The following is a 62,363-nucleotide window of genomic DNA, read 5'->3' on the forward strand; positions in this document are numbered from 1 at the left end:
TTTAGTGAATGTATTAGAGATTTATTTCATAGCAATATGTTATGGAACCACCATGGAGAAAGCTAAACGTCAATTGTATAATGAGGTAAGATTAATTAATGATTCCAAAGCAAAGGATCCTTTTCAGAAAAGTGATCACAGCATGCTAGAATTTCAGATTCAGTGAAGGTGAGAATCTGGAGCCCAAACACTAATATTCTGGAGTTAAACAAATGTGGGCATGAGGACAGATCTGGCCCAGTGGACTGGGCAGAAAAACTAAAATGTAGGACAGTTGATGAGTAGTGACCAGCATTTAAGGAGATACTCAATTGTTCTCATACGCTTTATCGGTCAGAGTATTGAGTACAGGGGTTGGGAGGTCATGTTGCGACTCCACTGGACATTGGTTAGAGCACTTTTGGAATATTGCGTGCAATTCTGGTCTCCATCCAATCGGAAGGATGGTGTGAAACTTGAAAGGGTTCAGAAAAGATTTACAAGGATGTTGCCAGGGTTGGAGGATTTGAGCTATAGGGAGAGGTTGAATAGGCTGGGGCTGTTTTCCCTGGAGCGTCGGAGGTTGAGGGGTGACCTTACAGAAGTTTATAAAATCATGAGGGACATGAATAGGATAAATAGACAAAGTCTCTTCCTTGGGGTGGGGGAGTCCAGAACTATAGGGCATAGGTTTAGGGTGAGAGGGGAAAGATATAAAAGAGATCTAAGTGGCAACTTTTTCATGCATAGGGTGGTACGTGTATAGAATGGGCTGCCAGAGGAAGTGGTGGAGGCTGGTACAATTGCAACATTTAAAAGGGATTTGGATGGGTATATGAATAGGAAGGATATGGGCCAAGTGCTGGCTGGTGGAACTAGATTGGTTTGGGACATCTGGTCGGCATAGATGAGTTGGACCAAAGGGTCTGTTTCCGTGCTGTATTTCTCTATGACTCTAAAATACATTCCAGAAAGGAAGAAGTATTATAAGAGGGAGGAAAAACATGAATGGCTAAGCAAGGGAGTTAAAAACTGAAGCGTATCATTGATTGGCAGGCTGGAAGATCAAGGTCATAAAAAGAGAAATGTAAATATGAAAAACTAGCACAAATATAAATGGATAGCAAAAGCTTCTAAATGGATACAAAAGGGAAGTGAATGTTTTCTTTTGGAGGATGGGATCAGGGAGTTAATAATGAGGAATATAAATACCAGAGTCACTAAATCAATTTTTCACTTCAGCTTTCAAAGTGAGGATACTAGCATTATCCCGATAGTAATAGTTAATGCGAAAGTTCGAGAAAGGGAAGAACTTGTATCAATCGCTAAGGAAAAGGTACTGAGTAAATTATTGAGATTGAAGGCAGACAAGTCCTCAGGTCTGATGGCCTACATCCTAGGATTTTAAAGGAAGTAACAGCAAATAATGGATCCATGAGTTATACCAAATTTCTCAGAATGGAGGAAGGGTTCCAGTAGGTTGGAACAATGCTCATAACACCCTTATTCAAAAAAAGGAGGGAAGCACAAAGTAGGAAACTACAGACCAGATAGTTTGGGAAATTATTGGAATTCATTACTAATGAAGTAACAACAGGATATTTGGAAAGTCAAAATATAATTCATCAGATTCTGGATCAGTGGTGCTAGAAGAGCACAGCAGTTCAGGCAGCACCGAAATCAGAGTCAACATAACTTTATTAAGGGTAAATCATGTTTACCTACTTTGCTAAAGTTCATCGAAGGCATAAAAAGCAATATGGATAAAGCAATATGGACTTCCAGAAGGTATTTGATAAGAGGAGAAAGTGAGGACTGCAGATGCTGGAGATCAGAGTCCAGAGTGTGGTGCTGGAAAAGCACAGCAGGTCAGGTAGCAGTTAAAGAGCAGGAGAAGCAACGTTTTGGGCATAAGCCCTTCATCAGGAATGAGGCTTGTGGGCCGCAAGGGCTGAGAGATAAATGGGAGGGTTGTGGGACTAGGGGAAGGGAGCTATGAATGTGATAGGTAGATAAAGGTGGGGGAGAAAGTAATAGGTCAGAGAGGAGGTGGAGTGGATAGGTGGGAAGACCGAAAGTCAAGAGGGCAGGACCGAGTTGGAGGTTTGGGACTGGAATAAGGTGAGGGGAAAGTAAATGAGGAAACTGGTGAAATCCACATTGATCCTGTGTGATTACAGGGTCCCAAGGTGGAAGATGAGGCATTCTTTCTCCAAGCATTGGGTGGTTAGGGCTGGGTGGTCAATGCATTGAGTATACAAGTTGGGAGGTCATGTTCCAGCTACACAGGACACTGTGGTTAGGTCACTTTTGGAATACCACATTCAATTCTGGTCTCCCTACTATAGGAAAGGTGTTGTGAAACTTGAAAGAGTTCAGAAAAGATTTACAAGGCTGTTCTCAGGGTGGGAGGGTTTCAGCTTGAGCGAGAGGCTGAATGGACTGGGACTATTTTCTCTGGCACGTTGGAGGCCGAGGTGTGACCTTATAGAAGTTTATAAAATCAGGAGGAGCACAAAAAGGGTGAACAGGCAAGACCTTTCCCACAGGATGAGGGAGTCCAAAACTAGAGGGCATAGGCTTAAGGTAAGATGGGAAAGATTTAAAAGGAACTTGAGGGGCAACCTTTTCACCGAAAGGGTGGTGTACATATGGAACAAACTGTCAGAAGGAGTAGGAGAGGTTGATACAATTACAAATATTTAAAAGGCATCTGGATGGGCATTTGAATAGGAAAGGTTTAGAGAGATGTGCATGGACGAATTAGACCAAAGGGTCTGTTTCTATGCTGTACATCTCTATGATTGTAAATGTATAGATGGTACTAAAGTTAAAGAAAAATAGATGCATAAACCCCTGTACAACATGTCTATCCAATCATTCAAATACAATCTGTACACATGTTGCAAAGCCTGCAAGTCACCCTCTGGATTTTAGATTAGATTAGATTACTTACAGTGTGGAAACAGGCCCTTCGGCCCAACAAGTCCACACCGACCTGCCGAAGCGCAACCCACCCATACCCCTACATTTACCCCTTACCTAACACTACAGGCAATTTAGCATGGCCAATTCACCTGACCCGCACATCTTTGGACTGTGGGAGGAAACCGGAGCACCCGGAGGAAACCCACGCAGACACGGGGAGAATGTGTAAACTCCACAGTCAGTCGCCCGAGTTGGGAATTGAACCCGGGTCTCAGGCGCTGTGAGGCAGCAGTGCTAACCACTGTGTCACTGTGCCACCCACAAAGTTTCAGAACCAATCAAATTAGAATGGAAGCAAGCATATGACTCTAAATCAAAGGTAACTAAGAATCAACAAAACCATGGACAAAAAGAGTCAAATGATGCAACCGTTCTTCAGAAAATATGAAGTTAGATCATTTGGGATACAGGGAATTGCATACGAAATTGGCTTGATGGCAAGAGACAAAGGTGGAAGCAGGGTTTAATTTTGGAATGGAGGCCTGTGAGCAGCAGTTTTCTGTGGGGACCAGTGCAGAGTCCACTGTGGCTTGTCATTTATGTAGACGATTTGGATGAGAATACAGAAAGCATGGTTAGCAAATTTGCAGATAACATCAAAATTACTGGTATAGTGGACAATGAGGAAAGTGGAGTACACAACAGGATGTTGATCAACTGGGCTGAGGAGTGGCAATTGGAGCCTAATTTAGATAAAAGCAATGTGTTACATTTTGGCAAGACAAACAAGTGCAGGACTAACATAGTTAATGGCAGGGCTTTGGGGAGTGTTATCAAATAGATTGGATTTATTATTGTCATGTCTCAAGATACTTTTCACTACATTATTGTGCACTATCTAGGCAAATCATACCCAACAAGTACATCTGGGTAACAGAACAGAATATAAATTTTACAGCAACAGAGGTGTTGAAAAAGACTAACTCTAATTTGAGGTCTGTTCATAGGTTTGATAACAGAAAGCAGTGCTTGAACGTATTGGTGTTATCAAACTTTTTCATTGGGCAGGAGATGCAATAGAGGACAACTGGGGAGGGAGGGATCTTTGATTGTACTGGCTGGTTTCTTGAAACAACAGAAAAAAAAAAGCAGCAGATAGAGTCAGTGGAAGGAAGGCTGGTTTTCACAATGGACTGCATCTAGAGGTTCAAGTATATAGTTTTTTGAAAGTGGTGTCACACATAGGGTGGTAAAGGCATTTGGCACTCTTTCCTTCATTGCTCAGACCAGGGAGTATAGGAGTTGGGATGTTGTGTTGCAGCCATACAGGATGTTGATTAGGCTACCTTTGGAGTAATATGTGCAGTTCTGATCACTCTGCTCTCAGAAGGATATTATTAAACTGAAGGTGATGCAAAGGATTTACAATGGATATAACTGCACTGGAGGGTTTGAGTTATAAAGGAGAAGGCTTTGGTTGCTTGCCCCCTGTAGAGGTTCATAAAAGCATAGATAAAGGAGAATAGCAAGATCTTTTCCCTCGGGTAAAGGAGTTCAAAACTAGAGGGCATAATTTTAAAGGTGAGAGGAAGATTTAAAAGGGATGACGGGGAAATTTTTCATAGAGGGTGGCTTGCACGTGGAATGAACTGCCAATGGACATGACAAATGCAGGTATAGTTACAACATTTAAAAGACATTTGGACAGCTATTTGAATCAGAAAGGTTGACACTGATATGGGCCAAACACAGGCAAATTCGACTGGTTTAGTTTAGGAAATCTGGTCAGCATGCACAAATTGAACGAAATGGTCTATTTCCATGCTGTCTGACACTTACTCTAATATACTGATAGCATAACAGCTCCTTGATAAATTTTATTTATTTTGAACATTTATAAAAATACATTGTATACACATACATTTAAAAAGATCAAGCAGGTTAGAGGGAGACCACAGATTAAATATTGAAGCAGCATGATGATTTTCACAGGTATTAGTCATGATTCAGAATATGCAATCCTTGGGGCTAAAATTCAACATGGTTACAAAAATTCTCTTGAGAATTAGCTGACAAACTAGCATTTTGCCCAGTTATACATTTGACCAGAGACACATAATTAAAGATTGAAAAGGTTATTACACATCCTTTGAATGGTTTGCAAGATCCTAACATATTTGAAAATGTGAGGTAATTGGACAATGGGCACTAGACAATGGATCCTTCTTCCAGGACGAGAGCAAGATTCTCTTTTCCCTGCTGAAGGGCAGCATTTTGTCGTTCCAACATTGCAATTTTATCCTCCAATTCTTTGTTTTTTTTCTGAAGCTTGGCTGAAACAAAAAAAAGGCTCAAGTTATCACAAAGAAAGTCAGTGCTTTCCAGGCTTGAGAAATCCAATGAAATATTAATCTTTATTATCTTCCCAGAGTGGCCATGAGTTGAATGCCTCAAATGAATCATTAGTATTTAAAATTATTGCTAGAAAGGTCCTTTATTACAGTGCTGGTTTGTCAGATTTTAAATAAATGCAGAACATGTATTTATCAGGGCAGGTCAAGATGTCTCACTTTTCATCTCCAAGAGATAGATGAATAGCAACATTAATGTAACAATGTTTCTTGCCAACAGGACAGTGCAAGCCAAAACAATATTCAACAGGGAACTGCGAGTGGATTAAATGAACTCCAAAGTTTCCAAAGGTTTGAGTTTGTGGGCAATGCCACCACTAAGTGGAGTACAGTATATGCAAAGCCTTGGAGTGTTGCTTTCATTTAACAAAGCATCACTGATTATAAAATTAAATATAAATAAAAAAAAAGTGACTCGAGCTAAGGGCTACAAGACTATTTAGAAGGATCCTCTGGAAGTGGCCTTCAAAAGTGCAGTTTGAACAGACTAAGCCCTTTACTCTCATTTGCCCTGCTTATATCTAAATTCAGAACCTTCCTCTGGCTGTTTCTACTTTGATTTCTGACAGGAGGCTATTTAGAATGATGCGGAAATCAATTACTATTTTCAGTAAGTCATAATTCCCTGTAAGAGTGCCTAATGAGTGAGTGTTTACCTTCTAATACAGAGATGTAATGCCACAGCTGCAACTGGCCATGTAGACATCATGGCAGACATTTCAAATGTTGACAAAGTACACTGATACCAATAACAGCTCAATAGGCCAAACATTAACAAGTTGAGATGGCTAAAATTGGCTCTTGTCAATCTCAACCAGAAGAGAAGGTCTTTCCAATATGCAAGGTGATTATATGCCCTTCCATAGCCACATGTGCATTTTTCTTATGTAGTTTGTGGCATTTCACACATGAACTGAACTGTCCAGTTTATGTTGCAAATAATAAAAAGGTGAAACATCCTTCTTGAGCAAGACTATTCACTGAATTCAAATACCACTTTTTATGCCTGATCTGAAACCAGACAGGTTATTCAACCAACTCAAAGAACATGACAATAATCATTACATTTCAACACTCCCAACCCAAAATGTTGAATTCTACATTTTGCCAAAGCACAGACAGAATCACCCTCTAAACTATAGCAACTGATGCTCACTTGACTCGGTGGACAAACTGTGGCTTCATTATTTTAAAATTTACTTTTGAACTGTGCATATCATTGGCTGGACCAGTTTTTCTCTAGATGCCCTCAAGAAGTTGGTGGTGTGTACCTTCCTGAAACAGTGTTAATGTAGGCAGGCTCACAATGTTGTTAGGGAAGATTGTAGGATTTTGACCAAGCAATAGTGTAGGAACTGCAACATATTTCAAAGTCAGGATGCTGAGAGGCTTGGAGGGGATCTTGCAGGGAGAGGTGTTCCTATGAACCTGCAGTCCTTATCCTCATGTGGAACTGGCATGGATTTGGAAGGTGCTGTCCAAGGAAATTAAAAATAAAAACTTAAAACCACTGCAGATGCTGGAAATCTGAAACAACACAAATTGCTGCAAAATCTCAGCACATCTGTGGAGAGAAATCAGAGTTAATATTTTGGGTCCACTGACCCATCTTCATAACTGGAGCTGTTAAAGGAACTTTGGTGAATTTCTGCAGTGTAACTTGTAGGTAAAGCTTTGGATTGTTGGAGTTGCACTCATTCGGACGTGGGCCTCATTGATGGATAAGCTTTGGGGAGTAAGAGGCAAGTTACTTGCTGCAGTATTTCTAGCCTGTGGCCTACTCTTATAGCCACTACTTGGCTGGCCTAGTTTAGTTTCTGGTCAATAGTAACCACAGGATATTGATATTGTGGGATTCAGTGAAAATAGTGGCATTCAATGTCAAGGGAAAATGGCTGGACTGCCTGGCATTTGTGGCACAGATATTACTCTTAAGATCCCCAAGCCTGACCACTCTGGTCCACCTATCATCTTGGCCTGCTCCTGTCCCATTGAACTCATCTCCACATATCTCAACACTGTCCTCTTCACCCCCCAGGCCAGGAACTCCCCACATATGTTCAGGGCACCACCCATGCCCTCCACCTCCTCTAAAGCTTTGTTTCCCCATCCCCAACATCTCATCCTCACCACAGACATCCAGTCCCCATACACCTCCACTCGCCATGACCAGGGCCTCTTGTCCTGATGTCCCCAACAGTACCCTTCCACTGACAAATTCATTTGGCTGAACTGGTCCTCACCCTCAATTTCTCCTTTGAATACTCCCACTTCCTCCAGATGAAAGGGGTAGCCATGGTCACCCAGATGGGCCCCAGGTATGCCTGTCTCTGTCAGCTACATAGACCAGTTCATCTTCCGTAGTTACACCAGCACCACTTTCCATCTTTTCCTCCCCTCCAGCGATGACTGCATCAGCGCCACCTTGTGCAACTAGAAGTGGTTGAACAGTTCAACTTCAAGATGTTCCACCCTGACCTTAAATTCACCTGGACCATCTCAGACACCTCCCTCCCCATCTCCATTAACTGTGACTGACTGAACACTGACATCTTATAAACCCAACTCCCACAGCTACCTGGGCTACACCTCCTCCCACCCTGCCTCCTGTTAAAAAAAAATGTTATCCCTTATTTCCAATTCCACTGCCTCCACCACATCTGCTCCCAGGAGGACCAGTTCCACACAGAACACACCAGATGGCCTCCTTCAGAGAGAGAAATTTCCCCTCCCCATGGTTGATGATGCATTCTAGCGCATCTCATCCACTTCCCACACCTCTACCCTCAAACCCCACCCCTCCAACCACAAGGACAGAACCTGCCGTCCTCACCTTCCACCTCCCCAACCTCCGTACATCCTCTGCCATTTCAGCCACTTACAAACAGACCCCACCAGAGATATATTTCCCTACCCACCCCATCCGCTTTCCACAGAATCCATTCCCTCCGTGACTCCCTTGTCAGGTCCACCCACCCCCCCCCCCTCCAATGTTTCACCTGCACTTCCACATGTCATTTACAGTATGAGTTGTTCCTGATGCAGTCTCCTCCACATTGGGGAGACAGGATGCCTACTTGCACAGTGCTTCAGAGAACATCTCCAGGAAACCCGCACCAACCAACCCCACCACATGGCTGAACATTAAATCCCCCTCCCACTCCGCCAAGGACATGAAGGTGCTGGGCCTCCTCCATTGCCAATTCCTAACCACTAGACACCTGGAGAAAAAACGCCTCATCTTCCGCCTCAGGACCCTCCAACGCCATAGCATCAATGTTGATTTCACCAGTTTCCTTATTTCCTCTTCCAACCCCACCTTATCCTAGATCCAACCTTCCAACTCTGCATCGCCCACATAAGCAGTCCTCCCTGTCTATCTGCCTTCCCAACTATCTGCTCCACCTTCCTCTCTGACGTATCACCATTACCTGCGCCTCCATTCACTTATTGCACTCTCAGCTACTTTCCCCCAGCCCCACCACCCTCCCATTTATCTCTCCACCTCAAAGGCTCCCAGCCTCATGCCTGATACCCAGATCGATTCTCCTGCTCTTCAGATGCTGCCTGACCTGCTGTTCTTTTCCAGCACCACACTCTCAACACTTCTCTGCCTCAGCCTTATGTCCAAATACAGCATCCAAGGAGTCACAAAGGAGTTGAACATTATTCAGTCAGTGGATATCCCACTTTTCTTACGACAGACAGGAAGTTATCGTGAATCAGCTGAAAATAGTTGGGCCTTGAACACTACCGAGGAACTCCTGCAGAGATGCCCTGGAGTGGAGATACTGACCTCCAACAATCTTCCTTTGTGCAAGGTAGGATTCCAATCGGAGCTGCACTTTGATTCCAGTTTTGCTAGGGCTCCTTGACACCAGCTTCTTAAAATATGGTCATCACATCATAGGCAGGCAATCCCACTCAAGAGGCAGCTGAGACGAGTTATCCACTCAGTAGTTCTGGCTAAAGACTGTTGCAAAAACCTTAACTCTACTGGCCTTCCCCTTTAAACATGGGGATATTTGTGGAGCTTCATCCTCCAGGGAATTATTCACCATTCACAACTGGATGCAGTAGGATACTGCTTAGATCTGATCCATCAATTGCTCAGTTGCTTAGCAATATCCACTAGCTGCTGGTTATGCTGTTTGGCACAGAAGTAGTCCCATTTTGTAGTTTACCCAACTCAACATCTCACTTTGTATGCCTGGTTATGCTCCTGACAAGCCCTTCCACACTCTTCATTAAACCAGGATTGATCACCTGGCTTGACGATGGTAGAATGCGGTATACATTAGGCCATGAAGCAGGTTTTGTTGTATGATTCTGCTGATGGTTCATCCTGCCTTTCAAATGCCCAATCTTGAGTTGATTTATCTGTTTGAAGTTTATCCCCCTTAGTATATTACTAATGCCACACAACACAAAGCAAGGTATTCTCAATGGGAGGTCAGAATTTTATCTCTAAAGGATTGGACAACAATAACTCATAACAATACCATTGTGAACAAATGCATCTTGGTACAGATGCAGTCCAGCACGTTCTTTCCCTCATCACCTGCTGCAGACCTAAGTCTTGTAACAATGTCCTTTCAGATCTGACCAACTTGAATACCAGTGCTGCAGCCAAGACAATCCACGAACAGGACCATGATATCCCCTCCCTCCATGCTTCTTTTTGGTGTTGTTCAACATGGAGGTGCACCAATTTGTCAGCTGAAGGAGGCTAGTCCATGGCAATCAGCAATCCTGCTGATGTTTGATCTGGTATCATGAGATTTCACGGTGTTGATAGTCAATGTTGGGAACTCCCAAAACAACTCCCTCCCAGCTCCGTGCCACCTGTGCCTGCAAGAGGCAGAGGACATATCCAGGGTTAGGGATGACAGATATAGAGTCATTGAGATGTACAGCATGGAAACAGACCCTTCAGTCCAACTCGCCCATGCCAACCAGATATCCCAACCCAATCTCGTCCCACCTGCCAGCACCTGGCCCATATCCCTGCAAACGCTTCCATTCATATACCCATCTAAATGCCTTTTAAATGTTGCAATTGTACCAGCCTCCACATTTCCTCTGGCAGCTCATTCCATACACGTACCACCCTCTGTGTGAAAAAGTTGCCCCTTAGGTCTCTTCTACATCTTTCCCCTCTCACCCCAAACCTATGCCCTCTAGTTCTGGACTCCCCAACCCTAGGGAAAAGACTTTGTCTATTTATCCAATCCATGCCCCTCAAATTTTGTGAACCTCTATAAGGTCACCTCTCAGCCTCTGATGCTCCAGGGAAAACAGTCCCAGCCTGTTCAGCCTCTCCCTATAGCTCAAATCCTCCAACCCTGGCAACATCCTGGTCAATCTTTTCTGAATCCTTTCAAGTTTCACAACATCTTTCCGATAGGAAGGAGACCAGAATTGCACGCAATATTCCCACAGTGGCCTAACCAATGTCCTGTACAGCCGCAACATGACCTCCCAACTCCTATACTCAATACTCTAACCAATAAAGGAAAGCATACCAAACACCTTCTTCACTATCCTACCTATCTGAACTCCACTTTCAAAGAGTATGAGCCTGCACTCCAAGGTCTCGTTGTTCAGCAACACTCTAGGACCTTACCATTAAGTTTATAATGTAGAGGACCCAGTGCTGATCCTTGTGACACTCCACTGGTCACAGGTCACCAGTCTGAAAAAAAAAACGACCCTTCACCACCACCCTCTTCTGGATCATTGTCATGGAATTAAGTGCTACAGACAATGATTATATGAGACAGTTGTTGGACTACTGAGACAGTGGTCTCAATTTTGTCACTGGACCCAGATGTTAGCAAAAAGAACTAATGCCCTCAAGGGATGAAAAGAAAAACCTGCTCATTTACCTCTTTAAAAAAAGTGGTCATATATATATAGCCAAGATTGGTCTAATGAGAAATAAAAGCCTTACCCACTTCAAGTTCCTGCTTGGATTTAAATGTTGACGCCTCTGTTGCAGTTTTAACCTGCAAAGACAAAATCCATTCAGAACAAATAGAATCCACTATTTCAATTTCTTTCAAACAACATCAAATCATGAAAATGTAAATATATAAAAACATTAGATTTATTCTCACATTACTGGAGATTGTGGACAAGATGTGAGCAAGAGCTTCTGAGAAAGAGACAAAAAATGTCCCATGAGGATCAAGAAATCCCAATTACTACACAAACAAAATGTAACCAGCGGAGGATGGCTTTACTTGTTGAAAAAAATTAACAGTCTTGGAGACAGAAGGAACAAAACAGGAGATTATGGAAAGTAAATACATGACAAATCGGTTCTCCAAATAAGGGACTTGTAAATTACAGACCGGACAGTAATTTTCAAATCAGTTTCTGGGGGAGAAATTTAACAATGTTGCTCCTTTAACAAGGTTACTTTGTCCTTTGTTTCTTTTCCTCTCCCAGAGGTCATAAAAGACACAGACTCCAAAAAGTCTAAGTTGAAGAGTAGTAGGACCAGATTATTGTTAACAGATACTGCCTCAAGCAATACGCTTTCAAGTTTTTGAAAGATAACACTTGTACAACGAAAGGAGAGCAGCCAGTTCTCTCAGCTCAGTTTTTCTCTGGTCTGGTTTGGTTTTTTACAGTGGTGTTGTAAAAGCTGCTGGACCCAAAGAAGCAGGTCCGTGCTGATTACGGACTTCTTTCCTGCAAGACCCTGTGTTTGATTTTACCTTGCGCCAAGGGATGTTTACGGAATTGTTGCAAATATTCGGACCAACATCATCAAGTTGGGAAAATCAGGTGGGTTTTCGGATAGGTTGAGTTATTCTTTATTCTGTTCTCTTTTGTTTGTGCTTCATTCGGTTATCTCGTCCATAAATTGGTTTGTTTAAAACTAAGTGATTTGACCAGTGGCATCTCACCTGGAATATACACTTTACATCTGCTTAAAACAACTCGTAAGGTTAGGACCTGGCCTACCTTCTTGAAATGTTTTGAGGGGTCTGACCTGGTCCATATCAGACTGGGGGATTTGTCTGAAGTTTGTTCTGTACTTCCAATTTGAGATTAGGATTGTTGGCCTCAAAGGCAGCAAGTGGTAGGTGTTAGTATCTTTTGTTCTGGGTGTTGAATTTGGTTGGTTTAAATAGTGCTTGACATAGCAACGGCTCTTTCAGTCACCAAGAGTTTTCAGTGGGTGGAAGAGTTTTACACAAGGTGAACAAGGCAAAGCTGCTGGTATTGGCAGTCAAGTTGAAGTTGAAGTTGGAGTTACCTTTGTCCGTAGGGAGAGATAATTACAGCAGTAGCTCAGCATTTAAATTTGCTGGGAATACATCAATCTTTAGAGATGGCTAAAATTCCATTGAAAATGAAGCAACTTTAGTTAGAGGCAAAAGACAAGAAAAAAGGGCAACAAAAATGAAACAGCTTGAATTACGATTAAAAACAGAGGAAAGAGAAAAAGAATGCATTGCTTTAGCAGCACAAGAGAGAAAGAGAAAGGAGGAAGGAAAGAAGGAAAGAAAGGGGTTTGAACTTCAGAAATTGGCACTTAGTCACTAGTTCAAAAATTCAGTTCCTAAAGTAGTGAGAACGCACGCGGAAGAGCAGAGTGTTAAAATGGCAAGATAAGCAGCTGAAATAGCCGATTAGATTAGATTAACTTACAGCGTGGAAACAGGCCCTTCGGCCCAACAAGTCCAAACCGACCCTCCGAACAACAATCCACCCAGACCCATTCCCCTACATTTACCCCTTCACAACACCACAGGCAATTTAGTATGGCCAATTCACCTAAACTGCACATTTTTGGACTGTGGAAGGAAACCAGAGGAAACCCACACAGACACGAGGAGAATGTGCAAACTCCACACAGACAGTTGCCTGAGGTGGGAATTGAACCTGAGTCTCTGGCGCTGTGAGGCAGCAGTGCTAACCACTGGGTCACCGTGCCACCCAATAGGTTTATGAGTTGTCCATAAATCAAAGTTCGGATTCCAAAATTAGTTTCAATCCATGAGGGATAGAAACTGGGGAAAAGAAATACCCTCACATGGAAAGGGAAAGGTAGATCCCGGAGGCGATCATGTAGATAATTTACCACAGGGTAAAAAGGAAATCCTTGAAGGGAGCAGAGAAATTAAAAAGCTCGTGTTTTCACTGCAATAAAGTAGGCCACACGAACATCAGTATGAGGTAAGAAAAGCCCTGGGAAGCCAGATATAGGAAAACAGGTTAAGCCGGTGAATTTAGTTGGAGTGGTAACAGAAAGCACAGGGGAGGCTAGAAAGCTGCACTAAAATGTACAAGCTAGTCAGAGGTTGGTTAAGGAGGAAGTGCCAGACCTTCTTAAACAACATACTTAGAAAAGGTAGAGGTTACAATATTAAGAGACACAGAATCCTCAATCTGTGATATTGAAAAATGAGGAGCTGTGTACCTCTGAAGGACTATTACCAGAAAAGGAGTAACAGGAATTTACAGTGAGACAAGAAGTGGTCAAATATCTAGAATGAGTTCAGAACATTCAGTGAAGAGTGGAGAAGTCATGGTAGGGGTACTGGAGAAAACTTCAGCTCTATGAATACAATTTATTCTTACTAACAATATAGCCGGTTCACAGGTACGATTGCTACCTACTGTGGTTGAAAAGCCAGTAGAAATTCAGGCAACAACTATTCTAGGACACACATCTTGGAATTTTCTTGACTGTCTGGTAACAAAGCCACAAAGTCATCAGTTGAAACAAGAGAGATCAAAGATAAAGTTTAGTGAAATTAGCAGAGACCCTGTTTGATCAAATGGTTGACAAACCAGAAGCAGACAGATGAACATTTAAAGCAATTGTATCAAAGGGTATACACAAAGAATCTGAATGTATCTCTGAATGTCATTATCATCAAAATGATGTCTTAATGAGGAAATGGAGACCATTGCACATTCAACCAGATGAGAAATGGACAGAAGTTCAAGTCATATTGCCAGTGAATTAGAAAAAGGTAGTGTTGAGAGTGGCACATGATCTTCCACATGGGGTCATTCAGAAGTGAGAAAAATCCAAGCTAAAATACAAAAACAGTTTTCTGGCCTGGACTACACAAGGATGTAGTTGAATTTTAGAGAAAGTGAGGACTGCAGATGCTGGAGATCAGAGTCAAGAGTGTGGTGCTGGAAAAGCACAGCCAATCAAGCAGCATTCCTGATGAAGGGCTTATGCCCGAAACGTCAACTTGCCTGCTCTTCGGATGCTGCCTGACTGGCAGTGCTTTTCCAGCACTGCATTCTCGACTGGTTAAATTTTGTCACACGTCACGGGATGGAGAGCTGAAAATGTGTTGCTGGAAAAATGCAGCAGGTCAGGCAGCATCCAAGGAGCAGGAGAATCGACGTTTTGGGCATGAGGAAGGTGTGCCAAGCAGGCCAAGATAAAAAGGTAGGGAGGAGGGACTTGGGGGAGGGGTGTTGGAAATGCGATAGGTGGAAAGAGGTAAAGGTGAGGGTGAAAGGCTGGGGTGGGGGTGGAGGCAGAGAGGTCAGGAAGAAGATTGCAGATTAGGAAGGTGTGCTGAGTTCAAGGGTTGGGACTGAGACAAGGTGGGGGGGGGGGGGGGGGGGGGGGTTGGGAAATGAGGAAACTGGAGAAATCTGAGTTCATCCCTTGTGGTTGGAGGGTTCCTAGGCGGAAGATGAGGCGCTCTTCCGCCACCTGTCATGTTGCTATGGTCTGGCGATGGAGAAGTCCAAGGATCCGCATGTCCTTGGTGAAGTGGGAGGGGGAATGTCAGGGAATTGGAAAACCACAGGCAGTAATAAAACCTGCAACTTTAACACCAATTGCTGCATTTGAGGAATCTTTTACAATTGATTGCATAGGACTCCTACCTAAAATAAAAAGTGGGAATCAGTTTTTGTTAACAATAATGGATGTGTCCACCAGATTCCCAGAGGCTGTTCCATTACACAATAATCACAGTTAGGAGAATTGTAGAGGAGTTACTCAACTTTGTTTTTTAAAAATCTAGATACAGATTACCCACAGGAGATACAAATCAGATCAAGGGTAAAACTTTGCATCAAAATTATTCAAGGAAGTTATGGATAGCTTAGGAATAAAAACATTCAAATCTACTGGGTACCATTCTCAGTCGCAGGAAGCACTAGAAAAGGTGGCATCAGACATTAAAGATCATGTTGAGGGCTTATAGCTAAGGCTATCCAGATGATTGGGATAAGGGACTTTTGTTTGTACTTCGTGATCAGAGATGCACCTAATGAACCCACCAACTTCGGTCCATTTTTGGGGATGAAGCGAGAGAACCACTGAAACGGATTACAGAGAAATTAGTAAGTCAGAATTCAGAGACCACAATTTTGGACTGTGTCAAACATTCAGGAAAAATTAAATAGATCTGGGGAGTTGGCTAGACAACATTTAAAAGTATCACAGCATACAATGAAACAGGAAGCAGACAAGAAATCAAAAATTCATAATTTTGCTATCAGTAATAAGATATAGCGTTACTTCCAATGGATAGATGAACCTCTAAAAAGCAAGGTTTAGTGGAAATTGAGAAAGGAAATTGAGTGAGGTGAACTACTTGATAGGGACTCCAGATAGAAAGAAATCTGTCATGTGAATATGCTCAAAAGGCATTTTGACAGGAAGGAAAGCAAGGGAAGAATGTGTTATTGATTACAGCACAGAGACAAATAAAATTCAGAGGATTCTGAATTGGACATTCCTCAAATTAAATTGGACAATGAGGAAGTTGTCAAAAACTGGGATAAATAGAGTTACCTTCCAGAGAAAAATCAAAGTGACCTGAAAGAAAGAGAGAGTTATTACTATTACATGGGGAGAGGTGTGGAAATAACCTGGAAAGTACTAACCTAATTATGCATGATGTAGATATAGAGATGCTGTTCCAATTAAGCAACATCCATGTAGGCATACCCCTCAAAAGTTGGCACGGGTTCAAAAGGAGATTGAACGCATGCTCCAAGATGACATAACCAAAGGGAGTTACAGTGACTGGTGCTCACCCATAGTAATGGTGCCAAACCTAAAAAGGTACCCAATTGCAGTGCGGTCTATCGCAAAGTCAACACAGTTATAAAGACTGATGCACATCCAATTCCGCATTGAAGAGGTGGAACAAGCAACTTATATTTCCAAGTTGAACTTGCTCAGAGGATACTGGCAGGTATAAGAAATGGGGAAGCGTGTTGTTTTTGCAGAAATAGAAAAGCAAGAGAGTGTATGTGCAGAAAAGGGGTACAAGAAAAATATCAGCTAGGCAAGCATTAGGGAAATGTATCTTTATCTTTAAAGAATAATTGTGCATAATTAAATACTAACTTCAGTGTAGAATTATTAAAGCAAATAATTCTTTTAAATAATCGTCTCAGCAAAATAGCTGAGACAGCTTAAATGCATAAACCAAGCATGAAAAAGATACATGTTAAAACGTATGTTCAAGAATGGAATTTATGAACAATGGAAGATGCTACAAGCAAAGTAAAAGAACATCAAGATACAAGTTTAGCCTTATGTCAGCACTTAGAGGGAAAGGTTGCCAACCTGGAGAAAAGGGGCAATAAGGGCAGAGCACAGCTGGGTAGTGGTAGAATACAATAAGATTGGGTAATGTAAGAGTCGGGAGAGGTGACCTCATGCAGCTCAAAAGTATAACTGTGTACTAGTTTGAATGTTCATTGCTCAATTGCTTCTGCATTTGACACCCTTTCTTGCAAGATCTTAGAATAAATTGTCGTTTCCAGTTTTGGTGGTCTTGTCTAAATTTTATTGATTTTGTTTCTAACACAGGTACCTTTGTCAGAAAGAGTGAAGGCAACTTTGGCTTTTATAATGCTGAATGGACTATGTCAGTTTAAAGATTATGCCATTCGGTATGAAAAATGCACCAGCCAGATTTCAGAGACTGGAAGTGTGATGTTGGAAACGCACACCCGGTCAGGTAACATCAGAGGAGCAAGAGAGTCGATGTTTGGACCTAGACAGTAAAAAGTCTTCCCGTCAGTACTATTTTTACATTCGAAGTCATTTTCATACCATTTTGACTTTTGATTCAGATGTCAGACTCTTTCTTGTCATCTTCTGTTTAGAGTCCCCCAGTAACGGTTTTAGTTTTGTCTGTTTGATCGCCACCTCGCCTGCAAAAGTAGCTGTTTTAACAGAATGTATTGTTTTAAAAAAAAAAGCAAAAATCAAAGTAGTATGATACTCAACTTCAGAAACACCAGGTCTCACGGGAATTTTTCATAACTATGCAGTTTTGCCAGAGTTCGGAGCAGCCACAAAATTAGAATATTAGAAGTGTTAAATTGCAGTGCCCAGAAAATTCTCTTTTATTCATTCAGTCTGTTCTAATGAAAAAAAATCATCCACAGCAGAAAAACAATAGAACAACCAATTATGGAGCACAATTTGCAAAATGTACAACTGAAAATTGTTGAGAGCATAAACAATTCACTGATCTAGACTGTAAAAGGTACCTATGAAAGTAAAAAAGAAACTAAAAACAAAGATTTAAAATCATGGGGTCAGTGGCCCCACATTTTGTACAATAGAGCAGATAAACCTTGTACCCTCTCATTAAAGCCAAAATAAAAGGAAGGAAAGCACCAACTTTCAATTTGTGTCCCAATTGCAATAGTTTCACAACAAGTGAATCAGCAAATTAAAACCCATATTAGGCCATTCCGCTAATCAGGTCTGTCATTCAATTGTGACTGATATATGTTTCTCAATTCTACTCTTCTCCCTTCTCCTCTTAACCCTTCATCTCTTTGCTAATCAAAAGCTAAATTAAATGACTTAAGATAACCCCAAGATAGTGAAACCACTCAATACCTAAAGCAAAACTTAATATTGTACTAAAATATTCAAATATTTTCTTCAAATCTTGATAATGTCAGCTGTCCCTTTGACAGGTAGACAAGAAAAATCTGAGGAAGCAGGGTGTGATTTATTCAAGAAAAACTAAAACGAACATTTGAATAGACATTGAAACCCAAAAGTACTAAAAGGGTTGCTTCATATTTTCACATACATATCAAATGAATGGTTAAGTGCTCACCTTCAGTTCCATTTATTTTCTCCCAAATGGATTCTGTAAATACTTAACTTTAAAATATTGATTTCAATAATTGCAAAAAGAATGAGTGCCAAGCAGGCAATAGACAAAAGATAATGCATCTGCAATAGGATGCAACATTTGTTATGTATCCCAACAGGAAACCTTGCCAAAAAAAAAGCTACAAGCAAACTGTAAAGCCAATTAGAATTACTCTGGAAAGGAAGATTACTTTTTGCTCAAGTGTAAGTTAAATTAGCCACTCTACAAACTTGAGCTGCACAGCAGCAATGAGTGATGCTCACCATAAATAAGGTACTGGTATCAAGCTAAAATGACAGTCAGTCATTCTACCCATCACACAAGATGGGTAGAATGCAACAATTGCAGTGCCAACATGATGTAGGAGGCTGTATGTCCCACAGATTATATGAAACATGTCCCTTCAGCTGTTCACAACAAGCTTGCTAAGCCTAGTGATTTTACACTCCACGACCGGCTTGAACAACTGAACTGTCCACATTGGATGTGATTTTGCAATACAGTAACATCTGCGACAGAGTGCATACCTACAACCATGTTAAGATGATTAGTTGGATTTGCAGACTGGCACATGTCCTCAAAGCAACATCTGTAAGTATATAGGGCCCTATTCTCTGCAGACAGAAAAATTAAACCCATACCAGCTGTCTTTGATCTCTTTGGGGATGGATATAGTCTTCTCTTCTGTTCCACTGCACTGTTTGGGCGTTTTATGCCAGTCACAACATTTTGGGAGTCCAAAACTAAAGGTTTGCTTGCTTTTCTGATGGCATGTGGAGGGTCAGCCGTACCTGTGTAAGATAAATTTTAAAATAGTAAACCCAAAAAAAAAAATGCAAGAAAAAACCCCCAGTAAAAACTGGAGGTGAAAGAGGAAAAAGAGAAGATTCAGAAATTGTGACTTTCCTACTCCCCACCCAAGTTAAATGGAATGATGGGGATCTGAAGAAGCAAATTTTGAAAAAAAATCAAAGTTAAAATTGTTTATTGCTCTTAAATTAATTCTGGTTAAGCTGGTACAATACTATTTATCTTACCTATTGGGGAGGATGCCCAGACTTATTAGAAGCACATGCAATATCGGCAGTCTTATAGTTTAAAAATTACCAGCTCAACCAAGTTTTGCTATTATCTTGGATGCTAGCTGAAGTACTACAACAAAATTGACAGATCAAAAAATATCCTAGGTAGGATTTAAGTGTCATATTAAAAAGCGGCTAGACAGTATTATCACTCAAAAAGACAAAATGGCATATAGCAAAATTAATCTACAAAAAACTTGAAGAAAAATGTCTGAATTGCAGTATAACACATTAAAATGTAATAATTATTAGAGTCACTTATGGATCAATTCTAATCTGTTGTTAATACTAGTAAGCATTGAATAATAGTCTAATAACACAATTTGAACAAGGTTAGAATGGCAGGAGACTTTTATGTAGGTTAACAACTCTGGACAGAGCTGTAAATTTAGCTTTGCAGAACAACTGATTTTGTTCATTCCCAAAATATTGCTTTTACTAGGTAGTAACAACATTGATCATCTTTTTCACTTCCCATAGAATACTTTTGGATTTTTTGCTGGCATGTACTCTTTATCCTTTTTTAAACGCTGATACCAAAAATGCAGACAGATGGCTGTTAGTTACTCCTTTAAAAGGTTTATTTTCTAAAGGAAGAACAAGGTTAGGGAGTTTTTCCTGAAAAGTGACCAAATCCAACATTTGACAAAAGCAGATGATTGCAGATTCCTATGGTGTTAATGGAAAGGTGTTTATACTCTGAGAACAGGTAGAGTAACCATACAAAGGCAGTAACTTAGTTTTCGGTTCGTTAAAAAAAAGAGATTGAACAAATTTCAGAAGATATAAGTTGGTTTTTAAAAAAGTTAAGTCTCCAATAGTTCAGGGCAGTTTAAGAATCTAGGTACCTCAGCAATACACTTTGGTTCATGAATCTGCACTAACCTGTAGTAGGAAGCAATAAGCAAACAGTATCAAGTACTATAATAGTTCCACATGTTTTCTCAGTATTCTTCCCCAATTTAATTGATGCACATTAGTACATATTACAAAAGTTACAATACCCCATAGTTACCTATATTAAAAAGTTCTGTGGATTTTTGTGTTTTCGACACAGGTAATTTTGACGATACCACTGAAGATGTTCTCTTCACGCCAGGTATCTTTGAGATAGCTTTAGTTAAAGGTGGCGTAGATTTTATTTTGGGAGACATCTGAAAGAAAACAGGCTTGATAAACCAAATATTTCCCCATTGAAAGAATTATTCCAATTCCAGAAACTAATATTAACACCTTGATTCGATTATGTTCAGACATACAAATAGCAATCCCAAAGCTCTTGTCTCAGTGGTTCTGTCCCTACTTGTGGTCTAAAAGGTCAGGGTTTACGTTGCAACTGTCCTAGAAGGGGTTCATAACATATTCAAACAATTTGATTGAAGAGAAATAGAAATAACAAATTTCAAGAGACTTGTTGTCATGCCATAATTGACCCAAAAGATTAAAACTCACATTATGAGCAAGCAAAACATCAACCTCATTTCCAAAAACCACAAATATTGAACTCTGGAAACCTTAAAGAAACAATGCATCAGGCAAATGTAGAAAAATAATAATCTGCGGGGGAGAAAAGAAACAACCATGGATGTGGGGGTTGGATAGAAGAAAACACTATTCCAAGCTCCGATGTCTGACCAGTGTTTACGGTGGAGAAGGACATGAGAGATACAGAACATGGGGAAATAAATAGCAACATCTTAAGAAATATCCATATTAGAAGTGGAAGTCTTAAAACAGATTAAGGTGCATCAATCTCCAGAACCTGATTGTGTGTGCCCTAGAACTCTGTGGGAAGCTAAGAAAGATATTGATGAGCCCCTTGCTGTGATATTTGCATCATCAATAACCACTCAAGGTGTCAGAAGACTGGAGGTTGGCTAACATGTTACCACTATTTAACAAAGAGCCAGGGAACTATCGACCAGTAGACCTAACATCAGTGGTGAGCAAGTTGGAGGGAATCCTGAGTGACAGGATTTACATGTATTTGGAAAGGCAAGGACCGATTAGGGATAGTCAACATGGTTTTATGTAAGAGAAATTGCATCTCAAACTTGATTTGAGTTTTCTGAAGTAGTAAAGAGGATTGATGAGGGCAGTGGGTGGACGTGATATATATGGACTCCAATAAAGTGTTTGACAAGGTAACTGCTTAGCAAAGTTACATCACACAAAACAGAGGGAGAATTCACTATTTGGATACAGAACTGCATCAAAAGGTAGAACAGAGGGTGATGGTGGATTGTTGCTTTTCACACATGACACCAGTGATCAACGGTGTGCCCCAAGGATTGGTGCAGAGTCCATTGCTTTTTATCATTTATATAAGCCATTTGGATGGGAATATAGTACATATGGTTAGTAAAGTTTGCAGGTGACACCAAAATTAGAGACAAATGGACAGTGAAGGTTACCTCAGAGTACACTGGGATCTTGATTAGATTTGACAATGGGACAAGGAAAGGCAAATAGAATTTAGTTTAGATAAATGTGAGGTGCTAACAATTTGGTAGGGTAAATCAGGTAGAACTTATACACTTAATGGCAAGGTCCTGGTGAGTGTTGCCAAAAGACTGTAGTGTAGGTTCATAGTTCCTTGAAAATGGAGTCACGAGTAGATAAGGTGGTGTTTAGTATGCTTGCCTTTATTGGTCAGGGCATAAGTTTTATGGGTTGGGAAGTAATGTTGCAGCTATACAGGACATTAATTAAGCCATTACTAGAATACTGCATGCAGTTCTGATCTTCCTGCTATTGGAAGGAGGTTGTAAAACTTGAAAGGGTTCAGAAAAGATTGAAGGATACTGCCAGGTTTATACGGTTTGAGCTATAGGAAGAGACTGAATAGATTAGGGCTAATTTCCCCATGGGCATCAGAGCCTTGGGTGGGGGGCAAACTGGAGGCCATAGGTTTAGTGCAAGGAGGTAAAGATTTAAAAAGGATCTAAGGGACAACCTTTTCCACACAGAGGGTGGTGCATGAATGGAATGAGCTGCTAGAGGAAGTAGTGGAAGCTGGTACAACTGCAACATTTTAAAAAGGCATCTGGATGGGTATATGAAGGATATGGAACAAATGTTGGCAAATGGGACTGGATTTATTTAGGATATTTGGTCAGCATGGACAAGTTGGACCGAGGGGTCTGTTTCCCTGTTGTATCTCTCGATGATAGAGTTGTGCATCAGTTAAAACCTTGTACAACTTGTACATAATGTTAGCCACTCCAAAAAGAAATGCATTGCTTTAGTGAAATATAAATGGTATAGAAAGAGGGTGTGAAACCACAACTTACTTTGGTATTGGCTTTAATGTGGTATGGTAGAATCTTGTTGTTATTTCCTAACATTTGTCCAGTTGCTACTGCACGGCCCAGCTTTCCTGAAAGCTGACGAGACTTTGGAAGGCACAACTTGGAAAAAGCAGGTGGTTGAATCGAAGGTTTTCCTCTTTTGACAGAAGAGCCTATTTTACATGTTTGAGCTGAAGATGGTACAATGTCCTTCTGAACTCCAGATTTGCATAGTTCAGACACTGATGCTTCAGTAATATTTTTCTTTTTGGCTGCTGGGAGATAAGAAATGCGTTTTAAGGAATTCTCACTTCCCATTTTGGTTTGCTGCAATTGCTGGCTAGGTGCATTTGATGTTTTTCTACCACTGGATTTAGCTTCAGTGATTTCAGGGCCAGAGCTTTTGGCAACATCTATGGTCTTGTCTTGATCATTTGGGCACTTGCCTAATCCATCACTTACATCAGCCTGAAGGGTGGAGGATGAGGCCAGGAAAGAATGGTCAAGTTGTAGATATTCTGGAATAGTTGTTTTCCTAGCAAGGCATGGAGTAGAAATGCAGTTTGGAGCCCATTCTGAACTCACTAGATCATGAAAGGAATCTGCATGCTCGCAAATACTTTGTTCCTTTTTCTGGGAGGAGTCTATGAAAGGGAGACTTGTTTCTACTGCACAAGCTGCTTTATGTAATTCTACAGAAATGCAGTCATCACCTGGCTTTACTTCATTTGATCGTTTCTCCGTACCTGTAGAATAACTGCCCTTCCCAAAGTTCAGCGACAAACTGGAGTGATTATTTTTGCCACTCATCTTTACTTGCTCCAACTCTGATCCAGAAGTCAGAGCTTCAGCTTTTCTCACAAGCTTAAGATTCTTTGCAGTCAGTCTGACTTCATTTGAATCTGAAGATAGAGACAGTTTGCAATTGGCCAAGTTGGTTGTTTTATTTGGATTATTTGCCAAACCATCTTTAAGTTTTGGTGCAACAAATGTTGCATCCTTGCAATCACTGACAGTTATTATCCTATTTAACTCATCTTGGTTGGTTGTAGTTAGAGACTGCTCCAAATTAGACAAAATATCATTTGTAAGGCAGCCTTCATGCTTTGAAGCAATAAATGTTGCATTTTTATGGTCATTCAAAATCATGGTAGCGTTTAATTGAATCTCTTCCCGCATGGATACAGGCAGCTTACAACAGAGATCATTTCCTAAATCTTTATATTTTGAGGTATCACAAGTTGTATTTTTTAAGTCATCCACATTCATAGTAACATTTAATTGCAATAAATCTTGTGGAGACATGGACTGCTTAAAATTAGATAAGGCAGAAGTCTGAAGGCCTTTTCGAAAACTGTTTTCGTCCTTTGATAAAACAAATGTTACATTTTTATCTCGCACTGTTACTGTATCATCCAACTGGATTAAATCTGTTGACAAAGAGAGAGATGGCGTGCAACCTAACAAATCAGGTGGCTCAAGTTCATTTTCAAAACTTCTGTGCTTTGGTAAAATTTGTTTTTCATCACTTAACAAGCTTCTTTCACTCAATACCAAATCTCCCTTTGAAAGGGACAAATTGGAATTAGACTGGGTCTTGGCTGGAACAAAAGATGAAGAGGCATCATTCTTTGTGTCTGAACACGTGATTGATACATCATTCGTCACTTTAGGTACATTTAACTGGATATACTCTACACTGGATAGAGGTGACTCATTCAGGACATAGCTAGAATAAACATCATGCTTTAGAGCAGTATCTTCCTCATCATTTAAGTTACCTTGTGTTATAGTCTCATTGAATTGTATCAAATTTTCTGGAGGGGACCAAGGCAGAGCTCCAGTCTCAATATAGTCATTACTCATTCTAGTACCAACAGTTAAGTCTCCAGTTTTGATTTCTGCTAGATTTTGCTGACTACTCATATCCTCCAAGATATTTTCTTGCAATTTGGAATGGCAGAGAAGTGCCAATTTTGCTGGAGAGGTGTTAGAACAGCAGCAGGAGTATACAGAACTATCCAATGGCATTGGTTCCTCACTTATCATGGAAACACCAGTCACTGGAATTGGATTTGCTGTACCAAGTGTAAGGAGAGGATAGGTTTCCCTTTTTTCATTTAATTCAGCAGCTATATGTAGACATTCTTCTGCAATGAAACTGGTGAATAAAGGTGTCAAGTTACTTGGTTCTACAAGAGGAAGAGGGCAAACGTTTGATTCTATTTGTTCCTGTTCAGGTCTACCTTTAGAAATACCAATGTTGGGCAAGTTTTGATGTAGGATCATCATATCCAAATCTTCTTTTTGAGGAATGTGCCTCATACATGTGGCTTCAGAACTTGGTAGGCAATACGTTGCATTCAAAGAATTTTCATTGGAGAGTGCATCTGTTTTGAATTCAGTATCCACTTTTTCATCCAACGTTTGAGTAGAATTTAGAGTGAAGGAGCCTGTGCTAAAACGCCCCTTTTTGACAGTGGAGACACTTGGTGCTCTTGGCACTTGTTTCTCAAAAGCTTTCAAGTTGTTAGCATTAATAGTCTGTTTCATCAATTTAGGCAGTAGCTTTTTTGAACATCCTGCTGCTGGACTTTTTCTGGTCAGGAGTGAACGTCTGTGCTGTGATGTAGCTTCATTATTCGTGCAAGTAGTTGGGAAAGCAACTGTATTACTTGAGGTGCCGGTGGAAACATGACGCTTGGGCACATCTAAATAAGACTTCCTTGACTTAAGCCTGCACAATGATGTTTATCGGCATGGTTTTTCGAGGGGGGGGGGGGGGGGGGGGAGGAGGAGAAGAAACAAAGGCAAAGAAAAAATAAGGGAACGAACATTAAGTGATCAGCAACATTGTTTTAAAGCTGTACATTGAGACAAGGCAAGCAAAGAAACAAGATTGTAGTGATAAAAATGTGTACATTTGATAGCAAAATCTGAAGATCAGCTAACTAATTATTTAATGCAAAAAAAGACAAAATCAAGTTTATGTTCAGAATTACTTCTATTAGCTACAAGACAGAAAACAAACAAAAATCTTCCGTCATTCTAATTTGACTTCTGAAAATCAAGAATTATAAAAGACAAACAAATTTTGACAAAGGTACTTAGGAAAACTGGAAGCATACGGAACATATGTTGGGGCTCTAAACATTCATTCCTCACCCTAGTGGATTAAGGAGAGTTAAAAAGATACAGAGTTAGAAATAGAAGATACAGAGATCAATTTCAAGCAAAGGCAAAATTTCAGCAAGGGCAAGATTGGTGGAAAAGATACAATTAAAAGGAAAAATGTTGGAGAGAGAGAGAATAATGTATTGGCAAAAGTAGCAATAAGTTGACCTCAAGATGTCTTCAAGGAGTTGGAACCATTCATACTATAAAGTGACAAGGTGAAAAAGGAAAAACAGGAGGAAACAAGGTTTTAAAGTCAGAGCAATCAGGGTGAAAGTAAAGTAACAACCAGGGGCCAAAAAAATCAAAGTGATGTACGTGCAGATGGAAATTAGCAGGAACAAATTCCAGGCACATTAGATAGTCTAGACTGAGTATTTCACTAGTGCATTAAAGTTCCAAGACAATCCAAAATTTGGTGTCCAAGCTAAGAACTAAGTTTGGAAGAGTGATAGCATATGCAACCTCCGCATGAACACAGGTATAGGACTTAGGAGCAGAAGTATGCTATTTAGCCTTCAAGATGGTAAAAATAATGACTGCAGATGCTGGAAACCAGATTCCGGATTAGTGGTGCTGGAAGAGCACAGCAGTTCAGGCAGCATCCTAGAAGCAGTAAAATCAACGTTTTGGGCAAAAGCCCTTCATCAGGAATAAAGGCAGAGAGCCTGAAGCGTGGAGAGATAAGCTAGAGGAGGGTGGGGGTGGGGAGAAAGTAGCATAGAGTACAATAGATGAGCGGGTGAGGGGATGAAGGTGATAGGTCAGGGAGGAGAGGGTGGAGTGGATAGGTGGAAAAGGAGCTAGGCAGGTAGGACAAGTCATGGGGTAGTGCTGAGCTGGAAGTTTGGAACTAGGGTGAGGTGGGGGAAGGGGAAATGAGGAAACAGTTGAAGTCCACATTGATGCCCTGGGGCTGAAGTGTTCCAAGGCAGAAGATGAGGCGTTCTTCCTCCAGGTGCCTGATGGTGAGGGAGCGGCGGTGAAGGAGGCCCAGAACCTCCATGTCCTCGGCAGAGTGGGAGGGGGAGTTGAAATGGTGTGGTTGATTGGTGCAGTTGTCCTGGAGATGTTCCCTCAAGCACTCTTCTAGGAGGTGCCCAGACTCCCCAATGTAGAGGAGACCGCATCGGGAGCAACGGATACAATAAATGATATTAGTGGATGTGCAGGTAAAACTTTGATGGACGTGGAAGGCTCCTTTAGGGCCTTGGACAGAGGTGAGGGAGGAGGTGTGGGCGCAGGTTTTATAGTTCCTGCGGTGGCGGGGGAAGGTGCCAGGGTGGGAGGGTGGGTTGTAGGGGGGCATGGACCTGACCAGGTAGTCACAGAGGGAACGGTCTTTGCGGAAGGCGGAAAGGGGTGGGGAGGGAAATATATCCCTGGTGGTGGGGTCTTTCTCCTTTGAATTCTCCCACTTCCTCCAGACCAAAGGGGTAGCCATGGGCACACGTATGGGCCCCAGCTTTGCCTGTCTCTTTCTTGGCTACGTAGAACAGTTGATCTTCCGTAATTACACCGCCACCACCCCCCACCTCTTCCTCCGCTACATTGATGACTGCATTGGCGCCACCTCGTGCTCCCACGAGGAGGTTGAGCAATTCATCAACTTCACCAACACATTCCACCCTGACCTTAAAATTTACCTGGACCATCTCTGACACCTCCCTCCCCTTCCTGGACCTTGCCATCTCCATTAATGACGACAGACTTGACACTGACATTTTGTACAAACCCACCGACTCCCACAGCTATCTGGATTACACCTCTTCCCACCCTACCTCTTGTAAAAATGCCATCCTGTATTCCCAATTCCTCCACCTCTGCCATATCTGCTCCCAGGAGGACCAGTTCCATCACAGAACACACCAGATGGCTTCCTTCTTTAGAGACCACAATTTCCCGTCCCAACGCATCTAGTCCACATCCCGCACCTCCGCCCTCAGACCCCCCACCCCTCCAGCCATAACAAGGACAAAACGCCCCTGGTGCTCACCTTCCACCCTACAAACCTTCGCATAAACCAAATCATCCGCCAACATTTCCGCCACCTCCAAAAAGATCCCACCACCAGGGATATATTTCCCTCCCCACCCCTTTCCGCCTTCTGCGAAGACTGTTCCCTCTGTGACTACCTGGTCAGGACCATGCCCCCCTCCAATCCACCCTCCCATCCTGGCACTTTCCCCTGCCACCACAGGAACTGTAAAACCTGCGCCCACACCTCCTCCCTCACATCTATCCAAGGCCCTAAAGGAGCCTTCCACATCCATTAAAGTTTTACTTAGACACCCACTAATATCATTTATTGTATCCGTTGTTCCCGATGCGGTCTCCTCTACATTGAGGAGACTGGGCGCTTCCTAGCAGAGCGCTTTAGGGAACATCTCCACGACAACCGCACCAATCAACCACACCGCCCCATGACCCAACATTTCAACTCTCCCTCCCACTCTGCCAAGGACAAGGCAGCCCTGGACCTCCTTTACCGCCGCTCCCTCACCACCAGACCCCTGGAGGAAGAACGCCTCATGTTCTGCCTCGGAACACTTCAGCCCCAGGGCATCAATGGGGACGTCAATAGTTTCCTCATTTCCCCTTCCCCCAACTCACCCTAGTTCCAAACTTCCAGCTCAGCACTGTCCCCATGACTTGTCCGGACTTGTCCTACCTGCCTATCTCCTTTTCCACCTATCCACTCCACCTCTCCTCCCTGACCTATCACATTCATCCCCTCCCCCACTCATCTATTGTACTCTATGCTACTTTCTCCCCACCCCCACCCTCCTCTAGCTTATCTCTCCACGCTTTAGGCTCTCTGCCTGTATTCCTGATGAAGGGCTTTTGCCCGAAATGTTGATTTTACTGCTCCTTGGATGCTGCCTGAACTGCTGTGCTCTTCCAGCACCACTAATCCAGAATCTGGTTTCCAGCATCTGCAGCCATTGTTTTTACCTGGAAAATAGCCCCAGCCTATTCAGCCTTCCCGCAACACTTAAACCCTCCAAACCTGGCAACATCCTCCAATCTTTTCTGAACCCTTCCAAGATTCACAAAATCTTTTTGATAGGAGGGAGACCAGATTTGAACACAATTCCAAAAGTAGCCTAACCAACATCCTGTATAGCCACAACATAAACCCCAACTCCTATACTCAATGCACTGACCAATACAGGCAAGCATTCGAAACACCTTCACTTGCCTGTCTATGGGCAACTCCATTTTCAAGGAACTTGCACTCCAAGGTCTCTTTGTTCAGCAACACTCCCCAAATCCTGACCATTAAGTGTATAACCTCTGCCCTGATTTGCCCTACCAAAATGATGCACTTTACATTTGTTCGATTAGATTCCCTACAGCGTGGAAACAGGCCCTTCAGCTCAACTAGTCCACACCGACCCTCTGAAGAGTAACCCACCCAGAACCATTCCCCATATTTACCACTGACTAATGCACCTAACTATCTAAATTTATCTCCATCTGCCACTTCTCAGCTATTGTCCAATCTGATCAAGATATGATTGTACCGGAGGTAACCTTCTTGGTTGTTCACTACACCACCAATTTTGGTGTTATCTGCAAGAGTATTAATCATACCGCATACATCTATTCATGTAATGACAAAAAGCAGTGGACCCAGCACCAGTCCAATAAGCAACCCTCCACCACCATCTTCTGTTTCCTACCTTCAAGGAAATTTGGTATCCACATGGCTCATTCCCCTAGTATTCCACGTGAGCTAAGTTTGCTAACCAGTTTACCTTGTGGAACGTTGAATACCTACTGGAGTCTACATAGATAACCTCTAGTGCTCTGCCTTCAAATCTTCTTTGTCACTTCAAAAACAACCTCAAATCAACCTCATTCACTAGATTGCATGCACAAAACCATGTTGACTATCCCTTGCTTTTCCAAATCATGGAAATAGTTCCCTCAGGTTTCCCGCAAAAACTTGCCGACAGCCGATGTCAGGCTCACTGGTCTATTGCTCCCTGCTTTTCCTTACCAATTTTCCTAAATAGTAGCATCCCACTAACCAACTGCCAGTCTTCCAGCAGCTCACCCATTGGCGATTGGTGATACAAATTGGGAAATAAGGAAGGGCAGGTGACAGAGGTGTCAGTGAGGGAGCACTTTGGGGCCAGTGACCATAATTCTAGTAGTTTTAAATAAATAGTGATGACAAAGGATAGACCAAATCTAGAAGTTTAGATTTGAGTGGTGCTGGAAAAGCACAGCAGCACAAGCAGCATGAAAATTGATGTTTCGGGCAACAGCCCTTCATCAGGAATGAAACAGATCTAAAAGTTGAAGTTATAAACTGGAGAAAGGTAATTTTGACAGTATTAGACAAGAACTTTCAAAAGCTGATTGCAGGCAGATTGTCACAGGGATCTGCAAATAGCACTCAAACAAGAGTGTTTCACTAACAACTCATTTATCTTCATTCGTCTTAAAAAGGAGAGATCTTAAATAGTTCTTAAGCTATTTCCCATTCTGGATCTCTCCAACATTGGCAGAAATCTTTCTGGTGTTTTTCAGATAAAAGTCTCTGTAAGAGAGCATTTTTCAGAGGAGTATAATGAAGCTCCAAGCAGTACAGCCCATGCTCTTTTAAAAAAAAGTTAGCCTTAAATTCAAAAAAGCAAGGAGTTAAATAAGCTTCTGATCTGCCTCCACATGTGTATACCATTTTTCAAATAAGTACTGTACACAGTACTCTAAATGTGATCTCATCAAGGTTCCATATTATGATTTAAAGATAATCAAGTGCCATATAAAGGACTGAACATCCTTCTGCATTGCTCAGATTATAAATCAGAAATGATATGAACTTCACCCAAGGTTTACAACTGTTGCACCATTTACATTTTCAAGGTAGATTGACCAGTTAACATTAACTAACACAATGCTGGAGAATCTCAGCAGTTCTGGCAATACGCAAGAGGAGAGAAACAGAGTTCAATGTTGAGACCACAATGACACCTCCTTAGAATGTTCTAAAGAAGAATCATACAAATTCAACTGTTCTGATTTCCAGCATCCACAACACGTGATTTTATAATGACTAATTACCATTGTTGCAAACCCCAAGTGCTTAAATTTTCAAAATCTAATTTAGATTTTGTTCACAAAGGACACTAAATACAAGCTGAATGACTACTTCGCAGAAACCTCCAACCCAAGCCAGGAACAGATTTCTCCCAAGTGCTCCAGTTTCCTACTACAATCGAAGATGTGCAGATTAGGTGAATTTACTTTGCTAAATTGTCCATAATGTTCAGGGATGTGTAGGTTAGGTGCATTAGTCAGGGTAAATGTAGAGTACAGTAACAGCATAGGGGAAATGGGTCTGGATTGATTACTCATTGGAGGGTCAGTGTGGAGTTGTCAGGCCTAATGGCCTGTTTCCACACTGTAGGGATTCTCCCTTTTGTGTAGGAGAGCAAATTACTGCAGATTCTTGAATCTGTACTGAAAACAAAAAAAAAACCTGGAAATCACAACATGCAAGTCAGCATCCATGGATGGAGAGCAAACTAATGTTAATAGTATAGATGACTCAGAGCTGACACAATGTATGGAGAAAGCAGCATTTGTGCAATAATGTCGAGGGTTGGCTGGGGGGTGGAAAGAAGAGATGGCAGAGTGCTGTGGGACACAGACTGCTAATATTACAGATTATGTGATCAGGATGTGAGAATGGAAAGACAATGGCATTTAACTGCTGAACTGGAAAGAACAGATAGTCTGGGGGGGGGGGGGAAAGGCACGCAGGAAAGAGGGGACATGGTGACAGAGAATGCAACAAGTAAACTAAAAGAAACTGAAGGAATAGGAGTGGCTTGACAATCTTAAGACATGTTGGGTCTTGAAGGTTGTAAAGTGCTTAGTCTGAAGATTGTTCTTCAGGTTTGCACTGAAATTCCTGACCTCCTGCTTGCTGGCCATTTCCATCCTCAGGGTGCGGGAGCATTTCAGTTAGTGCTCAACACAGAATAACACCTTGCATTAAGGACTTCGAGGGGGAATTGGACTGTTAACTGAATTGATGGAAAGGTGTAGGATTAGGGCAGAAGCAGGCGAATGACGCCAAGAGGTGCTGATTTAAGAGATCTCATGCGGACAGTTTGGGCTGAAAATATTCTTCAGTACTTTAACGATTCAAAGACTGGAAAGGCGATGTTTAAACCACTGGCTTGCAGTAAAACAGACCCATGGGGGCGAAACTCATTCAACCTTATTTGTTTCTTCCTCCCCTGGGAGCGGGTTTTGGAACACTCACCTTCCCAACATGACTCTAATAGGTAATTTCAAGCCCAGCGAGCAGGTGAGGCCTGCACCAGAGGCTAACCGTCACTCCGACCTCAAAAGCAGCAAAAACGGCCGAGACGGGTGGTTACCGCGGCCATTTAAATCTGAGCCCCGCCCATTCAATGCAGATCTCGCGAGAGCCGCCCCAACGGTCACCGATTTCAAATTCCCAACCGCCAGCGTCGGTCGCTATGGAAACGGATAGCGGTTAGTCCTCTCCCTTGGAGGGGAGATGGCTGCGGTTTGTAGTCTGCCTGAGATTTGAGCTTCAATTGCTTGGACTTGAAGGACGCTGACAGACCCATGTCGGGACGGTGAGCGCTCAAAAAAGTGTTTTTTTTTGCCGATAAAGGGTGAAATAGAACCTCCCCTCCCCCATCCTTTAGCATTCCCATACAGTCTGTATTTCACTGTAAAACACTCGGTTATTCTTATAAAAATACATTTGTGCAAACGTGAACTTTCCGTTTACCGAGGCTATAGGTTGCTGGGTTATTCATTCACTGCTGTGTCTTGTGACCAAACTTTCAACATGAGCGAGAGAATGGGCAAAACACTGTCAAAAGAAATCAGAAACAACTCCAGAAGATGCTGGGAAAACTCAGCAGGTCTGGGAGCATCTGTGGAGAGAGAAAGCAGAGTTAACGTTTCGGTTCCAGTGATCCTTCAAGGATTGGACCTGAAATGTTAACTGTCCTTTTTCTCCACTGATGCCTGCCAGACCTCCTGAGTTTTGCCTACAAATTCTGCTGTTAAAAAGTCTGTGTTGTTAAGTATATTCAAAAATGGAATAGACTGATTTTTGATCAGCGATTGCAACGTACATAGTATTTGATAAACCATCTAAAGTATTGATTTTGTTTTGAGGAGGTAAATAGGTGTCTACCTGAGGGTAGTGGAGTGGCATTGCTAATCAGGGATAGTATCACAGATGCAGAAAGGGAGGTCATAGAGATGTACAGAATGGAAAGAGACCCTTCGGTTCAACCCGTCCAAGTTGACCAGATATCCCAACCCAATCTAATCCCACCTGCTAGCACCCGGCCCATATCCCTCCCAACCCTTCCTATTCATATACCCATCCAAATGCTTTTTAAATGTTGCAATTATACGGCCTCCACCACTTCCTCTGGCAGCTTATTCCACAAATGCACCACCCTCTGTGTGAAAAAGTTGCCCCTTAGGTCTCTTTTATATTTCTCCCCTCTCACCCTAAACTTATGTCCTCTAGTTCTGGACTCCCTGACCCTAGGGAGAAGACTTTGTCTATTTATCTTATCCATGCCTCTCATGATTTTGTAAATCTCTATAAAGTCACCCCTCAACCTCTGAAGCTCCAGGGAAAACAGCCCCAGCCTGTTCAGCCTCTCCCTATAGCTCAAATCCTCCAACCCTGGCAACATCGTTGTAAATCTTTTCTGAACCCTTTCAAGTTTCACAACATCTTTCCGATAGGAAGGAGACCAGAAGTCTAAAACTTTCACGTGAAAATCTAGCTTTAGTCAATCCTGACCTCAAATGATTACTGTGTTTATATAGATGTGGACGTACAGTACCTTTTAAGAAAACTGGTGGTCAAAAAGGGTTTGTTTACAGAGACAGTATGTGTGGAAGTTAGAAACAGTAAAGAAGCAGTCACTTAATTGGGAGTTTTCTACAGACTCCCCAATAGCATTGGAGACACAGAGAAGCACATTGGGAGGCAGGTTTTGGAAAGGTGCAGAAGTAACAGGATTGTTGTCATGGGTGACTTTAACTTTCCTAATATTGATTGGAACGTTGTTAGTTCACATAGTTTGGGTGCAGCAGGTTTTGTCAGGTGTGTCCAGGAAGGATTCTTGAGTCAATATGTAGATAGGTCAACTAAAGTTAGGGCGTAGAAGGGTGGGTTAGTAAATTTGCAGATGACACTAAGGTCGGTGGAGTTGTGGTTATGCTATAGCTGTACAAAACTCTGGTGTGGCCGCACTTGGAGTATTGTGTACAGTTCTGGTCACCGCATTATAAGAAGGATGTGGAAGATTTGGAAAGGGTGCAGAGGAGATTTACTAGGATGTTGCATGGTATGGAGGGAAGGCCTTACGAGGAAAGGCTGAGGGACTTGAGGCTGTTTTCGTTAGAGAGAAGAAGATTGAAAGGTGACTTAATAGAGACATATAAGATAATCAGAGGGTTAGATAGGGTGGATAGGGAGAGCCTTTTTCCAAGAATGGTGACGGTGAGCACAAGGGGGCATAGCTTTAAATTGAGGGGTGATTGATATATTCTGGATTAGTGGCGCTGGAAAAGCACAGCAGTTTAGGCAGCATCCGAGGAGCAGTAAGATCAACGTTTTGGGCAAAAGCCCTTCATCAGGAATACAGGCAGAGTATGTATTGAAGGGTGGAGAGATAAATGAGAGGAGCTGCCTGAACTGCTGTGCTTTTCCAGCACCACTAATCCAGAATCTGATTTCCAGCATCTGCAGTCATTGTTTTTACCTAGTTGATTTTAACCCTACTGCGAATCCTCTTGTAAGGATGCCTGCCTTGAAGAAGTTTTCCTCTTCTCTCTACAGCTCCTCTCATTTATCTCTCCACCCTTCAGGCACTCTGCCTGTATTCCTGATGAAGGACTTTTGCCCAAAACGTCGATTTTACTGCTCCTCGGATGCTGCCTGAACTGCTGTGCTTTTCCAGCACCACTAATCCAGAATCTGGTTTCCAGCATCTGCAGTCATTGTTTTTACCTGAGTGATAGATATAGGACAGATGTCAGAGGTAGTTTCTTTACTCAGAGTAGTAAGGGTATGGAATGCTTTGCCTGCAATGGTAGTTGATTTGCCAACTTTAAGTGCATTTAAGTCGTCATTGGACAGGCATATGGACATACGTGGAATAGTGTAGGTTAGATGGGCTTCAGATTGGTATGACAGGTCGGCGCAACATCGAGGACCGAAGGGCCTGTAATGTTCTATGTTCTATTAAAGTGTAGGTCATATTGGATTTGGTGTTTGGCAATGAACCAGGACATTTTATCTGCGTATTGTTTACTAAGAATATTATTTATTTATCCTTTTACTAGAATTTACCACATATTTATTGCTTATTTAAAATGTAATACTTTCTTAATATTCATAATTTATGCATGTATTAATGTTTGTAGCTCACTATTTGTGGGCGGCATGGTGGCACAGTGGTTAGCACTGCTGCCTCACAGCGCCAGAGATCCAGGTTCAAATCCCACCTCGGGCAACTGTCTGTGTGGAGTTTGCACATTCTCCCCGGGTCTGCGTGGGTTTGTTCCGGTTTCCTCCCACAGTCACAAAGATGTGCAGGTTAGGTGAATTGGCCATGCTAAAAGTGCCCCTAGTGTTAGGTGTAGGGAAATGGGTCTGGGTGGGTTGCTCTTCAGAGGGTGGGAGTAGATGGAAAGTATTCAGCTTGGAATTCTGTTACCAGTGGTATTCCTCTGGAATCTCTGCTCTTTGTGATTTTTATAAATGAGGGATCTTGGGGTCATGTCCACAGATCTTTCAAAGTTGCCACCCAAGTTGATAGAGTTGTTAAGAAGGCATACGGTGTGTTGGCTTTTATTAGCATGGGAATTGAGTTTAAGAGCGGTGAGTTTATGCTGCAGCTCTATAAAGCTCTGGTTAGACATGCTTGGAATATGGTGTTCAGTTCTGGTCTGGAAAGATGTGGAAGCAGGGGAGATTTACCAAGATGCTGCCTGGAGTGGAGGGCATGTCTTATGAAGAAAAGTTGAGGGAGCTAGGGATTTTCTCATTGGAGTAAAGAAGGAATGAGATGTGACTTGATAGAGTGAACAGTCAGAGACATTTTCCCCTGGGCAGAAATGGTTATCACAAGGGGTCATAATTTTAAGGTGATTGGAGAAAGGTTTAAGCTAGATGTCAGAAGGTGTGTTCTTTATGCAGAGAGTGGTGGGTGTGTGGAATGCACGGCCAGCAGTGGTAGTAGAATCAAATATATTAGGGACATTTAACTGACTCTTGGATAGGCACATGGATGACAGTAAACGGAGGCTGATGTTGGTTAGTTTGGTTTTCATGTAGGATAAAAGGTCTGCACAACATCCAAGGCCAAACGGCCTGTACGGTGCTGTACTGTTCTATGTTCTATGTAATGCAGTTGATGTAGTCTGCATGGACTTTGTAAAACTTTTGACAAGGTCTGTCATGGCAGATGATTATGAAACTAAGAACACATGGAATCCAGGGCAGTTTGCCAAACAGGATCCAAAATTGGATAAAAGCAAATTACTGCGGATGCTGGAATCTGAAATCAAAAGAGAAAATGCTGGAAAATCTCAGCAGGTCTGGCAGCATCTGTAAGGAGAGATAAGAGCTGACATTTCAAGTCTAACTGACCCTTTGTCAAAGCTTGACAAAGGGTCAGTTAGACTTGCAACATCAGCTCTTTTCTCTCCTTACAGATGTTGCCAGACCTGCTGAGATTTTCCAGCAATTTCTCTTTTGATTTCAGGCACCAAAATTGGCTTAGAGCAGGACGAAACTGAAGAGTGAAAGCCGATGCCCTGTGGTGTACTACACGTTCAATGCTGGCTCCTTGCTGTTTGTTCTGTACACTAATAATGGGAGAATGATTAGCAAGGTTAGATCTCATGGAATACAGGCAGAACTAGCCATTTGGATATAGAACTGGCTCAAAGGTAGAAGACAGAGGGTGGTGGTGGAGGGTTGTTTTTCAGACTGGAGGCCTGTAACTGGAGTCACAGTTTTTCAGACTGGAGTGCCACAAGGATCAGTCCTGGGTCCTCTACTTTTTGTCATTTACATAAATGATTTGGATGCGAGCATAAGAGGTACAGTTAGAAAGTTTGCAGATGACACCAAAATTGGAGGTGTAGTGGACAGCGAAGAGGGTTACCTCCGATTACAACAGGATCTGGACCAGATGAGCCAATGGGCTGAGAAGTGGCAGATGGAGTTCAATTCAGATAAATGCGAGGTGCTGCATTTTGGGAAAGCAAATCTTAGCAGGACTTATACACTTAATGGTAAGGTCCTAGGGAGTGTTGCTGAACAAAGAGACCTTGGAGCGCAGGTTCATAGCTGCTTGAAAGTGGAATCGCAGGAAGATAGGATAGTGAAGAAGGCATTTGGTATGCTTTCCTTTATTGGTCAGAGTATTGAGTACAGGAGTTGCGAGGTCCTGTTGCGGCTGTACAGGACATTGGTTAGGCCACTGTTGGAATATTGCATGCAATTCTAGTCTCCTTCCTATCGGAAAGATGCTGTGAAACTTGAAAGGGTTCAGAAAAGATTTACAAGGATGTTGCCAGGGTTGGAGGATCTGAGCTATAGGAAGAGGCTGAACAGGCTGGGGCTGTTTTCTCTGGAGCATCGAAGACTGAGGGGTGACCTTATAGAGGTTTACAAAATTACGAGGGGCATGGATAGGATAAATAGACAAAGTCTTTTCCCTGGGGTCAGGGAATCCAGAACTAGAATGCATAGGTTTAGGGTGAGGGGACAGATATAAAAGAGACCTATGGGGCAACGTTTTCACACAGGGTTGTACGTGTATGGAATGAGCTGACAGAGGATGTGGTGGAGGCTGGTACAATTGCAACATTTAAGAGGCATTTGGATGGGTATATGAATAGGAAGAGTTTGGTGGGATATGGGTCGGTGCTGACAGGTGGGATTAGATTGGGTTGGGATATCTGGTCAGCATGGACGGGTTGGACCGAAGGGTCTGTTTCCATGCTATGACTCCATGACATGGAAGTCAGTAAGTTTACAGATGGTGCATTTTGGTGGTGTGATAAATAGTGAAGAGTAAAGCCTCAGACTAAAGCATCACATAGACCGGCTGGTCAGTGGGTTTGAACTGTGGCAAATAGAATTTAATCCTAAAAAGATTTCCATTGGCAGGAGTGACTAGGAGGACCCTATGGCAAGCCTTAAAGTAAAGGGAAGACCTGTTCGAATGTTGATAAGGAGAAACGTCTTTAGCCAGAGAGTGGTGAATCTGTGGAATTCATTGCCACACTTAGCTGTGAAGGCTAGGTCATTGAGTAGTTTTAAAAAAAACCTAGATAAGGTCTTGTATGCTAAGGGGATCAAAGGTTCTGGGGAGAAATCGGGAAAATGGGATTGAAAAACCCATCAGCCATGATTGAATAGCAGAGCAAACCTGATTGGCCGAATGCCCTAATTTCTGCTCCTTGCCTTATGGTCTTAAGTCTGAGGTGATGCCCCTTTGGAGGACTAACAAATCATGGGAGTACACGTTGAATGGTTGGAATCCTGAGAAGTACAGAGGATCAGAGGGACCTTGGTGTACATGTCCATACATCCTTGAATACAATTAGATAAGGTGATTAAGAGTACATGTGATATTTCCCTTTATTAGTCAAACATAAGCAGAACAGAAATTGCTGGAGGAAGTCAGCAGGTCTGGCAGCATCTGTGGTGTGAATGCAGTGTTTATGTTCAAGTTCATGGACCAGCCTTCAGAACTGATAGTAGCTAGGAAAAGGTGGTATTTATGTGATAACAGTGGCAATGGGTTTTTGAGTGCAGGAGGGGCAGGAGGAGATGGTAGTGAGAAGGGATGTGTGGATAGGTGGAGATGGAACCCAAAGAGAGAGTTAGGCAGTCAAAGGAATAGGTGAAAAACTGATAAATGGGGACAATGAGTTGGTGAAAATGGGTTGGCTGTACTGAAAGCAGATCATGTCATGACAGGTTGTAGGATAAAGGAAGTGTTCAGGCTTTTAAAAGTATTGAACTTGATATTGAGTACTTAAGGCTGCAGCATTCCCAAGTGGAAGATAAGGTGCTGTTCTTCTAGCTTGTGCTTAGCTCCACTGGAGCACTGCAGCAGAACAGAGAAAGAAATGTTGGCCTGGGAGCACAGTGATATGTTGAAGTGGCAGGCAACCAGAAGCTCAGGATCATTGGGTGTACTGCAGACTGAGTAAATGCATTGCATTTCATCTTCCCAGGATAAAGGAAATCATATTGTGAGCAGTGAATACAGTGAACTGGATTAAGTGAAGTGCAGGTAAATTGCTGCTTCACCTGGGATGTGTGTCTGGAGCCTTGGATTGTAAGGGGGCATGTGTTGCATCTTCTGCTTTTGTGTGGAAAGTGCTGAGAGTGGTGTTGGGAGTGAAGGAGGAATGGACCAGGATGTCTTGGAGAGAGTGGTTACTGAAAAACACTGACAAAGGAGGGGAGGGGAATATGGGTCTGCTTGGTGGTATTCCACTGGAGGTGGTGGAAATAGCAGCTTATGATCTTTGGATGTAGATACTGCTATGGAAAATGAGGACTGAGGGGAGTCTGTAAATGTTGTAGTAGGGAAGAGAAAGGTTAAACACAGGTAAGGACCCTATTAACCATGATGGTGTCCTTGGCTGAGGAAAACATTGGACATTTCTCAGCTCACCCTGTGGAAGGTAGCATCATCAGAACTGAGAGGCTGGAGATTGGAATGGAGTTATCGCAGGAAGCAGGGTGTGAGGATGTATAGTCAAGATAACTGTGTGTGTGTCAATGGGTTTGTCGTGAATATTGATGGCTAGCCTGTCCCCATAAAGGGAACAGAGATGGACCAAGTGAAGGTGTGAGTGTGATGGGCATTGGAGGTGCAATTGATGAATCCTTCCAATTCCGAACAAGCGAGGAAAGCAGCACCGAGGATATCATTGATTTGTTGAAGAAAGAATTGTTGGGACTGACTTGAGTTGCCTTGGAACAAGGAATGTTCCACATGTCCAACAAAGAGACAAGTATAACTGCTGCTCATTTGGGTACTCGTGGCCACACCTATGGTCTGAATAAAGTTAGAAGAAGTTAAAGAAGTTGTTCAAATTGAAGATGTGCAGGTGGAGCGTGGTAGTTGTAAATGAGAAGTGAGAGCAAGTCCATCCTGATAGGGGATGGACATTTAAAAAGATTGCCCATCCGTGGTGAAGAGGAAGTGACTGATGCCTGCAAACTGGAAATTTTGAATCTGACATAAAGTATCAGATAAATGAGAAGGGACTAGACAAGGGGAGAAAAAAGTTGTTAGGAAGAAACTAGTTCAGTGGAGCAAGAAAGGTGGAAACAATGGATCTGTCTCAGCAGAACTGTATAGAATTTTTGGAAGAAGGGAAAAGCAGGCAGTTCAGGATGGGGAACTAAGAGCTAGGCAGTGGAACAGTGGCAGATGAGAGAACTCCGTTCCATTCTCTGTTTTTGTCTCAGTTGCATTTGTTCTGATGATGCCACCTTCTGCAAGGGGACCTCAGAAATATCCACCTTTTTCCTCAACTGAGGATTCCCTGATACCTTGGGTGACAGGTCATTGGCTATGTCTGACCTGTTTCTCATCAATCTGTCCTTACACCTTCTCTCCCTCCCACAACACTGACAGGGTTCCTCTGGTCCTCACATTCAATAACGTCTATATCTGAAGGATCATAATCTGCTGTTTCTGCCAACTTCTGCAGGATGCTATACCTAGCTCTACATTCCTCTATGTGCATTATCAGCATTTTGCAAGGACCATGCACTCCAGGACTCCTCTTCCATTCCCACTCCCCAAGGACCACTCCCTGAACCCTGAAGGCACCTTCCCATGCAATTGCAAAAGGTGCAACATTTGCCCCTTTACCTCATCACTATCCAAGTCTCCCAACACACCTTTCAGGTGAAGCAGTGATTTACCTGCTCTTCATTCAATCTCGCATGATTGCTTTGCAGCACACCTACATTCTGTCCATAAAAATGACCCAAGCTTCCACTTGCCTGCTATTTCAGCACATCACTCTGTTCCTGGCCAACATTTCTATCTCAGGCCTGCTGTAGTGTTCAGTCAGAGTCAGTATGAGCTGGACGAACAGCATCTCCTCTTCTGCTTGGGGATTGTGCAGCTTTCAGGATTCTATCAACTTCAATAATTTTACAGTCTGAACACCACCTTTCATGTTCTTTACCCACCTGGGAACCTGTTGTGACATGATCTCTTTTAACACAGCTAACTCATTGTCACCTACTCTTTGTCCCCATTATCAGCTTTCCTACCCTGGCATATTATCAACCATCCCTTTACTGTATCTTCCAAACATTCTTATTTTATTTCTCTTTGTGCTCTGTCTGTATCTATTTGCTCACCCCTTTCCCACCTTTTTGTAGCTACTACCTCTGAAGAAGGGTCACTGAACTCAAAATGTTGACTCTGCTTTCTCTCCACAGATGCTGCCAGGCCTGCTAAGTTTTCTTGAGCAATTCTGTTTTTGTCCCGTATTAACCTTGGGTCCTCGGTTCCATATAGTGAAGTTCCACTGCTGTTTGTTACCCTTTGTTTTAGATAGCTATCTGATAGTCAACAAATGTTTCTTAAACCAAAAAAAAACTCTGAATGATAATGTATACTCCTCCTAAAATCTGTCTTTTTTTTTCCCACATCGCAAGAATCTCCTCTCCTGGCATACAAATAGTCCACAAGATTTCAGTGATCAATAGATTGTGTAGTCTGATGGCCTCATCAGCTGACTTTGAGTAGTATGTTGAAACTGTCATTCATCAGGTTAGGATTTCAATGGCCCTTGCTAGGAGACAATGTTTGGCCAATTTCTGTAAATCACATGTTACAAACTGCCTTTTTTCAATGTCTTATTTGAGCTTTTAGATGTTGGTTTTTAACTTAAATATGCTCTTGCTGAAGGTTCAGTAATGGAACGTATATGTTTTCTATGCAGCAGCAGAGTATTTTGATTGTAATGTGAAAGCAAAGCCGATCCTTGATTAGTTTGCTATCTTGATTACATTGAATCATGATAACTTAAGTACATGGAGATTATATTATGCTCTTGTAATTTAGTTACCTGCTGAATTTCGTTATCCTCCCCATCTCGCTTAAAAAAATTCTCTCCAGATAGGGCTTGGAAAATGTCTGGAATGAACACATGCCAAGATTTGACCTGTAGGTTTTGATTTTAAAATTACTGAGACAATAATTCTCCATAGAGTATCTCTTGTGACCATGCAGGCAAAGTTTGGAGAATATCTTTCCTGATTCTCTTGCTTTCCCTGTCCCAACCTCCTCCTAAAATTTTCCAAATATTTTTCTCCATCTGTCTGTCTTTTTATTATAGAATCATGGAGGCCACTTCACCCATGTCTGTACCAGCTTCCAGAAGAGCTGCCCAGCAAGTCCTAGTCTTCAGCCCTATCTCCCTAGCTTCTAAATTCATCACTTTCAAATTATATATATATATATATATATATATATATATATATATATATATATATCCAGCTCTCATTTGAAATCTTCTGAAATCTCCAGCGGAATATATGTCCACCACTCTCCCAGGCAGCACATTCCAAATCCTAACAACCCTCAGTAAAGATGTTTCACCTCATCTCATTCCTAGTTCTCTTGCTGACAGTCTTGAACTTGTGATAATTGTGAAATTGTGACTGATATACTGACTGGTGGAAAATATCTTTCTTTGCTCTATCAAAAAGATTCGCCATTTCTGAACACCTAAATAAGTTCATCCGTTAATCTTCTCTGTTCCCAAGGAGAATAAGCCCAATTTGTCTAATCATTCCATGTATCTAAAGTCCCTCATTCCTGGTATCATTCAAGTAGATTTCCTTTCCATTCCCTCTAGGGCTTTAACATCTTCTTCTAAATAAGGAGCCTAAATATGCTCTGACCAATTGTTTGTAGAGATTAGTATCACTTCCTTACTTTCATATTTTTTATTTCTACTTATAACCTCATGCTTCTATAAGCTTTCTTAACAACTGTTTTAACTTGCCTGGCCATCTTCAGAGAATTAAGCTCATGAGCTCGGAAGTACCTCTGTTCCTTGTACTCACTCAAAGCATTGTCTGTGTTTCTTCTACCAAAATGATTTTTCTATGACATTTCTCTGCATTAAAATCCATTTGCCAGGTGTCTGCCTATTTGGCCAACTTGTTAATGATCCTCTGAAGTTGCTCAGCATTTTCCTCACAATTCAACATTATCTCTAGCTTGGTATCATCTGCAAATTTAGAAATGTCTGCCTTCAACATCCATCTCCAAATCTTTTACATAAATGAGAAAAATCAAGGGTCCCAACACTGATCCCTGTGGAACACCACTGCAACCTAAAGAATGCCCATCTTTACGCACTTTCTTTCCTATCTATCAATGGACTTCAAATCCTCACTGTCAAGTTCCAATCAATCCCAAACATTTATAAGTTGCTGACAACCTGCCATGTGGCACCATGTTAAATACTTTCTGAATGCCCAAATAAACAACATCCATAGCACCATCCTCATCCATTGCCTGTGTAACCGCATCAAAGAACTCAATGAAATTTCAGACATGACTTGCTGAGACAAAGTGATGTTGACTGTCCAGTATTAACTTATGGTTCTCAAAGTGTATAGTTATCTTATCTTATATTATGACATCAAGCTAAGAACTCTATAGTTTCCTCAGTTATCCTTTTACTCCTTTCTTACTCATATTTGCAATCCTGTCATCCTTTGGGACTAATCCTGTGTTCAAGGAGCCCTGGAAAATTTCTGCCAATGGCTCAGTAATTTACTGCTTTACCCCTCTCAGTCGAGGGTGCATCCCATCTGGACCTGGTGCGCTGCCAGTCCCTTTAGTATCACTTCTTTATCTGTCATTATATTGCTCAGTTGCTCACAATGCATACTTTTAATTGGGCCATTGTCACCATTTGTTAATTTGATAAAGACAGAAGCAAAGTACTCATTTAGTATCTCTGCAATACCCTTTGCTTGAGTGAGCAACTTATTCTTTTGAGTCCTACTCTATCCTTCATTAACTTTCTACTGTTCGTATGTTTGAAGAACCTTTTACTTATTAATATGATGGATGATCCCACTCTTTGAAGACTGATTTTGGCATGGGCCGTGTGAGAAAACATGGTTATTCTCTTTTCTGTCATTACATTTCTTTCCACCTGAATCAACCCAAGTGAGGAGACATTGTAGGTGAGTAGTGTTCCAATGCATCTCTGTCAACTGTTTCTCATCTCTTCTGTTTTATAACTATTTCCCTCAAATTTTGTTTGCTTTCACAATTCGAATTTTCCTTGAAGTTGTCAAATTAGAAAATGAGGAAGACTGTCTTCTGGTTTATCCTGCCTCTTTCAGCTATACGAAATTATAATGCCCAGAAATAAATTCCCTCTTTTATATTTGTGAGAATCAGGTTCTCACAAAAAAATCTTTGAAAATCAGTTGGCTTAAATTAAAAATTTCCCAAAATTAGTACATCTTTAAAGTACAAAAACAGAAATTGCTGGAAAAGCTCAGCAGGCCTGGCAGAACTGAGGAAGGATCACTCAACCCAAAACATTAACTCTGATTTCTCTCCACAGATGCTTCCAAATTAGGTTAGATTCTATTCCATATAGTGTTGAAACAGGCCCTTCGGTCCAACAAGTCCACACCGACCGTCTGAAGAACAACCCACCCAGACCCATTCCCCTACATCCAACCCCTGACTAATGCACCTAACACCATGGGCAATTTAGCATGGCCAATTCACCTAACCTGCACATTTTTGGACTGTGGGAGGAAACCGGAGCACCTAGAGGAAACCCACGCAGACACTGGGAGAATGTGCAAACTCCACACAGACAGTTGCCCGAGGCAGGAGTTGAACCCGGCTCCCTGGCACAGTGAGGCAGCAGTGCTGACCACTGTGCCACCGTGCCACCCGTAAAATTAATCAGGCATTTTTGCACAAGTCAAGTTAAGAAACACGGCTCATCTGGGATTTGAGCCAGGGACCTCTCGCAAGTCTGCGCAGTAGAACACCCTAAGCGAAAATCATACCCCTAGACCAACAAGCCAGATAGCAAATTGAATTCAAATTCCACCACACCCCATAGCTGGATTTGAACCCAGGCCCCTAGAACATGATTCTGGGTTTCTGGCTTAATAGTCTAGTGATACTATCACTAGGCCATCGCCTCCCCAATAATTTAGCATGGCCAATTCACCTAACCTGCACATTTTGGACTGTGGGAGGAAACCGGAGCACCTGGAGGAAACCCATGTAAACACTGGGAGAACGTACAAACTCCACACAGACGTTTGCCCAAGGCAGGAATTGAACCCAGGTCTCTGGCGCTGTGAGGCAACAGTGCTACCCATTGAGTCACTGTGCCGCACTCAGCTTTTCCAGCAATTTCTGTTTTTATCTCTGATTTACAACATCCAGAGTTCTTTCAGTTTTTGCACCCTTTTAAAGTATTTGCCTTGTGGTTTCAGATGCCTGCGTGTTTTGTTTGAAATGGTATTTGTTGATCAGCTACTGCTTTTGTTTTCCCCTTTTTCCCACCTCCTGTGCTGAAAACATCACCACAATCCAGACTGTGTTCAATGAAGTCTTCATTAGCTGCACCCAAGTGTCGTACTTCAGTGTGTATTTCCACTAGACCCTCAGTTTCCATTAGAACCCCAAGCAATGCAGTTGCTCCCCCAGCTGCTAAGACGAATAGTGAAGCAACATCACAACACAGATGTTCACTCCTGACCAGAAAAGATCCAGCACAAGGTTGCTCAAAAAAGCCACAGCCTGAATTGGGGAAACAGACAGTTGCTACCAACAACTTGAAACCTTTTGAAAAACAAATGCTAAGACAACCAAGTGCCTCCACTGTCAAAAGTGGGCAATTCAGCACAGGCTCTTCCTGTCTAAATTCTACCCGAAGATTGGATACCAAATTCAAAGTGGCTACACGGCCAAAAGAAAATTCTTTGAATGCAACATATTGTCTTCCAAGTTCTGACAGAAAATATAAAGGTCAAATTCCTTTAAAACCAAAAGATGTAGATGTAATAGTGCAACAAACCTTGCTTGACATGAATGTTTCTAAAAGTACCTCTGAACAGGAGCAAATACAATTAACCTGTTGCTCACTATCCATTATGGAATCAAGTAACTTGTCACATTTATTCACCAGTGCTATTGCAGAAGAATGTATACGTATAGCTACTAAGTTAAATGATAAAAGCGAGCTATGTCATCTCCATATAGTTGATGTAATAAATCCAGCTTCTGTGACAAATGTTTCATTGATAAATAATGAACTTATACCATTGAACTGTTCAGTTGCCTCCCCAGCAAAATTGCCACAAGATGGCACCACTTCAGAAGTGCAAGAGGAAAACCGTATCGACTGTCAACAAATTCTCTCAGAAATGGAAACTGAAGATCCACCTGTTAAAACAAATGATTTTACAAAGGCTGGAGCTCTGCCCGTGTCCCCATCTGAAAACTTGATCCAGTTAAATGAAACTATGTTGCAAAGTGACCTTAATGACTGGGAAGTTGGTGTCCTTAAGCATGTTGTCTCTTCCAGTTATATGCACAACAAGCTGCCCATTGTATCTAACTGCATGCTATCCTCATCTAAAGTAGAGCTAATCCAGTTGAATGAAACAATACCTGTGACAAATAATGTAAATGTAACTCTTAATTTATCAAAGCATGAAAACCACATTAGAAATGACCTGAAGGTAACTAACTCATTTAATTGCACAATGCAGTTAAATGGTACCACAGTTGTGGATGATTTTAGAAATAGGGCTTTTAACTTTCTATATGAAGACGATGAGGGCTGTGACCTCAATGTAACTAGCTCCTCTCATCGCAAGCTGCCTCCATCAATGAACGTAATGGTACCATTTCACTGCACTGTGACTGTGGATGACTGGAAAAATGCAATGTTTGCAGCAAAATATGAAGATAGTTTTGAGACAGCTCGCAAAGCATATACCTTGTCTGGATGCAAGTTACTTCAATCAACAAATGACAAAGAGCAGTTACGTAGAATTGTAACTGTCTTTGACTGCAATGCTACATTTGATGCATCAAAGCATGATAACAGTTTGGAAAATGCCAATAAAATAACAAACTTGCCCGATTGCCAGGTGCCTCTATCACCAGGAGGCTCGAATGAAGTCAGACTGACTTCTGAGAACTTTAAACTTGGGAGACAATGTGTTATGGATTATGGATCAATGTTAGACCAAGTGGAGACAGGTGGAAACAGTGGTAACTCAAATTTGATTCTGGATTTGGGGAAAGCGGGTAGTTCTATAGGTATTGAAAAAAGATCAGTTGAAGCAAATACAGGTGGTGATTGTGATTTCAGCTGTTCTGTAGGATTACATGAAGGGGTTTATGGTTTAGAAAGTAACCTACATTTAAGAAACTCCTCCCAACATGGAGAACAAATTACTTGTGAGCAAACAGACGTGGTTCATGACATAGTGAGTTCAGAATGGGCTCCCAACTATATTTCTACTCCATACATCAAAAGGAGGCGAAGTTTTCTAGAATATCAACAATTTGACCAATCTAACCTGGCTTCTTCCGCCATACTTCAGGATGACATGCATGTTGGAGCAGAAGAGTCCCTGGATGAACACAGAAGTTCTGGCACTGTTGCCACTGAAACTAGTAGTGGAAAAAATTCAAATGTACCAAGATCTGGACAGCAATTAAGCCAAGCCAAAATCGGAACTGAAAATTCCTTGAAATGTGTTGATCTCCCAGTAGCCAGGAGGAAAAGTGTTAGTCAAGTACGTAAATCTGGAACGCAAAAATATATTATACCTCCTGTTCAAATCTGCAAAGTAGGTTGCTCTGTTGTGGACAGAGGAAGAAAACCTTCAACACAATCAGTTGGTGTTTCAAAGACGTGCCTTTCAAAACCTCATCAGGTTTCAAAAAAGCTGAGCAGTGGAATAGGGTCTGGGCAAACTGCAGGAAATAACAAGCTTTCATCATGCCACATTGGAGTCAATACCAATGTAAGTTATATTTTCATAACCATCTTATTTATTCTGCTTTCAATTGGAGGAAATTGTGTGTAATATGGTGGACAAACATTGCAGTGCTTTACTTGATGCAAGACTGGCTGGTCTCCTATGAGCTAAGACTGATTTTCTTTTTCTCCCAACTGGAAATCTTAAGTATCTTGTTTTTGTGTTCTCCCAGACTTAGAAGTACTGGCAGTTATTGATAATCACACAGCATGGAAACAATCCATGCTGACCATAATCCCAAACTAAATCAGTCCCACCTGCCTGCGCTTGGCCCATATTCCTCCAAACCTTTCTTATTCATTTACTTTTCTAAATAAGTGTTGTAACTGTACCCACATCCACCACTTCCTCTGGAAGCGCATTCTACCCAAACCACTCTGTATAAAACAAAAAAAAAGCCCCTCCTGTCTTTTTTTTTTTAAAAATTCTCCTTTCACCTTAAAAATATGTATCCTAGTCTTGAAATCCCCTGCCTAGGGAAAAGACAACTACCTTATCTACCTTACTTACCTATTCGCCTGATTTTATGTACCCCTATAAGGCCATTCCTTAACCGCCTATGCTTGAGTGAAAAATGTTCCAGCTTATCTAGTTTCTCCTTATAATTCAAACTCCCCATTCCTGGCAACATCCTGATAAATCTTTTTTGAACCCTGTATAACTTAATAATACCCTTCCTATAACACAGTGACCAGGATTGGACGGAGATCATAAGAACATAAGACATAGGAGTGGAAGTAAGGCCATTCGGCCCATCGAGTCCACTCCGCCATTCAATCATGGCTGATGGGCATGACCGGTGAAATAGGAAGAAAGGAACAGGAGTATTACATTCAGCCTGTTGAGCCTACCCATCTATTCAAAATGCTCATGACTGATCAAGCATATCAATGACTTTTACCGATTACTACCCCATAACCTTGTGTACCATTGGTAATCGGACATCTTTCAATTTCTACCTTTAAACATGCTGCAAATGTGTTGCTGGTCAAAGCACAGCAGGTTAGGCAGCATCTCAGGAATAGAGAATTCGACGTTTCGACTGTACTTCCAAAGCCCTCTGTGATAGAGAGTTTGAAAGATTCATAACCCACTGAGTAAAATGCTTTCTCCTCATTGCAAACCCTAGAGGGATCTTGTTACTTTAAATTGTGCCACCTGATTTGAAATTCCCCAACCAGAGGAAATGTCTTGCATTCATCAACCCTCTTTACCTTTTTAAGTATATCATTTCAATGAGATCACCTCCCTGTCTTCAAACCTGAGAATAAAAGCCCAGTTTACCCAATTAGTCTTCATCCCTCCCATCCTAGGAACAAATCTTGTGAACCTTCAAGAGTTCCTGAAACAATTACAGGGATTGGTGAAGTTGGCCTGGACAATCACAAAGGCCAAACTCCCATCTATAGAATCCATCTACCAGGCCCACTGTCCAGGAAAGGCTGCCAGCATTCTCAAAGATCCATCCCACCCTGGCAATGTTTTTCTACTACCTCTTCCATTGGGGAGAAGGTACAGAAGCCTGAACACACACACCAGCCAGTTTCGTAACAGTTTCTACCCTATTGTTAGAATACTGAATGGACTCAAACTCTTAACATTTACCTGTACCTGTGTTTTTGTTTTTGCTACTGTTGACCTATTTACTTATTTGTCTATGCTACTTAACTATGTGATCTGCCTATATTGCTTGCAAGACAAAGCTTTTCACTGTGCCTTGGTACACATGACAATAAATTCAATTCAATTCAATTCAATTCAATCTAATTGAGTAGCTCTGTTCTGATTTCTGGCATCTGCCATACTTTGACTGTTCTTGCAGAACAGGCCCATTTGTTCTTACAGGCTCCTTTGTTATGTGAATATTATTCTTTGGGATGGTCACCAATTGCCAGAAGTTGTATCCCATTTGCACAACTGCACTATCCTCTAATCTACTTTAGTATTCCATTTTTAACAAGTAGTTGAAAAGATATGACCCAGTATGATGTGCTGGCAGACCCTTTGTATGGTATCCCTGCTCTCATTGGAATGGTTGTTCCAATGAGAAAATCTTTGGCTTATAAGTACTCTGCTCTCTTTCAGATGACTCCTAAAGCCAAACCTAATCAACCTTTGGCTAAAAGTATCTCAAAGATACCTGGACTAAACAAAAGGTCTTCACTGAACTCGTCAAAATTCATTGTGCAAGAAACAAAAGCAAATTTCAAACAGGCTTCTGCCTTTAATAGAGGTAAATATGGCATGCTGAAAAAAGATGTATTAACACACACTGAAAGGGAAGGAGGCTATGAACACTTATGAGCTGCTAATGAACACTTATGAACTTCATATTCTGTTTACTCTTGCATCTGCAGCGTGTATTTTGGATTTTGAGGAGCTACCATTAAGGAACAATTTAATATCTCTGAACTTGTTTTGGATCACAAATATGCAAATTTTGATGTCATATCATAATAGGTATTTATAATCTTATTCAGGTATATGTGTTTTTAACTTAATTTTAAAATTGAATTTCAGCTTCATTTCATGGGAAATAATTGTTTTTGATTAATTTTTATTGCTCAGTAATATGGTTGGTGACACATGAGACTTTAAATTTGTCATCAGCAATTCCAATTTTCTTTGTACTTTTTATAGACCATTCAACCTAAAATATTAATATTTATCCGATGGGATTTCAAAAAGCCCTTTACTTCCTACTTCTTACTGTTGCATATTCCAAACTATTCAAAAGACATTTTTTCTGCATATGAGCCTGACCCTTTTATTGATATCTATATTCGCAGGCCCATCGTTGGACAGGAGTGGTTCATCTAGCCCCTTGAGCCTGTCCCATCTTCAGTGATGCCATGGCTGACCTGTGACTTAATTCTCCATATACCTGCCTTTGCCTCATGTTCCTTGTGCCTTTTTAGCTAACAAAAATATGAATCTAGATTCAGTTGCAGTTTGTCGAAAATTCCAAACCTCTCCTACCTTCTGTATAAAGGAAGTTCTTAATTTCACTTTTGATAACTCTAGTTCTAGTTCTAGTTTGAAAACTGTCCCCAAAAAGTAGAAATGTTTTCTCTCAATTTACCCAGTCCATTACCTTGACTTTGATCAAAATCATCTTTTTAACCTTGTGAATTCCAAGCAATATAATTCTCATTTGCGTGATCTCTCGTCCAGCATGACACCAAGTTATTTTTGTGAATCTACACTGAATTGCATAAAGGCAGCTTATCCTCTTCTCTTTAAAACTGTGCTCAGTTCTCCAAGTTTTGATTAATAAGGGATTAGAATAGCTTCAAGCATGACTTCTGTTCCTCGTATATTTTTATTGTCTAAATATCATAGTTAGCATTGACATTTTTTGATCTATGTACCTAAAGTCCAAGTCTCTTTGAGTCTTTGCTGCATCCTGCTTCTCACCATTGCAAAACTATCTGGTCTACCTTCTTTAGACCAAAAGCAGATGTCCTCACGTTTTCCTATATTAAAAACCTTTTGCAAGTAATTTTCCCCATTCACCTAGGTCTGCCTATACATTTGTCCCCAAAGAAATCCAAGGCCGTTTGTATTTTTTTGCTTCTTGCATTGGCCTGCCGTTTGCCTGTTGGTTCCAATCTATTTGTGACACAACAGTGTAAACCCCTAATTTGAGGTCAAACTAACCCATGTGCTGAAGAAGGGTCACTTGATCCGAAACTTTAACTCTGATTTCTCTTCGCAGATGCTGCCAGACCTACTGAGCTTTTCCAGCAATTTCTGTCTTTGTTTCTGATTTACAACATCTGCAGTTATTTCAGTTTTTATTTAACTTGTGCCATCTCCTGTTTGAGGAGGTAGGGTGTATGTTCATCCAAACAACCAGTGTGTCTTGAACACACCAATACTTCAAGACAAAGTCTTGATGCAGAATATCGAATATTGTGATTTAACTTCAACTGATTGACCAGAAACAATCTGACTTATTTGTAATGTATTATAACTATTTGCATTGCCATTCCTTTTTTAAATCCATTCTATCAAAGCATACTGCTTTTTATTATTACAGGAGACATCACTGCCAAATATCCAAGATGTGAGATGAAACCACGTTTGGGCAACTGTAAGCAACAGATGGGGATGAAGGTGCGAGAAAGTCAAATGTCAGAACCAAAAGTCAAAATTATCCATATGATAGTACATTAAGCTAAAAGTGGATTTTGGAACTAATGGCTGAGAAAGCAATTTTCTTTCCCCTCTCAATTTCTAAAAAAACACATTCAGTCTTTACTCATATAGAATGTACCAACTTCATTTATGCTGCAAAGTGGCCAATACAGTCATACAGTACAACACGGAAACAGACCCTTCAGTCCAACTCATCGATGCTGACCAGATATCCTAAACTAATCTAGTCCCATTTGCCAGTAGTTGGCCCATATCTCTCTAAACCCTTCCAATTCATATACCTATCCAGATGCTTTTTAAATGTTGTAATTGTACCAACCTCCACCACTTCTTCTGTCAGTTCATTCCATACATGCATACACTCTGTGAAAACATTGCCCCTTAGATCCTTTTTAAATTTTTCCCCTCTCACCATAAACCTATGCCCTCTTATTCTAGCCTCTCCCACCCCAAGGAAAAGACCTTGTCTACTTACCCTATGAATGCCCCTCATGATTTCATAAACCTCTGATGCTCTGATAGCCCCAGCCTAGTCAGCGTCTCCCTTTGCTCAACTCTTCCAAACCTAGCAACATCTTTTAAGTCATTTCTGAGGTTGCCTTGTGCAGAATCACAATATGACTTTAGTCCCACTTTAACGTGACAAATGTTGTAGCCAACACTGGAGACTCCAATGATCATCATAATGACTAGGTGGTTTCTTTCCCTGAAGACTGAAGTTATAAAATTTAAAACTGATAAGTCTCTTCTTAATCTGTTTACTTTTTCAGTTCTATATTCAGGATGACTAACTTTTCTGAGTAGATTACTGCAACTATTTAAGGTTTTTCTATCCTGAGTGCACAAATATTAAAGCAGCAGTAAATAAAGTCAAAAGGTGGTAAAATTGTTTTAAAAAATGATCCATGCTTGAATTTAAGTAGTGTTAAGAACAAGTAGAGATTATCTATCAGGCTGGTCCAAAATCCTGGAATTTATTCCTCAGAACATTATGGGTCTACCTACAGACCTGTAGATTGCAGCAGTTCAAGACGACAACTCAACTCATCACCAGCTTTTGAAGGACAGGCAGGGACAGGCAATTAATGCTGGCCAGCCAGTGACTCTTAAAACGGAACTTCTTTAAAAAATGATCTTGTAACCAATAAAGAGACATAATTGCAAGGAATCAAAGCTGCAAACTAAATTTTCAGGGGTTTTCAACGACTAATGGGAAGCAAAGGATAATTGGGTAGTTTATTAGTGTGGGATGGAATAAGTATGATACCAAGAGATGATTTAGAATTGGAAGATGTAGAATTCATATAGAGCTTAAAATGCACTGAGGAAGATGACCATGGTAGAATAAGCCTATTGGCCTCTAATACTTATTGTATGGTAGGACAGAGAGTAAATTGGGTGATAATGAAGGAATGTAAAAAGAGGCACTATCTTATGGGTGACTTTAATCTTAATAGAGGTTGGGAAAGTCAAATTGGCAGAGATAGCTATAGGAAGAATTCACAGCATATTTGAAACCATTTCTTCGGATAATATGTAATGAATTGAACAAAGGATGAGATTATTTTAGATATGGTGATATGTAATGAGGTTGGTTTTGTAAATAAACTCTTAGTAAAAAATGAGGTCTGCAGATGCTGGAGATCACAGCTGCAAATGTGTTGCTGGTCAAAGCACAGCAGGTTAGGCAGCATCTCAGGAATAGAGAATTCGACGTTTCGAGCATAAGCCCTTCATCAGGAATGGGGCTATGGTGAAAGCATGGTAGAATTTAGCATTCAGTTTCAGAGGGAGAAACTAGGTTGAAAACAACAATGCTAAAATTAAGTAAGGTTAATTGCAAATGGTTGAGTGCAGAGCTAGCTAGTGTAAGCTGGGAAAGAAGTTTAGCAAAGATGGTTGGGAAACAATGGCAGATGCTGATAACAGAAATATATCCCACTGAGAAAGGAAGATTCTCGGAAGTGGATAAATTAACCAATGAAACTAAGGATAGCATCAAATTGAAAGAAAACGTACAAAGTGTCAAAAAAAAATGGAAAGCCAGAGGATTGTGAAGGGTTGTTTCTGAAGAAAACTCAAATAAACTTTGAAGTAATACCAAGATGAACAGCAAAGGCTTCTTTTAAACACGTATAAAAAATGTGCAATGCAGCAAAAACAAGGAAACAATTTTTCAAAGTGTTTTAAAATCAAAACATCTTAAATTCTTTTTCAAAAATGGAAAATGACACTCAAATCTTCAAATGGTAATAGATGCTCCACCATTATAAAGAAAGAGAAAGGCAAGAATGAACATAGGGCCCCTAGAGAATGAGGCTGAAAAAAATAATAATGGTAACTAGGAAATGGCAATGAAGCTGAATAAATTCTCTGCATCCATCTTCACTTCAGATATGACTAATAGCATTCCAAAAATACTAAATCAAGGGGCAAAGTTGAAGAGGACATTTTAATATAATACTTCTTGCTAGAGATAAAATATTGGGAAAACTACGGGGGCTGAAGACCAATTTTATTCAAAATAGGAAGGAGACAAAAATGGTGAGTAAGTTGGCATAATCCATGTTTTTGGAAAAAATGTTAGTTTGTTATAAAGGATGTATTTAGAATACTTAGAAATGCATGACATAGAGTAATTGGGCAGAGTTAGCATGAAGAAGAAATCATGCCTGACAAATTTTATTAGAATTCTTTGGGAGATTACAAATGGGATAGATAAAGGGTAAGCAGTGGATGTAATGTAACAGATTTCCAGAAGGCATTTGACAGAGTACCTCACATTAGGCTGCTTAAGACAAGACCTCATAGTGTTGGAGGTAATATATTAGATGGAGATAAGAATGGCTAAGTAATAAACACGGTTGGGATAAGTGGGGGTTATTTTCAGTGCTGGAGCCCAGTTATTTACAATATGTATGAGTGACTTGGGTGGTAGAACTATTGCCAAGTTTGCAAATGACAAATGGATAGGAAGATAAGTGGTGAGGATGACCGAGTCTAGAGCAGGATTGAGGCCAGTTAAATGAGGAGGTAAAAACGTGGCAGGTGGAATACTATGAGGGAAAATGTAATGTAATGCACTTTGGCAGGAACTATAGAGAATATTATTTAAATGGATAACATCTATGAAAAGCCGTGGCACGGTCAGAGTTGGGGCCATGCTACAGTAATCATGAAGAGTCAGCATCCAAATTTGGCAGGTAGCAGTAAATGGAATAATGGCCATTATTTCAAAGGGAATGACCTATAGATGTAGGGAGATCTTGCTAAAACCATATAAAGCACTAGATAGACTTCACCTAGAATACTGTGAACTGTTTTGTTTTCTTTATCTAGAAAGAATATGCTGGCATTGGAGGCAGTCAAGAGAATGTTCACTAGGTTGGTCTGGAGGGATTTTCAAAGAAGAGAGATAGAGTAGGTTGTTATTATTCTCATCAAAGTTTAAAAATTGAGAGGTGACCATTATTGAAACTTGAAAAATTTGTAGTGGACTTGACAGGATGGATGTGGAGAGGTTTATCTCCCGTGTGGGAGAATCTAGGGCCAGAAGGCATAATCTGAGTCACTTCTTAAGTTCAACTGATACAAACCTAGCACAGTCAGACTTTCCTTACTACCCCTTCACTTTTCCTAGTTAGCTGTCTTTTCCAAATGTCCTGTATTTTCTGGTGTCATTATGTAACCATTTCTCTCATGGCTATTAGTGCAAACTGAAATAAATAATCACCTGTTTGTTTCAGATGCTGTGTGCATTCAGATAGAACTTTTTGTGTTTTGTTTGTTATTATTTTTGTATTACCTTGTAACCAGACTAAGACTAACACTAACACTAATTACTAAAACTAACAGTTCTCTCTAGTCTTTGCTTTAACGCACCTTCCTGAATTTGATCCTCTTCCCTATACTATTTAGTTTAAAACCTGCTGTTTACCTAGTGATGTGATTTGCAAGTACATCAGTCCCAGCATGGTTGGGGTATAAATTGTCCTAACGGTACAATCCCACTGTCTCAGAGATCATTATCCTTTGAAGTTCTGCTTACTTTGGTGCCTAGCTCCTCTTACTGACTCTACAGAACCTCTTTCCATATTCTACCTATGTCATTGTTACCTTTTGTGAACTATGATGACTGGATCCTCTCCATCCTAAGATGATGCCCTGAATTCTGGCATCAAGCAGATATCATAGCTTTCTAGACATGTGCATAATCAGTCATTCTCACTATACTGTCCTCCACAACTATAACATTCCTTTTACTCCACATGAATCAATGGCTTCTTTTACCATGGTACTATGGTGAGTCTGCTCATCTACCTTGCAGGCTTTGCTCTTATCCACACTGTCGAAGAGTACCTCAACAATTTGACAGTTGTGAAGTCTGAGGCTCTTCCTCCAGCGTTCTCAGTCTCTTTACCTACCTCACTCATGATCACATCCTCTGTCCCTTCATTGCTTAAAAAACCACATGACTCTCTTAGATGTGACTGTTTTAGACAGGTACATCTATTTTTTAAAGTGTTGTGGAGTGTCTGCAGTTCAGCTTTCAGAAATCTTGATCAGGAATTCCTCTAACTGCTGAAACATTCTGCAGATGATTTGTCCTGGATTTCCTGAGCATCCAAATGCTCTGATATTCCACAGCTGCAACATACACTGTCCTATCATTGTTACTTGTGCTATTTGGTTAATCTACTTTCCATACTTAATTAACTAAGGATAATTCTTGTGTAGCAGAATTTACTGTGCTTTTTATATTATTAATGAATTGTCGTAGTTGTGGGTATGTTCACCAAGCTGGGAAGTTGATTTGCAGACGTTTTGTCCCCTATCTAGATGACATCTTCAGTGCTTTGGAGCCTCCTATGAAACACTTTTGTACTGTGAACTTTGGAATTTATTAAGTACTGTTCTTGCTGCTTCCGGTTGCTCATGGTAGTGATTGGTGTATTGTGTCTAGGTCTATGTGCTTGTTGATGGCATCTGTGGATGAGTGCCATTATCATCGAAATTCTCTGGCTGACCTCTGTTTAGTTTGTCCCTATGATTATTGTGTTGGCCCAGGCAAACAGACAACAAGACAGGAATCTATCAACAAGGGGGGAGGCATGGTGGCTCAGTGGTTAGCACTGCAGCCTCGCAGCACCAGGGTCCCAGGTTAGATTCCAGCCTTGGGCAACTGTGCAAGCTCCACACAGACATTCTTCCCCCGTCTGCGTAGATTCCCTCCGGGTGCTCCAGTTTCCTCCCACAGTCCAAAGATGTGCAGGTCAGGTGAATTGACCATGCTAAATTGTCCATAATTTTAGGTGCATTAGTCAGAGGGAAATGGGTCTGAGGGATTACTCTTCCGAGGATCAGTGTGGCCTGGTTGGTCCGAAGGGCCTGTTTTCCACACTGTAGGGAGTCTTTTTAAAAAAAGGACTATGTACTCAAACTACTAGACCTGTGCTTGACAACAAACTTAACACTCAACAACCAAATATATGAATAGATCAATGGATCACCTATGGGCTCACCCATCTCTGGGCTTATTGCAGAAGCAGTGATGCAAAGACTGGAACAAACAGCCCTCCCACAAATCCAATCCAAACTCTGGATCAGATACATGAACACTTTTGTTATCATTAAGAGAATAGAAATCAAGAGCACACCCCAGATGATCAACCCTATGCCCCCAGGGATCAGGTTTACGAGAGAGGAGGAAACCAACATTCAACTCCCATTCTTAGATATAATGGTAGAATGAATGCAGAACGGTGAATGCACCACGTAAATGTACAGGAAAATCACACACACCAACTAAAACAGCAACCAACCAAACACACATGAGAGAAACTGCATTAGAACCCTGTTCAAACGGGCTATAGCACACTGCAGCACTCCTGATCTATGAAGGGAAGAAGAACACTCCGACAGAGCATTTACCAAGAACGGATATCCCTGCAACTTCATCCGCAGGTGTCTAACAGACAAACCACCCAGCAACCTAACTCACTAGCCACACTACCTTATGTACAAAAAAAGTGTCTCGAATCTGATAGCCAGACCTCTCTGACCACTGGGATTCATGACCGCCCATAAACCGACAGCCATGCTCAGACACCACTTCACCAGGCCAAAAGGTCTTATATCCATTAAGGGCAAGACAAACTTAATTTACAAGATGCCATGCAAAGACTGCATGCAACACTATATAGGGAAAACAGGCAGACAACTTGCAACCCGCATCCATGAACATCAACTTGCCACTAAACGTCATGAGCAGCTGTACCTCACAGCCACACACACAAATGACAAGGACTGCAAATTCAACTGGGACAACACAATGAAAATAGGACAAGCCAAATAGAGGACAGCTAGAGAATTTCTAGAAGCACGGATGACATCAACAAGCACATTGACCTAGACCCAATATACCGGCCAATACAATGAGCAACTCGAACTGGCAACCAGAAGCAGCAGGAACAGAACCAAATAAATTCCTGAAGACATAGTAAAACAGTGCCTCACAGGAGACTCCAAATCACTGAAGATGTCACTTTGACAGGGGATGAAATATCTGCAAATCAACTTCCCAGCTTGGCAAACATACCTTCAACTGCAGCAACTGGCACCCAAGCCACAAATGTTGACTCAAACCTTTAATTATTAATGAATGCTTTGTGACTTCATCCAGAAAATACCTATCTCATCTTTCTTGTTGGCTGTCATGTCCAGTAACATTTCCACACTGAATATCATGAAATCTGGTTTTCTTATTTTTGCATTTGTGTAATTGTGTCATTTTATAATCTATTTAAATTGTGAAATGCATGACTTCCCTTATTCAAAATTCCTTTGTCTTTGCAGATTAAAACTACAGCTCTGGAAACCACATGTAAATCCAAGCAGGAACTTGAAGTGGGTAAGAGTTTTGAATGTTCATTGATTCATCTGAGATGTCTCCAGTGCTTTAGTAAAAGAGTCTTTGCTATTGTTTCAAATGGGTGTACATAGTCGTCTGTGTTTTATAGGAAAAGCCCTTCCTTTTTAGGATTGACAAGAGAGAGATTTTTAAATCAACCTGTTCAGATATGCTATGATGCATCTCTGGAGCAGATGGGACTTGAACCCAGTACTCCTGAATCAGAGATAGGGACACCATAAAAATCTGGTTAGGATTGAAGAGCAGACTCAGTTCGTTTTGGAATGATAGCTGAGTATACTTTGTGAACTTAAAGGTCTGTTTGCAATCCAAGTAATCACTCTATTTTCCCTTTTTGGATATCATGATCCGCATTGTAACGTGGGCAACTCGGTGTTTCTGTTGAACTGGAACTTGGTGATGAGAAATAACACATCTCATTCTATTATGGTGAATGCCTGTTTGCGTTGTCTGAAGTAAACTAGAAGTAAACTAGCACTACAATAAAAGAGCCTCTCCAGGCAATAATTTAAACACGGTAATCATTCTCTGCCTAACCCTCGAAAACAATCTATTTGTAGATGCATAAGGATCTATTCCCAACCTGATGAATACAAGTCTATGGTATTAAAACCTTAAGAGAAAGAAATGTAATCTCTACGATTTGAGCCTGATTCCTAAGCTGTTTTTGTTGTTTTAGCCAAGCTTCGGAGAAAAAACAAAGAGTTGGAGGAGAAGATCATAATGTTGGAGCAGGAAAATGCTGCTCTTCGGCAGGGGAAAGAGAATCTTGTACCTGTCCCAGAAGAAGGATCCAATATCTAGTGCTTTATGCAGAAATGCCTGACCTTTGAAACATTTTAAGTTTAAAAGGATCTTGTCATGAATCTAACCAGCATTCACATAATATGAAATTGCTCTGACATTTTCAATTTGACTGGAGACACGTAATTAACCAAATGTACTTTTGTGGACAGAAGTCCTAAATTGTCACCTAATTCTTGAACTTTGTAATCATGTTTAATTGTGACCTTAGCATTGCTGGTTCTGAATCTGGCAGTATTAACTTTGAAAATCAAGATGCCTCAATATTTAACCTCACTCTCCACTGACTTGCTTGCACTTTTCAATATGTATGTGTGTACATTGTATTTCTGTAAATTTTCTAAACAAATAAAATTTATCAAGTTCACATGTTGTCAGTGTATTTGCTGAAGATTTGCTGCATCATTTGGCACTTATCTATTTGACTCTCATCACTCCTTGTCCACAATAAAAATTACCTGAGTCTTTTCCTTGAATTATTACTTAACCCACAAACCCACCAACACACTAAAACAGCAGCTAATGAACTTGAAAGACCCTACATAGACAACAAACAAAACTAATGTCATTTACAAAATGCCGTGCAAGAACTGTAACAAACACTACATTGGACAAACAGGCAGAAAACTAGCCACCTGGACACATGAGCACCAACTAGCTACAAAATGACATGACCCACTCTAATTAGTATCCTCGGATACAGATAAGGATGGATACCATTTCGACTGGGACAATACATCCATCTTAGGACAAGCCAGACAGAGACAGGCATGAGAATTTCTTGAAGCGTGGCATTCTATGTGTAACTCATCAATGAACACATTGAGTTAGACCCCATCTACCACCCCCTGAGAAAAAGAACAGGAAATGACATCACCACACACATGACATTACCAAACCCAAGCATATAAATACAAAGCAGGAATCATGCTTCGCCTGAGGCCCACTGAAGATGTTACCTAGTAGGGTGGTGAAACGTCTGGAAATGAAACTTCCAGCTCAGCAAGCAAACTTACATCCAGAACCTCAACCTGAGCTACAAATTTTAAAACTCCAGAAGGGTTTAGAGGGATATGGGTCAAATGCAGGCAAATGGGACTAGGTTAGATTAGAATGTCTGGTCAACATGGTTGAGTTGGACAGAAGGGTCTGTTTCGTGCTGTTTGACTCTTGACTGTAAAAGGTATGAGGTTGTGAGAAACATGACATTTAACCTGAGCACAGTCCAATGAATCATGATTTCACATGGGGTTTCTTTTTGCTTTCCAGCTGGTGGTGAATTTGGAGGTGAGGAGGGCATCTAATCAGGCAAGATGGTGAAAATCAAAGTTTGTGCCATTTTCCTTCTGGCATTCTGATTCATTTCAAGACAAAAATGCTTTGAATGGTGTTCCTGCTCCAGTGCCAATTAAGGCACTTAAATAAGCAATTAATTTACAGTTAAGAACTCCTTGATGCCACTGATCCTGCCACCAATAAATGCTGACCTGTAGGGGTGACACCCACTTAACAAGAATAACTTCTTTTTTAAAAAAAATGCTCCCTTCTGTGATAAGTGGATCCCATAAGAACTGGGATGCATCATCACCCATGATTTGTGTTAATGTTAGAACAGCCAGTTAAATACTGTGGCTGTAAGAATAAGACAAAGTCTGGAAATTCTGCAGCTAAGTACCTCATCTCCTGACTCCTCCAAAGTTTGTCCACCATCTACAAGGCACAAGTTGGCAGTGTGATGGAATGCTCTCCACCTGAGGAAGTTTGAGACTAACCAGATTGCTTGACAGGCATCCATTCTAGCTCCCTCAACATTCAGTCCCACCCATGACCACCACAACCATACTTGCAGAGTGATAATAGTGTATACAATGTAAAAGGTGTACTTCAGGAACCTAACAAGACTTCTGCAAGATCATTGTCAAAACCTGTGAACTCTACCATCTAGCAGGACAAGAACAACAGATGCATTGGAACACCACCACCTGCAAGTTCTCCTCCAAACTACATACCATCTTGACTTGAAAATATATTGGTGTTCCTTTACTTCTTTGGTTGACATTCTGGAACTCTTCCACACAACACTGTGGATACAACCACCACATGGACTGCAGTGGTTCAAGAAGACAGTTTACCATCTTCCAAAAGGCATAAGGAGCGGTATAAAAAGCTGACCTCCTGCTCACATCCTTGAATGAATTAAAATTGCATATCAATTCAAATAAATATAGAATTTGTTACTTTTACCATTTTTTTTCAAAACAGAATACATTTCCCAGTATTCAAGGTTAAGATTATTTTACAATAAACTCAT

General features: G+C 41.2%; 2 protein-coding genes across 4 annotated transcripts; one reads left to right on the top strand and one right to left on the bottom strand.

Annotated features, from left to right (window-relative positions):
• Positions 1 to 4,778: 4,778 nt before the first annotated feature.
• On the bottom strand, positions 4,779 to 32,400 carry LOC132820123 (uncharacterized). 2 transcript variants are annotated; one of them, XM_060832055.1, is made up of 7 exons: positions 32,287 to 32,400; positions 22,830 to 25,563; positions 20,552 to 20,690; positions 19,096 to 19,245; positions 17,389 to 17,489; positions 11,272 to 11,326; positions 4,779 to 5,240 (listed from the first exon to the last, which is right to left on the bottom strand). In XM_060832055.1, the coding sequence occupies exons 1-7, from the start codon at positions 32,295 to 32,297 to the stop codon at positions 5,116 to 5,118; spliced, it is 3,315 nt and encodes a 1,104-aa protein (XP_060688038.1). In that variant the 5' UTR covers positions 32,298 to 32,400; the 3' UTR covers positions 4,779 to 5,115. The 2 variants fall into 2 exon arrangements, with proteins under 2 accessions (XP_060688038.1, XP_060688037.1); XM_060832054.1 differs by having other exon boundaries at positions 17,389 to 17,501.
• Positions 32,401 to 32,511: 111 nt separating this feature from the next.
• On the top strand, positions 32,512 to 60,344 carry LOC132820124 (uncharacterized). 2 transcript variants are annotated; one of them, XM_060832056.1, is made up of 6 exons: positions 32,512 to 32,629; positions 46,436 to 48,141; positions 50,242 to 50,389; positions 52,199 to 52,275; positions 59,173 to 59,227; positions 59,928 to 60,344. In XM_060832056.1, exons 2-6 carry the CDS (start codon positions 46,525 to 46,527, stop codon positions 60,050 to 60,052), a joined length of 2,022 nt encoding a protein of 673 aa, XP_060688039.1. In that variant the 5' UTR covers positions 32,512 to 32,629; positions 46,436 to 46,524; the 3' UTR covers positions 60,053 to 60,344. The 2 variants fall into 2 exon arrangements, with proteins under 2 accessions (XP_060688039.1, XP_060688040.1); XM_060832057.1 differs by having other exon boundaries at positions 47,716 to 48,141.
• The last annotated feature ends 2,019 nt before the right edge of the window (positions 60,345 to 62,363 follow it).

This window comes from Hemiscyllium ocellatum, chromosome 11 (assembly GCF_020745735.1).
Source record: "Hemiscyllium ocellatum isolate sHemOce1 chromosome 11, sHemOce1.pat.X.cur, whole genome shotgun sequence".
NCBI classification, from domain to species: Eukaryota; Metazoa; Chordata; class Chondrichthyes; order Orectolobiformes; family Hemiscylliidae; genus Hemiscyllium; species Hemiscyllium ocellatum.

Bases quoted from the DNA above. Each gene is read 5' to 3' on its own strand.
- LOC132820123 (XM_060832054.1), bottom strand. The intron at 19,246-20,551 runs GTAACTATGGGG...TATCTTACACAG, and splicing joins CACAGAACTTTTTAATATAG to GTACGGCTGACCCTCCACAT. The intron at 17,502-19,095 runs GTATGGGTTTAA...CTGTTAAAACAG, and splicing joins AAAGAGATCAAAGACAGCTG to CTACTTTTGCAGGCGAGGTG.
- LOC132820124 (XM_060832056.1), top strand. From the start codon at position 46,525: ATGGAAACTGAAGATCCACCTGTTAAAACAAATGATTTTACAAAGGCT. The intron at 52,276-59,172 runs GTGCGAGAAAGT...TTGTCTTTGCAG, and splicing joins AGCAACAGATGGGGATGAAG to ATTAAAACTACAGCTCTGGA. The intron at 59,228-59,927 runs GTAAGAGTTTTG...TTGTTGTTTTAG, and splicing joins CAAGCAGGAACTTGAAGTGG to CCAAGCTTCGGAGAAAAAAC.